Source organism: Pempheris klunzingeri, chromosome 13, assembly GCF_042242105.1.
Source record: "Pempheris klunzingeri isolate RE-2024b chromosome 13, fPemKlu1.hap1, whole genome shotgun sequence".
Lineage (NCBI taxonomy): Eukaryota > Metazoa > Chordata > Actinopteri > Acropomatiformes > Pempheridae > Pempheris > Pempheris klunzingeri.
This window is the reverse complement of record NC_092024.1, coordinates 16,059,345-16,130,936: the sequence shown is the minus strand read 5'-3', so window position 1 is coordinate 16,130,936 and position 71,592 is coordinate 16,059,345. Positions and strand designations below refer to the sequence as shown.

At 40.5% G+C, this 71,592-nt stretch overlaps 1 protein-coding gene across 1 annotated transcript; it reads left to right on the top strand.

Annotated features, from left to right (window-relative positions):
• The first annotated feature begins 14,229 nt into the window (after positions 1 to 14,229).
• Positions 14,230 to 69,999, top strand: stxbp6 (syntaxin binding protein 6 (amisyn)). The gene is made up of 6 exons (XM_070842224.1): positions 14,230 to 14,496; positions 23,151 to 23,361; positions 57,769 to 57,899; positions 58,094 to 58,259; positions 67,447 to 67,604; positions 69,346 to 69,999. The coding sequence occupies exons 2-6, from the start codon at positions 23,208 to 23,210 to the stop codon at positions 69,367 to 69,369; spliced, it is 633 nt and encodes a 210-aa protein (XP_070698325.1). The 5' UTR covers positions 14,230 to 14,496; positions 23,151 to 23,207; the 3' UTR covers positions 69,370 to 69,999.
• The last annotated feature ends 1,593 nt before the right edge of the window (positions 70,000 to 71,592 follow it).

Genomic DNA, 71,592 nt, shown 5'->3' with positions numbered 1-71,592 from the left:
AACTCCTGTGGTTGAGCAGAAGCCTTACACAAACCCGAACCAGGAAGTTTCTCCGTTTCCCTACGACCGCCTGCCTCCTCTCCTCCTGGACTGATGGCCATCAATTTACGTCCATGACAACCTTTTAAAAACCAATCAAACATCAGATTTAATCCCAAAGAATCTTTTTTTTTTTCTTTTCTCTCTCACTGTTTATTTCTCTCTTCTAGAACTGGACTAAAGGAGCTGACATCAAACGGTCATTAAACCATATTGGAATTGTGGTGCCACAGATACCTACAGTTATATCAAGTTATTTATCCTAAAAGATGGACTTTGTCAAAGAGTCCAACCCAGGGGGGGGTATCTGTAGAGCAGTGGCCACTGAACGCAGCACTACACGTCCATGCTATCCGCTCTATGAAGGGTTTAATCATTTTGAAGTCACATGTAAGCACTTCTACCGTATACAGTCCTGTTTATGAATAAGCTGTTGGTAAATGTCCTTTTGCTTTTGGTGTCTGTTGTCTTTGTTTCAGAGCTCGTCCAGAGCAACGGCCTCCCCCGTGTCGAGTCTCCCTCTCACTGTATTAGCTGACAGGTGTGACGTTGAGAGCCTGAGCTTTCGTTTTGTATTTAATAGACTGCCAATAGTGAGCGCGGCTGAAAACACACGACAGTTGAGTGCACTGGTATGAGCGTCCTGCGGGTTTGAAAATCTTTTCCAACCGATGCGAACGTCCATGCCGCAAGATATCTCATCCCCTTGTTTTTAAAGACGATCGAAGACTGAACATGAAACTTCATGCAGTCCCATTTGGAGGAAAGTTGTTTTTCAACTGTGCATTGAAACATTATGTGCCAAAGTGCATGCATTTTTTTTTTTTCTTTTTGCCCAACATATATTCATGCCTGCAATTCTGACGACCGTATAAAGTTGCTAAATCTCAGCAGCATGTTTGAAATCACATCCAGAGATTTAAAACCCCTGACGTCTCATTACTGAGTGCACGTACACTACACAACAGGAGGGATCGTTACTCCCTTGTTCCACATTTTACTTAATTGCCATTCTGTTTCTCACACCATATAGTATTATTATTATTATTATTATTATAATTTTTAGCATTACACACCAGCAAAAGGTCACTGAGTTTGATGAATGAATATGCAACCTTTTTTTTTTTTTCTCCTGTCCTCAGTATGAAGGATCAGTAAATGAAGTATTATTTTTTGTAACTAATGTAAAAACACAAACATTTTATAGAATTGTACAGATTTTTTTTTTTTCTGCTTTTGGGGGATTTGGAAGTTTTTCCTTTCAGAAAAGAGGGGGGAAGCCATCTGTCAACATGTGTAGTATTCAGAATTGTGCCTGCTTATGTTGTGGTCTTACTGAGTTTTCAGATGAAGATATATATATATATGAATATATATGAAGATAACACTAGTCTCAAACTCCAGGTTTGATTAAGATACTTGTCGAGTACATATTATAATTTTTTAAATACAGATACGTATGCCTTGTCAATGTGCTCTTTTTTTTCTTGAGTTTCTGCCATTTTATTGATTTTTCTTTACCTTCTACCGCTTGTGGATCACACACTGTCCATTTGGGGCCTCGAGTTGTGTTTTTAGCTCATACTTTAAACTGACAGCGATGCTTTTTTTTTTTTTTTTGCTGCAAATTTGATTTGCTCAGCAGCTTTTTAAAATACTCTTATTTGTCTGGTTTTGTCACAACTGAAGTGTGCCATTTAATAATGTCCATATGAAGGAGACCCACTTTGTTTATACCCTGGAGTTTGAGACAAATCAGCAAAAGTGAACAGAGATAAGAGAAAAACCAAGCCTAGTCTGTTTGTATTTTCTCTGATGTTGTTTTTGTTTGCCTCCAGCGTCAGGAGCAGCGGTGCATGTCCTGCTCTTCTGTTTTCTGACTGTAAAAAATGCATTTATTTTAAAAAAAATAAAGTAATTTTTATTTAAAAACAGTATGTCTTTGATTTCCCCTATTGTAGGATGTCCTCAGAGTTAAGGCTGGTGTGATTGTGTATTTTACTTATTGTCAACAAATTCCATGAAAAGATCCAAACCAACAGAGCATCAATATTCTGACACCCCAGCCCAGTCATTCCCACTATGGATGTAAATCTCCAAAAATGGGACACAATTATATATTTTGATTTTCATTTTCATTTCCTAAAACAACTTGGCACTGCCAGCCTCATCCTTTTAAGGCTCTCAGCTATCCAGCTCATAGTGTTTTTAGACAAAGTGAGCTAAATGGGATTTGTTGTTTATCTTTAATGCCTTTTAAGTAAGGAGCATCCGAAACAAGGAAAAATACACTGATTTACTGGAAATAAAGAACAACTTGTGACAGGTTTGTCCCATGATTATATCAAAATAATGTCAAATTAAGACTCCTTTGTTAATACTCTGCATATCCACACACACTTCCTGCTCACTGTGAGTGCACCGCTTCTATTTCTCCACTAGAGGGCAGTCCACAACCGCCCTGCGCTCCCCATGTCTCCTCTGCAGTCTCATGCTCGGTGTATTCCAAAATTTCTCCAAAAGCTTCTTTCTTCCAAAAGCCCAAATCTGACATGTTTACCTGGCAACGCAGCAGAAATCTAAGTGGCAGATTGAGGAGGAGATTAGCTCAGAGAACGCCCGCAGACAGTCTGTCTATTTGCAGGCCTCTGCCTATTCCCCTACAGTGGACACGGCGCACGTCCGTCTGTCACCTGCTGAGCAGCTGGGTTACGGAGGTGTTGGTGGCCACCAGAACTGTGGAGCTGCTCACACCACCTGATGACCACAGCAGCACTGTGAAGAATGACAACACGGGCAGCGGGGGTTAAATAAAGGTTTTCAAGAGATGATGGTTGTGAGCACAGGTGACAGTTGTAGGATCAGATGAGGTCAGACGAACTGTCTGTAAAACAGGACAATCATTGCCAACAAAAGAGCTGTAACTGACACATCCAGCACTGTTTTTCATTATATTTTCTTTTTTATGAAGTGTTAGTAATACTATGGCAGTGATTCTGGACCCTACATGTATGAATAAAAGGTAAATAATCTCTGAGTGGCGTGTTAAGTGGTGTGGCCTTCATGGCTTAATTTTTAAATCTAAAAACACGTCTTCCCTGCTATTGTGTATATTTCATCTAGGCTCTTGCAATCAACCCTTAACTATCATATATGTACTGGCTGACAGAAAATGAGCTCGCATCCACCCTCCAATCGTTTGTTAGATCACACGGGCTGTGCAGCAACGCAGCGGGAACAATGAATGAAATTCTGCAAGAACATCCTGTTCTCGTGGGTCTCAATGCAACACTTAAAGTGGCAGTTTTGACTCCATTTGCTTCCAAGAAATTCTCTTCACTCAGGACCTCTGATGTTCCCTATATAGCTCACTCTCAGGCAGGTCTGGCCTGTTCAGTGTTTATGGGAAGTAAAGATGTCTCAACAATGGCTCCACCTAGTGATGTGGAATTCCGCAGACCCCTTGGGATGGTTGACTTTGATGTAGCAGAAAAAGGAAAAAAAAAAAAGCTAGAAGAGACTTTATAGATTGTGCTGCTCGTGGACAATTAAAACGCAGGAAGTGAAAAACATAAAAGAAGTAACACAATGCAGGAAGCGAAATAGCACCTGTTGCCGCTCAACACAGCAGCTTCCCGGTGGAGCCAAGTGCACAGTTCAGATTCGAGGAAGTGCTGCTCTGCTTTCCTCATTGCAGAAGTTCACAGCCGGTTAAAGTCATTGTCAATGTCATGGGGATCTCTCTCTAGGAAAGTGTTTCTGACATCCCCCCCCCCTTCGCCTGCAGCAAATGGAGTGCTAAAGATAATGTCAGCCAAGGCGGCAAATGTGCTAATAAGCTGGTTTCAGGTAAGCCTTGAAATTTCTTTGAAGAAAACTCTCTGTTCTCTTCAGACCAGTGTTTTAACCTTGTCTTGATCAATTCTCTTTTTCTAACTCCTGTCGCCAACTGTTGAGAGCTTAACTGTCTGAGTGCATTTCACGGTGGCTGGAGGTTAAAGTACTCGCTGCCAAGACGGTAGAAAGTAAAGAGATCTTGCAGTCCTTCTTTGTCCCCAAGACAATAAATCCAACTAACTTTGGTAATCCCTGGATTTTATCATCTAGCGCCACCAGCATGTTGACATTTATGTTTTTTATTGACTTGTCTATTGATTGCCATAAAGCTCTGCACATACATGGTCCCCAGAAGATGGCCCCTGCCGACTTTAATGATCCCCTGACAGAAGGTTAAATTTGTCACTCATTCAGTCAAATATCTCATCATGTAGCAGATGAATTGGGTACAGTTTTGTACAGATGTGCATGGTTTTGCACCACCATCAGGTTTTCTGGATTCTTCGCTGGTCCCCTCTTTGGTTTATAACCAAATACCTGCAAAATGAATGACAACGCAGCCTCAGCTGTACTTTGTGTTTAATGCTAATAAACAAATGTTAGTATAATAACATGCCGAACAATGATGATGAACATGTTCATGTTAGCATGCTCATGCTAGCATTTATTTCAAGGTACCAGCAGCTTTGCAGAACCGCTAGCATGGCTGTAGACTTGTGAAGCTTTGCTGTGTCATTTCTCTTTAATTCACTTTGGATATAAAAATAAACAAAACATTTTGAATCAATTCAATAATTTAATTTTGCAAATTGATTTTTTTTTCCAGCATAAACGAGCGCCCTGGATATTTTTGTTGTAAATGATCAACAAATAGCCTAAAGTTTAATCACTGAGTAGTCTGATGTGTTTCCAGTGTGTGTGCTGCATTAATTCCCTCATGTGATTTTTGCAAGCCAAACTGTTTGTGTTGCGCAGCAACAATATTTTTTCCTCTTTGCTGGAAGAAATGGCTGCAATAGGCTCCTCAGCATGGCAAAATCATAGTCTAGAAAAGTCAATAGGCACATAAACACTGTAGGATTCGTTATTTTCTCCAGTCCCCTTTCCATCTCTTTATACCTCTATCTTTATCTAAATGTATCAATATAACATGAAACATCATTACACGCACGCATTTCACCTCTTGGATTCACATATTAAACCATAAAATGTCCACCCAAAAAAAATAACTCACATATGTTACTCTCATTATCTTGGACAGTTCAGTCTAGATATGTTTCCATGGAAACGCCTGGTCTGGCCTAAACACCGAAGAGCGCCAAGACTCTTATCTTGATGTCATTAGTTACACTCTGAAGCTGCTAAAGTGAGTTTAAAGGCTCTGGAAAACACATGCTCTGGTTAAAGCACTTTGTGGTTCAAAGGCTAAAACACCAATTCTGTCACAAGGTTACGAAACCATGTTCATTTGGTCAGATTGGTATTAGTGTGTCATAGCTGTGGACAGATGCAACAGGCCCCTCGGATACCTTGGGGAGATTCTATTTCAGGGAGATTTTATGGAGGGACGTTTACATGTTGGACATTATCCTGAAGTCTTTGTCGCTGACTCATACACTACAAGTTGCCTCATTTATTGCCACAGAAGAGATTATCCACCTCCTGCTGTCTTAATAGAAACATGAAAACAGTCCTTCCCATAGCCAACAGTTGACACCACCGCATCTTATCTGTGGGATGATTACTAGGGGCCTTAGGTCATCCACCTTGTTAGTCTTGAAGTCAGCGACATCACGCGTGCAGTCGCAGAAATTATAAGCATGTCATTAAAGTCTCAGAGCTGATCCGCAGGGTGTCCTCTCAGCTGGTGAGGTCATGTCACATGGTGTTTATAGAGATGAGATGGGCCTGTTGTGAGCCAAGACGCTTGCATCATCACTTTCTGCAGCACGCAATCATTTTACGGTCATGCATACATGCAGTACGCATGTATATACCAATTGTGTGCAACGCATTATAGCTAAAGCTGCAGATGTTGTGTATTCCAGCTCATGTAACATTTCAAGTTGAATCGTCTCTCAGGCTATTTGCTGTGGAGTCTTTTCTAAAGTAATCCACTTCTCCCTCAGGGACCTTTTGGCTTTAAGCACTGTTGCACAAAATTGGATAATTTGCATCGCCTCGCTCACTAAAACCTGTTTTGTACTTGGCTAAATCTTGTTATTCAGCTGAGTTAATGCAATTTAAAGGGCTCTCATTGTTAGGGACTACATTTGGAAAGAGAAGTGTCAGATTATTTGAGGCAATTTGAGGCAAAATTTAAGAAAATAAAGCAAATGGAGACAGTAGGGACACTTTATTTAGTATGAACTATGGCTCAGTGTAACACAGTGAGATAATTCAGGTATTTTAAAATCAATCCCGTTGGATCAATATTATTAAAAAGGTCTCTAACACCATCATCTTTTAGTACCTCACTGTTGTCTCCTCCCTCAGTTTCATCCTGTTTTTTATTACCTGATGGCTCCCAATTGTTCCCAGATAACAAAACATAATAAGAAATGAGTGTGTGTTAATCCCAAAGTCTCAGTTCCCCCCCGTGTTCCTCTCTGTACCACCACATTATCTCCCTGTGGCGTTACAGCAGTGACAACGTCTCCGGGTGACACTGCTTGTCCTGCCAACAATAAAGACCAAATTGAAGTTGCAAAATGAAATCGGACACCTGGCTCTCTGTGGTACCCAGGAGGCTTTGCTCATTGATCGGCTAAATGAGCTGATTTTGAGTGCTATCTGATAAGTTTTATTTTTTTTATATATTCCTGTTATAATATGGCATTTAGGCCTATTTGTCAGAGGCAACATTTAGGCAGTTCAGAACAGACAAGACTTTGTGAAGGTATCCCTGTCTCAGTAAACCATATGCACCACTGTCTTTTGTAAGTAAACATTATTGTTTCAGTTAGTTTTTTCTGTTTAGTTTTTCTACTTTCCATTTCAGCTAGCTAAAATGTTTTTTCGCACCTAGTTTTTCGTTTTATTAATTATAATAACCTTGGTTACTGACAGAAAAGGACAGAGGCCCTGTGGTCGGGACCAGCTGAATGCAAAGCAGAAAGTAAAAAGACTCTATATGCATGATTTACCATCGTTACGGCTTGTCAAGTTTGTTAAAGTCATGTCATGTGTTTTGTATTTTCTGTTTTATCGTGGCGTTCAACTTTTCCCTCTTATTTCATGCCTCTTGACTTATTGGCCTTGTGCGTTTCCTGCTCCTGTGATTGTCTGCTGCCCTGGCTGTTTCCACCTGTGCTCCCTTCCCTGGTGTGTATATTGTCTCCGTCTCCCCCTGTCCTGTGCCAGACCGCCTTGTGTCGTCGTGTCAGCATCCTATTCAGTGTTAGTGGTCTGTTGAGAGTGTTTGTATTCAGGTTTGTATTTGTCAGTAAGTATTTTTTGGATTGTGTCTGTTTTTGGTGCCTTGTCTTTGCTGATCGTGTTCAACAATAAACTGCAGCTTTTTTAGCCTCTGGTCATAACATAACAGCTATACCATTAAAACACCATCAGATGTGTTTACAGTCTCTTATGCTGTAACGATATAACATTCTAGACTTAGACTTTTTTCTTTATTTGATCCCCCATAGGGGGAAATTCTCATGTTACAGCAGCAACAATAGTACAGGGAGAGTGAAAAGAAGCAATAGTAACAGAAAAAATAGCAATAGCAAAATAAATATAAATATCAATATATGGCTGTGATGAAATAAATATTTTCACTATGGGATATTTACACTTTGGTTCAACAGGTGCAGTGATGTACAGATGAAGATATGGGGTTTAAAAACGGCATGAGGGCTCATATTGAAGGACTTCCTCAGTAATAACGTGGACTAAGAGACTCCAACCGCAGCAGCCGCGCGCACTTCACACACTTCACAAACCTATCATTCAACTGTCTGACTGCCATGATGGAGAAGGATTAAATTTGTGGTGTTAAATGGTGTGTGGCTCCATTTACAGAGTCTTTTTCCCAGCGAGTTCCTTACTTCAACACGCCTCAGAGTATTAACTTTGATTCAGGATGGCTTCTCCTTCCAGGAGCCCCGTTCACTCCTGAGTTAAGCTGCTGCCTGTGGGAAAAGTGAGATAAAATGTTTATCCAGTGTTGGAATGACGCGTGATAGCATGCGAGGGTAAAACATCTCACTGTTATGAAGTGTTTCGCATTCCATATTGTGTTTCCTTTGTACTCAGTTGTCAAGCAGCTGCAGTGTTAGAAAAAGCAGTTTCAAGGTCAAATGTGATTACTGTTTCCACTTTAACTATCTGCTCGTTCATAACTGTATGAAAGGCAAAGGGAGAAGAAAGAAACATGCTTTGGTTTAAGAAACATCTCACTTTAGGTTAAAAACTGGAATCTTGCTCAAACATTTCTGTATAGAATAATATTGCAAGATTAGCAAGACCTCCCTCTTCTCCTCATACACCAACACTCTGAATTTAATTAGATATTGATCCTTTTAATATTAAAACTAAATGTGTCATTGATTGAACAACCAGTTTTTTGGGGTTTTTTTCTTGTTAGCCGCGCAGAATTTAGAATAGGGATTCAAAGTGAATTTCTGTGCCATGTTTCATCAAGTGAAAAAGCAGCTGAGATTGATCTGAGTTTGAAAGTCTTAACTTGTGGCTGGCCGGGCATTCAGATGATGGATGGTTGATATATGCGTCAGATCTAATTAAAGTGTCTGTCTCTGGCAGAAGAATACTCCAGCGACTGGTCCCAAAATCACACTTAAAAGAGTAAAAGTGCCATCAAAAATGATGTCAGCGCGAGCGGACGTGTGAATCGTTGCTGGCATCATTTTAAAGGGGCGATAGGTCTTTCTGTTCCAGCAGCACTTGAAAGGTCATATGGATAATTCCTATAATCTGATAGATCTTTTAGACTCATCAGAGCCTTTTGAAATGCATTGTCTAGAATGACTCATCATAAAAAGAATACAGATATGCCTTAAAACGCTGGTTCTGCTCGACACAGAGTTCTTCGTGAAAGCAGAAAGTCAAAACAGTGTTGCAAGAAAATGCGTTGAGAACAACACAGAGGGCGGCTTCGTGATATAAATTCAGCTCTTGCGTATCTAATGTGATTGGTTAGAGGCCACATGTGAGAGATATTCTATCAGGGACCAGCAGGTAAAATCAATACCAGATCCGAGGTCTAAATGCTTTCTTATTTCACACGACTGAAAAGTTATCAAAGTGGATTGTTACACTTGACCTGGTTTGATAATGTGAAATATGTATGGAGAATGCAGCAAAGCTTGCACACACACACACACACACACACACATGCATAGTTATTTCCTCACTTGACAAGTAAAACCTAAACAAGAGGTCTCTGACGGCCCCTCCTCACACAAACACAGTCCACCTCCCTGAACGTGGCGAGAACCAAGAACCGCAAAACAGCTCTGATGAAAGACAATCAAACATGCGCCGTTTGATATTCCCTGCTTGGAACAAGGACACACACACATAAAACCTCTAAAGAAAGCATGCAACAACTTCACACACGCAGACACACGCTTTTGAAGTATGTATGCATGTCAGCTTGACCACAACGAGACATGTTTTTCTCTGCGACCAGCGTTTCATGCCTTCGCACTGCGAGGAGTAAACAGCAAACCACACTAATTTGGTGTTTGATTAGTGCAGCGAAGAGACAGAATGAAAAAACACAATAAAATAGAGGCTAATAGAGAGCGCGTTGGGGAGTGTGAGAGTGTATAGCAGCCATCTGGCCATGTGGGGAGATGAGAGGCAGCCGGTGTTTGGAGCAAAGGGTCCCTCGCACCGTTCCATTCCTCTATCGTCAGATCTCCATGTTTACCCTGCTCACCGCTGGGACTGAGGCACCTCATTCTCCCTAATCCAGCCAGCCTGCACAGCTCCTCATCTAACATAACTGGCTGGAAGGATGTTTATGTTTTCCAGGATTTTGGGAGGAGGGTGTGCAGAAAGAGAGAGAGAGAGGAGGAAGAGGGATGGGGCAGAGGGAGAAGGAGTGCCAGGTAGAGCTCTGACAGTAGCTTCTGCCTCCTCAGGGAGCCCTGTTGTTGGAAAAAGCACTGGTTGAATTTAAGTAAAGGGGACATCCCTGATCCTTTGGTGGAGCCCATCATTCCAGGCTCATGTTGTGTGGACGATCTTCAGTCAAGCCCACACAAGCTTTTTCAAATTCCAGACAAGATTCCAAGGTTTAGAATGATGCCAAATGTGTCTTACAGAATTACAGGGAAATGTGTGTAAAGTGATGCAGATGGAGTCTATAATTTTCCACTTCAAATAATGGGGCAGCCATAAAAAGAGGAATCTTGGATTTAAATATTTCATTGACTAGTGTAAAGAAAGAGTAAAAACATGACGTACTGATTTTAAGTCATTTAGACGTTTCCTCTTAACATAGTGGAGCCCGAAAAAATGAACTCAGGTTTGACTACTACTGTGAATATTATGAGTGATGAAGCGCCGTGACAAGCAGGTACGGAACACACTGTTATCAAACAAGAGAAGAGAAATCTTTAAAGCTACTTAATGGGAGATCTAAGGGGAATATTATGAACATTAGTTTTAATTGGATAAACGGCACTTAGGTCAGTGAAGCACAGCTGCTCCAGGAAATTACTCATGTAAAACTAAACATGTCACTTCCTGTGAATTCCAAAAGGTACGAAAGAAGTAGTGTTTCCCTGTAAAAGTGAGTTAATGCTAGAATATGAGTATGCCGTATGCAATATTCAAACTAACTAACTTCTCCTGAAAAGCTGCGATTAGTCACTATTCTCTTCCCACAGCTTCCACTCCTATAACACATCACGGAAACTTCGAGCCACGTGAGCAAAACCTGCAGGATGTTTGAGGCTCTGCGGTGTGTCATGCATCCAAAAGCTAACCTCAGCACTGAACTGAGCAATGAGCTTTCAGCATATTTGTTGGGCAATCATTCCTCAGACTGTTACTGAGGCTGGTAGTGCCGCACAGAACCTTGACTTGGTTCAGTGTTTTGCCTCTTTCATCAGAGCAAACCTCCAGCCAGTGTTTCCCTAGAGAGACTCAGCTGCCTGAATTCCCAAACTCACATTCAGGAAACAGCTAATGCCCTTTTAACCCTCTCTGCTTGTGTGTGTGTGTGTGTGTGTGTGTGTATGTATGCATCATTTTCTCCTATGTCTTTTCCCTTAAACCTGGAAAAAGTGACTCATTACAGTGAAAGTGTCTGCTCGTGTTGGGGAGCACTGAGGTAACAGCTCAGTATTTCTACAGTGTCACAGTCTGGAGAGCAGCACTGTATCCAATACCTTTTTGTTGCTGTCCCAATGGCTGCGCAGCCATAGCAGCAACAGAAGAGCCGGTGTAAATCAAAGCGGATCGTCTAAAGGTGAGCGTAAAAAAAGTCTCAGAAGACCCTGCAAATATTTTTCAGTTCTAAATTCTTGAAATGAACCGTTTCCACATGCTCTGCCAGATGGTTGAGCAGCCTGCTGTAGTGTGGATCCACAAAACCAGACAAACTGTAATATGATCCCAAGGAAGCTTCGAGGGCTGCATGAATAAGGAACATTCATATTTGATTAATGGCGTGTCAACAGCCAAATACCAAATTTTTTTTTTTCCTTTGGCTGCGTGGATTAGAGAGCAATTTGTCTAGGCACTTTAGCTGGTAAACAAACTGTATTCATAAAGGAAAAACTAAATGACATCTGCCATTAATACAGCCGATCTTATGTGCTTACAATGACACCTTACAAGGAGCAGACTACTATAGACATTCAAAGCCAGACAAAATGCTGCGAAAGTGTTCAATGGACTCAGAAACATTCACATTTGATTACAGGCCTGCTGTTTGTAAGCCACTAGCTGATTTGTTCATCGTGCATTTACTATCGTGGCTCATGGCAATTGACCCGTGGACATTTGCTACAGTAGAGCCCGTACTCTGCTTATCGTGACAAATCACGACTGCTTACATGCTCATCTTTTCTCTCTGCAACATGTTAATGATTAGCTGCAAACACCCAGAGGCAAGGAAAAACAGAAGCGCATAAAACTTGAACTATCTCAGACGAGGCAACGGTGTCCAAGTCTGTTCAAAACGAAGACAGAGCGTATAAAAGAAGCCAAATCTACCAGGAGAGGAATTAGGGCTCTGTAGGGAATTTGGATGACTCACAAGCAGCCAAGCAAAACATTAGACAGACACAATCACACACACACAGATACACACAGATTCACTGCTTGTATGTGTGTGAATTCCCGGGGAGCAGATTTCTGTTGGCATGGCTCTAGAAACAAAAAGATGGCCGTCAACAGCTGCTGGCAGTTTAGGACAGTCTTGAACATTGACACCTCCCACACATCCAGCAGTGAGCTGTTGGACAATGTTCAAGTAGTGTAGGCCTGTCTAAACAAGCCATCCAAAGACGTTAAGCTGCTTTGTTATTGCGACCTTGGGGAATGCACTAGTTGCTGTTCATTAAGTCATATTATGGGACACCTACATAATTCAGAGATTTTTACATTTTGGATCACAGAGAGTGGGTGATAAAGACTATCATAGTCCTATTACAGTATATCCTACTCAGGATTTAAAGTCACTGCTATGAGGCCTGTAACCTCATCAGGTAATGTAGGACTGTTCCAACAAATAAATACCAGAATTACGATACTTTTTTATAGAGACCCTGGGAATGCAGTCGTCGCTTATCATTAAGTCATATTGTTGGACCAGAGTTATTTAAGGTCACAGAGGCAAAGTAATAAAAAACCATAAAATAGTGTTGCTTTTCACCAATTTAACTCTGTTAAATCCCCATAAAGACTCTGTGTGTTTCTTCTAAGTCCATTTACCATTGTGTCTAAACAAGTAAGTAAATAAGTAAGTAAGTTTTTTGGTGACCTTAGGAATGCACTGGTTACTGAACATGTTTATTGAGTTATTGTTTGGGATACCTACTTAAAAGCCCTAAAATATGCAGATTGCACTTTTTAATGTCTTCTCAACATGAATATATGTCGCTGGTGTAACTGCTGACCTCCAAACTCATCATCTCTCTCTTTCTCTTGCTCCATCTTTCACTAAATGTGCGTGAAAACGCTCTGTTTAGATTTGGCTCCATTTATGAAGTCATAAGGGGATCTGTTGATCATGTGACCTCCCCCAACTCCTCAGCGGGCCGACTGTCCCCACCCTCTTAAAACCCCCTGAATCCACCTTGCTGTCCGCCATTGGTTTTTCCTTATTAACGCCAGCTCCTGGTAACATGAAGGCGTCGACGGTGAGAGCAAAGCGGCAGGTTGTTTGTGTTCTGTCTTGTGTGAGAAAAATACGTTTTTTGAACATTAAAGGTCCAATATTATGCTAATTTTTCACTTCATATTTGATTTTGGAGATCCTATTAGAACAAGTTTACATGGTTTAATGTTAAACAAACACATTATTTTAGTTATACCAGACATGGCTGCTGCAGCTGTAGCAGAACAGCACCATCTGCATGCTTTGCTTTTGCAAAGCCATATGACATCATAAGGGGAGCCAAATCTAAACGGCGTGTTTTACTGAAAGATGGAGCAGGAGAAAAAGAGAGAGGAAGGTCTTTTTCTCCTAGTTGACAGTGTGCAGGCACAGCAGGGACACACATTTCTGCTGAAAAAACATTAAAAAGTGCGTTTTGCATAATATGGGCCCTTTAAACCATGCAATTCTGTTCTAGTTGGACCTCAAAACACAGGTATGAACTTCTAATGAACTTTTTAATGATCGTTTAAGGTTTGACTCACAGAGACAGGGTGATTAAAAACTTGAATGCAAAAATTGTTTTGCCACCATTTTGGTCAAATGTGTGTCACTGTAAAGATACAGACAGTCTGTTAGCGGACTCCTATTTTTACCACAGGCCTATTGGGGCTTACATTTGTAATGTAGCTTATGTGATGATTATATGACGTCCTTGTGAATGTGCTCTGCTATTTTTTCATAAAGACAATAGTCAAACTAAGAATAACTGATTTGAGTTTGGAGTCTAAAAACCCCAACCATGGTGCTATTAAAACACCATAGATGGACAATTGTGACTTTATGTAGCCCATAAACATCCACCCAAAGCCTCCACTGAGATCACTCAAAGGTTTCCATTAGCGTCCACTCACTTCAAACAGACTCCCAAAACATGCAGCCGTGCAAACGCACTCTACGTGGTGGTGTCACACTGTACGTGATTGGCGGGAGGGTTTGTGTGTCTGGGAACCTGCTACTGGTTCCACACACACACACACACACACACACACACACACGGAGCCGCAGTCAGACAGACGGTCTCTGCCCTGAAACGGCAGCAGGGAAAACAAACTCTCCTCCCGCCGCTCGCAAACCAGCAACAGTCGCAGAAGTGAAGTGGAGGCGATGTTTAACGCGAAATGCTCCCGCGCAGCGTGAGGGGACAGTGGACCGCGAGGGAGAGCGCGCTCAAAGTGGGCGAACCGTGACAGCAGCTGGAGAAATTCACGCAGGGGTTTGGGGACCGCACGTGGAAAAGCAAGCATCGCTCAAACAAATCGGTAAGTGACGCTAACTCCACTGCGCACTTCGACTCGAGGAGATTTAATGGTGACAAAGACAGTTTACCGAGTGGGAAAAGTTTAATTGGTGCTTTTGTGCCCACGTTGGAGCTTTGTGTTTGTGTGTGTTTTCTCTGGCGTTATTGTTCAGCCATTTACTGCGTCAACAAGCTTTCAGACACTTTGCCGAGGAATCGGAACAAGTGCGCCAATTAGCCGAAAGTGCTCGTGCTGGTGTTACACTATAAACGTACCGGTGGTTTCCCTTTTGGTTTCCCCGTTTTTTTTTTGTTTTATTAATCTTTCTACTGAGCTTTCGGGGGCAAAGTTGTCGTTGAAGTGCTTTTGCCTTTTAACCGACAATTCACGTTAATTTGCTGCACCAACGTTGTCGTTTTTTTTGTGTGGTGTGTTGCTCCTGGAGGTGAACCGCGCCTCCCTGTCCTGGAGCTGTGTTTATCACCTGAGGCTGCGGTCACGGTGTGCTGAGAGGAAACCAGAATGCATTCTTGTGTCAAGGCCCAAATCGTCCTATATTTGATCAGAGCTAGGCTGGCCCATGTCCTGTACATGACTTGGAAGTGCAAATATTCCAGTGAAATTCCTGTGAATTCTGGGTGTTGTCCAACTTGAACAGCTGAGCGTTAGCTGTGTGATCAGAGTGTTTGCTCATATAGCAAAACAATACTCCTCTTTAATGTGATCACCAGCTTAACTTATAAAATCCTCAATGTCTTGTGTGGGCACATGTTAAGGCTCTGAAGAATTCTGGTGATGGTGGTTTTTGTGCCAGTTGGTCAATCGCCCTGATGCTGGCGGAAATAATCAATATATTTGATTAACATTACATTGTAAATGTTAGATACATCATTTGGGTAATCATTGGCGGTTGCTTTTCTCTTAGCGGTCTCATAACCAGACTGAAAACAGGGTTTTGGATATTAATGTCTGGTGGGCTTGCTTATGTGTGCTAAAGCTGAACTGGTCCAAGGCACATGGAAACTAAGCAGCTCCTTAGGGCCCCGAGGTGGCCCCTGGGCTCAAACAAGCAAATTACAAATTGATATTGTCAATTAGAACACTTACATTTCCTAAATAGTATCTTCTCGGGAGCATCCTTGTTTTGGTTGGATGGGATGGTGCGTTTTTTGACATTCTTATTCAAAGGGTGCTTCAGAATTTCTAAATATGTCCGAAATTGGAAATCCAAGGCTTGAATCTTCACGCTGAACCCCCTGAACTGTGTTTAAATTTAGTTTAAGTTGTTATATATTTACAGTTAAATGTTTTTATTTCATTCATTTTGTTATTATTCTTGATTATTAGTTATGTTTTTAGGCTCCAGAAGTGCTTGGTTTAGCTCAGTGCTAAATCCAAAGAAGGATGTTTGGCTCCGATTAGCTGCGAGGCTCGCAGTGGCATTAACTGAACCACTTACGTTAAAATATTGCTTCTTCCTATGCAAGAGTTCAGGGCTTAATTTGCTCTGGCTTGCCATAAAAGATAAGCTTGTACCTCTGCTCATACTTCAGTGTCCAATTACAGTCAGCACAGTTTAAACTGTCGAGCTGGCTGCCTCCCTGTGTGTCCACCAACTCCTCCTCTTCTGTTGGCAGAGAGGACAGATATCCTTGGAAGAGGATATAAAAACATAAAGAGCCTTGTTTCTTTAGTGGATCATATAATGAAAAGAGGAACAAAAACCTGCCTGTCAGTGTGTGTTTCTGACAAAATGACACGGAGTCCCAGAGGAATCTGAATCACTGAGAGTGTGGTCACCCTCTTTCCTCACAAAAACGATTCTCTTCCTCTGCGCTGTGATTATAAGCAACATCTCTGTTTTGCAATACATTTTAATAGAGAAGTTGTAAAATTGAGCTGGTAGTGTTTTTATTTTCTCCGTTTACCTCAGGATCTTTGCTGATTTTGCTCATTATTCTGGCTGTGTGCACTGACATTGCGTGGTTGCTTTCACTTTTCACTTGTATATTGTTAATGCCTCAAGCTATTGCCCCAGTGTACAATTGAGCCATTGTGTTAATGATCCCTGCAGTTGTGTTGGGAAGTGATCAACGTTTGCTTTTCTACTGTTTACCCACCACTGTAGCGTTCCTCCCAAATGTTTTATTGCCATAAGGTGCTTGGCTGTAAAGGATGTGCTCATTTGGGGGACTGGCATGTCATTAATTTATTCACGGGTAGCCCTTGCCTCCCTGGCACTATATAACTATAGCAAGCAAAATGTATAGGCCCTTCCACATCTTTTTGTTTTGAGGGAAAAGATTAAGGTCCTATTCAATGTGCTATTTTGATAGAAAGCTATTCTTTTTTGTGATCAATGATGTTTATTATTTTAGTACATAAATTAGACATCAGCAGGATGTACAGTATCTTTACCTTATGTCTCACAGAATACAAAATGCATTAGTTGCCTCATATATTGTGAAGAAAACACAACTCACATTAAAGACACCTTTTACTGTGGCAGGATAAATAAAAGAACAGTGACATTTATGAGAAGGATGCTGTACCGAAAATGGTTCATCCTCTCCTCTCATGCTCCGTGCTCTGAGAGCATTTTCAGATAAACTGCTGTAATGCTCCCTCAAGAATAAAGTGGCCTACAAATTGCAGTAGTAGCATCTCTCAGCAAAGCCAATTATGGATGCTTACATGGGTTTCCCCACTACATGGGTTTCCCCCTGAAAATCAGCTCGATCACTACGGCAGGGCGTCACAGAGTCTTCAACTGTGTGACACCTAAAATCTGTGTGCTGTTCAATTAGCCAACCTTCTCTCCCGTAAACTTTTTGCCTCGCCAGCATTGTCATGCACACAGTAAACGGTGTGATTCACGCTCTGACTTACACATGAAAAGACTCTTCTTTTGGATTTGGTCGTGTGGAATCCAGATGCCCCGCTGTCTCTAAAGCAAGAACAAAATGACAGTTTTTCACCGGAGTGTGCTAAAATAAAGTGCTAGGAGAGAGAGGGAGAGCAGTTCAGAGCTTGAAAGTCAATGAAGGAAATGGAGCGCTAGAATTTGGAGAACACGGTTGAGTTGCAGCGTTGCCTGTAATTTCTGTGGAGAGACTTTGAGATAAATTATAAAGCTTGGTGATGGCTGTTGAGAATTCCTCGAGCCCTGTGTATTTTACTTGCTTTCAGACCTGCTTTAACATACTTAAACAACAGCATGGCAGATTTGACTAAATCAAGCATATTGGAAGATTTCGTGAAGCCTGAGATGGCAGAAGAAGTGTGTTAATGAGCTTTATTGTCTGGCACGCACATCGAGTTGGTTCTTATGCAGGGATTTGGTTTTCCTCCCTGAAGTCTTACCGAGCTTGAATAAGCTGTCCTACCCATGTGCTTGTTTTTGACTTTGCGTTAACAAAAATGTGTTGTTCTATAGTGCACTACACTCTGCAAGGTTATTTCACAGAAGCCAATTCTTAGACTTGACTGACGTATTTCACAATCTAGGCTCAAAGTAGAGCTACCACAAGGAGAGTGTGTCGTTTGATTCTCCAAGTGCAGTTTTGGAGTAGTACATTGAAGAAATACTGCTAAAATGATGAGCTCTCTTTCACTGGCCTTCATGTCTTGCGTCACGAAATACCAGAGAGGGTTTTTCCTCAGCAGGAGCTGGGGTGTAGTTTTAGAGCACAGTAATTCTTGGTGTTATTGGCCCTTATCAACCAAATGATACTTAAGTAAGTGACCTGTGACTGAAATGTTTTTACTGTGCACGTCAAGACTGATTTCTTCTTATTTGTAGCTTGATGCAGATTTAAATACATATCCGCCTGGCGTTGACACCGCAAAGACAGCAGGGTAGACAGCATAATCTCTCAATTATTTTATGAGAGGTAACATTCACCATCTGTTCACGTGGCGATGTTGGATACCACTCGGTCAAAATGACACTGTCGTGTGACATCACTCTTTAAAGATGCAATCTATGAAGATGTGTGCGCTGTGGGAGGTCTTTCTGTAAAACTCACGCCTCGTACAGAGCCATGGGTCAACATGAAAGACATGCTTGAGGGGCTGCAGATGCAGCGTGTTTTATTTCTTTCATACATCAGTGTGGAATGAAAGAAACTACTTTGTCTTCCAAAGTCAGATGGGAGTGGGGAGTAGACACGGGGGATAAATTGCTTCTAGAAGAGGATTATATTATGTTTGACTTGGTTATCTTGCCAGATATCATTATATTGTAAATTTTGTAGTGTAGTTCTTTTGTAAATCACACTCATTCAGCTAAGGATTAGTCTACACCCAAAGTGCAAGTGAAATACCTAATATTGCTCTCCTTTTTGTTCTCAGCTGTCTGTCTGAAGTTCCTTGTCTTGTCTTACCCGCAAGCAAAAAAATGTTTGACACACTGGTGCAATGCACCTGTATACATTTGCTGCACTTGTGTATTTTAAGCAAACCGTTGCCCCTGTCTCTCAAAGACCGAACACGGAGCTCCAGGAATAGCATCTCTGTTATTTTAATTGACTGATTCTTAGCATCAGTCCAAGACACGACTATTCTTGTTTTTGCTGGGTTCTTCAAGGCAGGCTTTACAGAAAAGGGATTTCATAGCATTCTCACGGTTGAAGCCGTCAGAATCTAAAAGGGAAAATCTTGGCTGTACAAAGTTAAGCTCAAGTTATAATGCCCATTCAGTGGTGGGTGTTCTCTAAGAAGTAAAGATGAGGCATAAAAATGTTTTCCCATGCTCATCAGTTTTTATAATGTGTGCATACACATACATTTTGGTATGCCTCACCCCTGCCCTTACCTTAACCCAAACTTAATTCTGTTGTCACTCTCATGGCCCATGTCCTCACAACACATGTTGTGCCCACTAGTCCACATCCATACTGTGGCTCACTACTTCATATCTACAGTTTGTGATTGATTTCCACTCTAAATAATTCTCACTCCAGCTGCCACCATTTTAATTACATGAGCAGCACAGTAAATATACCTGGTAGTTCCTTGCTCGGTGGATTTTTTTTAGCCTGTGCCACCTGAAGGTTTACAGTTGAGTTTTTATGTCTCTCTACAGGAAATTAAAGACACAACTTCAATTCAGTGTGATAAGGCCCATATCATCCACCTGTCCTTTGGGCCCCTTCCCTGTGCTCCTGCAGCCTCTGCAGCTGTGGCAGGTTCCCATGGGCTTGTGGGCACAGGCTACAGAGCAGGACTAAAAGAATCCTAAAAGAAAAAGCTGTGCAGCCAACTCAAAGACCCCACTCAAATGAGGTCCCAGGAGAGCCATGAGCACCGACTGAACAGATTTCACATTAACGCACTGGGCAAGAGGGGAGCAAGAGAACGAGCAGGAACAGTGCTGCTCCTCTGACTGCCTGGCAGTACACAGCCGCAGCTGATGAAGTGTTTTTGAAAGGGGCTCTGCTTGGAAATGGGGTGATAAGCAGCCGTAAAATATATGTATGTAGTTTTCACTGCCACAGCAGCTCCTTGGCTCCCTCCAATACAAGTGCTCAGCCCTGCACTGTGAGCATTGCATAAGACTGCTCAAAGTCAAACCAGAAGCTACGCATTGTAGCTGGCTACATTTCACTTCCTAGAGGCTCCTGTCTGCCTCCTCCTCCTCCTCTTCCTCCTACTTGTTTTCTTCCTCACATCCCCCATCCCCTTATCCCTCCTTCCCGTCATGCTTCAGTGGGCCACCTGAGGGGGGATATGTGCTCCCCTTTGCCTGGTGACAGCTTGCAGGGAGACGCAGGCAGCCTTCTCAGCTGGAGGAAGTAGGAGAACAGGGAGAGATGCTATGGATTAGGGCTTCCACAGAGAGGAACTCCGCTGGGCTGGTTTGCTACTAGAGAGTAAACAGACCAGTGATTTTCAACAATTAACCTTGATTTTCCGTTTTTGTTTTCTTCATTGTACCACCCAGTAACCGAGAAGGGAAGAAGACATAAAATCATAGATACTTAGGGGATCAAGGGAATTTGGGGAAATTACAGTGCATATGTAAATGAGTATGAATACAGATGTGTGCAGTATAATCAGGGACCAAAATTAACACCCATCCGGTACCAAATGAGCGTAGATTTTCCATTTAGTGAGTAAATCTGGAAGACCATCTGCCAAACTGTTGGGTAAATAATTGTACCAAAATAGTTCTGTAATAAAAATCATTGCTTAAAGGCTCTACCACACTTTGGTGTCATTTACTAACACACTGCTTCTGGACTCGCTGGGTCAGAGTTTGAGTTTGCTGCAGGTTTCATTATTCTTCATAATGTGGCTCATATTGTTTGTCATAGTGTAATATTTCCACTAACATTGCAAGTTTTAGATTTAACAAAATTATTCCGGTTCAAATTTTGTTCTGGGCTCCTCTTAAGCTTATATTCAATACAATACCTTATTATTTCAATGAAATACACTGAAACAAAGGTATATGTGACACAATAAAGCAGTTTATCATCTTGGCTAGTAAAAAATATGTATAATGAGTATAATAATGCATGTACCATATACATTGGCAGACGCATGATATAAGTACAAATTTGCAATTGCTTTTCTCCTCAAAAATGAAATCTAAAATCCTAACCAGAAATAATAAACTATTGTCCTCAAATTGCATAGTATCACTGAAAGCTCTGGTGCACACACGTTGAACTTCCATCCTTTGTAAACATGAAAGTGCTCAGTATGTGAAAAAGCTTGTTATTCAGAGGACATGAAGTCAAAGTCTGTTGAGTGCTGTACTGTTGGTGCACTTTGAAGTTGGACTGGCACAGCACAGGTCATGCAGTCTTTATCAGAGCTCAGTATGAGCTGCACACACAGCCCAAAGCACAGTTTTCCGCAGTTTTTACATGGTGTCTGGCTTGCTTAAAAAGCCCTGATTGAGCGAGCTTTCCTGCTTCTGACAGAGGGTTGAGTGCGAAACAACTTTGTCTAATGATCAAGGGTATCTTATTTTTATAGGAAGGTTTAAGGCTTTTTCCCAGCCATAGAGTTTGGATGTTGGATGCCTTTTTAAATTCCAAAGAAAGGCTAATTTATTAGCCCCACTAATTACTTTCCACAAAATCTTGGCCTGGGTTTTTGTTTACTGTTAAGTTTTGCATTGCTGATGGAGCAGGGAGGAAAAGAGATGAATAGAAAGAGAGGCTATCCAAGGTAAACTGCCTGAAACTGAATCAAGTGCACAAAATAAAACTAACTGTAAAACTAAATTAGTGAGCCACTCATATTTCTATCTGGGCCTTTTATGGGACATGTACACAAGAACTTAAACATCTTTACACCATAATCTAGTATAACACGGTGGCTTTTCGATACTTTCTGCCTTTGAGAAACATTTACTGTAAAATGTTTGTGGGTAACTGTCAGAAAATTGATGATTTAACTCATTTTATCAACCCCTCTTTACACGTTACACACATTATCTTTGCATATAATTCATTTCAGTGTGAAACGACCACTAAATGCTTAGAAATGACCATATAACTGAGATGCTGAGTACTACTTAGTGGAGGACTATTTATTAGATTGCATTATATTGTAGCCACTGCATTGTGTAAAGCTTTTACATTCCAGTGTTGTTGAAGTGTTCCTTCTGGCCTGACGTAATCCTCCTTTAACAATGGTCACCAGTCAACAATAGCAGCCTTTCAGTCACTAAGTTTGGGGGTGGAGGAGTTGGCTTGTGCACTTTTTACTGCTCCTGTAAACATTGCACCACCGCAGGCTTTATTTTACAATAATCTGTGAGTAGAACTTTGACTCCAGTTGCTTCTTCTCAGCCGCTGAACACTCACTCTAAAGCCTGCTGCGCCGTTAGAAAACAGCTTAGTGTCCATTGTTGATTAGCAAGCCAGTTTGATGAAGGCATTGTAGTAGTTCATCGACTAGTTGAAACTGACGGACAGATTGGCTCATCATGGTGGCCTGTGTGGTATGTGGTTGTGAGTGCTTGTGTGAATGTGTGTGGCTGAGAAAATGATTAAGCTCCACAGTCCTCATGAGAGCAGTTGGACCTAATTAACCCACTTCTTTATGACTGTATACTGCATTTAAACACAGTTAGGCCAACTAAGCACAGTTTCCTCTGACACCATCAGACATATTGTGGTGTCTCTTGAGGTATATTCCCCAATACTCTCACTAGTAGACATTGGTTTGTAATAATAGAAACATGATTGCTGTTCTGTATAAGTGAGACTTACTAGTGCTATTACCAGCGTTAGCTAAAGGCATTTAATCTCTGCAAGTGGCAGTGCTTCCAAGAAGAACATTGGCATATCATTTAGAGAGACGGAGCACGGAGACACAGAGAAACGCATGGTTATGAACACATAAAAAATTTACAATTTCAACTGTTCTTTGCAAGAATGATCGATGTTAAGGAGTCATTGACAAAAAGGTTGGTAACCACTGCTCTAGTGCTGTCTCGTCATGATTAAGATTTTCTTTGGGCAGCTCACACCATTGAAATATTTTGTCTAAAAATGTCTCAAATGTTGCATCTCTTTCCAGTACCACTCTAGTCCACATAATCCACAGAACATACTCGCAGCTCTTGCGGGAAGTGAGACTTGAGTGTATTGTAAATTGTTAGCTCCATCTTTTCCGCATAATTTAATTTGTTCTTACTCTCTTCTCCTCTTCAGTGAAGAGTGGATCCTCTTTAACTGCTCGCCAGCTATTCACTCCTGCCTACTTCAGAGATGAGTGCCAAATCAGCCATCAACAAGGAGGTCTTCATACCCCATGATGAGAAGATGCTTGCTGCTGTGCAGGTGAAGCGGAGGACCAAGAAGAAGATCCCCTTCCTGGCCACCGGTGGTCAGGGAGACTACATGACCTTCATCTGCCTCTCAGGTTAGAGCACAAATGAAAATAACTTCTCTTCTCTTAGCCTTCCCTCTCTTCACATTAGTTTGTGTTCATATGGCTTCTCTGTTTTTGTCTATGTATGTGTGTGTGTGTGTGTGTGTGTGTGTGTGTGTGTGTGTGTGTTGATTGCGCTGATGTGACCCAAAGTCACATTTCAACATGTCTCCCTTAATTCTCCCACTAATGTTCACACTGATGAGCATGTTTACGTTTCCCCTGCCAATAGGATGACATGCTAAATCAATTTACTGCTGGGCTTTAGGTCAGTCCTTTTAAATGGATTAGATTTGCCACGAAATTGAATAATTGTTTCACCAGAAATTGACTTTTGAATTATATAGGTTTTTTTGCCCCCTATTTGAACGTTAGCTGAGCTATTGCTTGTTAATTGAATTAGCCATGCATATTATTCATAAGGAGAATAGCTAGAGCCTATTAATTTCAGCGCCGGCAGGATTGCTTATGAAGATCAATGACATTCCTTAATTCTACCATTTTAATGTGTAATAAACTCTGCTTTGGCAGCAGCACATCGCATCACTAAAGGTTCAAAGTTATTTAATGGTGACTAGGAGGAATTTAGACTACATCAGTACAGCATGAAGGCCAATACAGACTCTGCGTGGGTTTCAAATTCAAGGTTACCCTCCAGTAGTCTAGAAACTACTTTCACACTCTCAGGCACGAACACAGGTCACAAATTAACCACAGGTATCTAAAAAAATTGGACACTGTTTTTCCAAAGGTTTTATAATGTGCAATTTTCTCTTTAGATGTGAAAATGAGTGTTGGTTGATATTCACCTGTTGTAATGCCAGTGTCCCCATCGCATCCCAAGCAGCAGCCCTCACTTCTATGCCTGTTTGAGCACTGCTGTTCAAAAATGTATTAAAGTCACTGGATGTCCTTGCTGCTTAGGCTGAATGGCCTAAGAGAAATGCATAAATTATTTGATCTTGAAGCTTCCTTGAGTTCTTTAGAATAACGATCACATCAGAATACATGACATTACATTGATATATTAGAGACCGTCTTGGTGGAGAGCTGGTTTGAATCCCAAATATGGCTGTGAAAACTGCGGAATCGGCAGGAACGCTTTCTTACCTTTTGTGTCTTTGTGTCTGCTTTACTCTTGTCACCATTATCTTAAACGGGAACAGTACACAGTAGCGAAGAATGTGTTTTTCACTCGGTTACATATTACCACAAACAAAGGCCGCCCTGAAGACTGTAGAGAGACATAGTGACTGGTGTGTTGTTTTTCTGCAGAGCAGCCATGTGTGAACATAGGGGACCCATGTGTATGACCCTGTGTTAGCAGGGCGGTGTGTCCTTCAGCAAGTCACCACAAAACAGCTTTGTTTAGCATTGGTTCATTTAAGAATGCACATCGTAATTTTCCTGGGCCGAAACATAGACTGTATAAACATAGACTGAACACTGACTGTATAAAAGAAGTGGACAAAGCCTCTGATCTCAGAAGTGAAGCCAGTCTAGTAGTGACTACACTGGTGGTTGGGGGGGCAATGGATGACGCCATGGTGGCTATGTTCACTGCTTATATAAGACAAATAGATGTCTTCAACATACTAGTCTTGCCCAACCAATAGCATATAAAACAGAAAAGTAGTAAATTCTCCTGTTTGAGAAGTTGAAATCATTTTTATCTCATGGCACACAACTCTTTCATTAATCAACCAGTTTGTTCATCACTATTTAAAAGTAGAGGACTTTCACCTTAACATCACATACTGTAGTTAACTTATGTAGAAACATAAACAATACCAAAAGATTTAGGCTAATGATGTATTTATCTAGATTTGCCCATTCAGTACTTGATAATTGCACACTTAACTTGAGATTGTCCCAGTGGGATCGCTCATTGTTCTACACTGCAAAGCTGTGGCCATGCAGTGCAGTTTCTTGTCTATGTCTGTACCTGTGTGTGTGTGTGTGTGTGTGTGTGTCTCACTGTAAGCTGGACAGTGAGACAGAACAACCGAGGCAGGGACAGTCTCTAATTCTTGGCGAGGCGTTAAAGTGGAGGCAATTTTAACTGCCTTAAAGTTGCTATCAGTGAATTTCTGCATCTTCTGGTTGAAGCAAGATAAGTTTGCTACAGTCAGTGACTCCAACCTTGCCTTAAAGGTAAAGAATCCTAATGTAGGACTGAGTGACTAAATGGACTGTGGGCTGTTGCATTCTTACTGCATTATTTTTTTATATAACCGAGCTAAATATGTGTGTCGTTATGTTTTGGTCCATAGGGGATGTAAGTCACTGGCATCTTTGCAGAGATGTCGGGCTATTTCATCCGTGTGCTGAAAAGCCTTTTTCTGATTAAATGTCGGCCATTTCAAAGGATCTTTGTATCCTTTCTTTGAAGTACAGTATTTCATCGATGTTATATAATGTTCCAAAACAAATCAAGAAAATGCAGAGTTTAGGTCCACTTCTACCATCACCACAATCGCCCCAAATTTAATGTCATAGAGAGCCTATTAAATGTTTTTGCTGTCTTCTCTATACTAACAGTCTCCTGACTAAGCTGCTGCTTTGCATCACATGTGGAAGCACAGTAATGAAGGCAAACACTGTTTTGTAGTTCACTTAGTCATGTGGCATTTCTTTAAGCCAGCCAAGCATTGTTCTGAGTTGTGTGTGTGTGTTCCTGTACAAGTTCTGTATAGCCAAATCATGAGTGTGCAACCAGGCTGCGCCTGCCAGCACATTGGAGATCCAGTACAAGGCTGGTGTGTGTGACTTTTAGAGTTTCAGCATGTGTGTAACTATGTGAAAGCACTGTGTATGTATATAAGGGTGGGGGGAGATGGTTGCTGACAGTCTCATGGCTACAGTAGCAGATAGTTGAGGCCTGAGGGCCATACAGTGGCTCAGTTATGTAATCTGTGGTATGTCACGGGAAAGGAAGCCTACAGTATGAGGAGCTGTACTGTTGAGACAGCCACAGGCACTTCACTCTCAAGCTGAACACAGCAATGGGATGAAACACCAGGCCATCACTGCTGCTCTAATTCCACAATCATATGCTGTAATACTGTCACAGGATCTGGCTGAATAGAAAAAAGCAAGATATTTTCAACTAAGATGACTTATATTGAAGATGTAGTTTCAAGGCAATGAAAATTATGTCAAGTTTCTTTTGTTTGGAATAGATAACTGCTTTCACAGGCATGTAAAATGGGTGTTATGCAATTGTCCTTGTAACCACAGCAGTCAGTTTGAACTGTCTTTTCAGTGTGGATGAGTCTGAGTCTCTGAATTGGCTGTTTGTTGAACACATGGCTTTTTGTTTTAGGTAGAGAGCTACATCTATCAGTGGAACAACAAGGCCTGGACGGCTGCCATTTGTAGAGCAGTGCTTCTTGTTTCAGAATTACATGTGGCTCAAGAAAAACAAGACTGGCTCGAACTGTTGTTTGGCTTCAGGGTGAAATATTGGAAATCAGTTGAATATCAACAAAGTGTAACACTAGTATCTTTTAAATTCCCTGTAGCAATACAATAAAATTATTTCTGTCTAAAGCAGTAGCCTGAGTATCTGAGTTGACTTACAAAAGGCTACTAGATGTTTTGGATGCATTATTAAACTCATCTTCATGTTCCAACCTGTTTGATGTGGTTTGGACAAACTGGTGAATTTGTCCTCTTGCTTTGCAGTTTACTGTCACTGTCTGGTGGGTTTCAGTCCAAGTCTGAGTCTTGGTATGCTTACAGTAAAAAATCTGGTGTGGTTTGATTGTGATGAGAACACAACGCAGACTATTTAGGATATTATGTGATATGTGCGATTTGAATTTAAAGCTAAACTCTGATGACCTTGGTTACCATTTTCAAAATCACGTTGCTGTATTGAGTCCGGGTGCAGCCTTTGATTCCTATTTTTCTAGTTGTCCATTCTTGTTGAATACAGATGAATTTAAGAATTTAAGTCTAAACAAATGCTGATTATCAAACAATTTCTTTGATGAGATGAAGCCTTTTAGCACAGTTACTGGAGGTTAATGACCGGTTTGTCAGAAGTCAGTGTGAAACTAAAGCAGACTAGACGTAAAATGCAAAGCAGAGACCAAGTAAAGTAAACCACAAGCCTAAATGACTGCATCCAAATAAGGTACAAAACACTCTCTGCTGTCTTGATCTGACTTCACTTCACCTCTGTGAGCAGTAGATGCTCCTAGCCTGTGCTGTGATGATCACATCTTTGATCATCCATATGCACGTTCACACAGAGTTGCTTCACTGCACACAGAAACGTATGTTAACACTCACACAACAACATCAGGGGTGATAAAGGAGTGTGCTGGAGGGAAGCCAGAAGCTCACCACGGACCGAGTTGGTTAGAGAGATCTCTCTTTGATCACTTGTGTTCATGGCGGACCTCAGGGCTGAAACACTGCCCACAGAAAGTTTCGCAGGAAAGATGTGAGGTCAGTTGAGCTAGTGGTGACACTGTGGAGGTTCACTGGAGTAGCCTATTAGTCTACATGATAGTAGTCTATAATAGTCTATATTCATTTCATTTGTTCTGATCTGATATGAAAACATATTTTCCTCCTCTCCCATCCCTTCTTCCTTTGAGCAATCCTTGTAATTGTCAATGCTTGGTTTTATCCTTGTTTGTTTATCTGTGTGTGTGTGTTTGTATGCTTTACTACTACAGGTTGGCTTTGGCTTTGGGGGGGTTTAGTGAAGGAAATGAGGAGCCATCTGTTGGTTTCTAAATCATATTATCTAAATCATCTGTTTTATTTCCACCACCTAACTTTGGTTAAGCCTTTGTTCTTCTCTCAGTCATCTGTCACACATGCTTTGTGTGTTGCGCTACGTTTATGTGTTTACATAATTGTATCTCTGTTTTGAGCCGCGTCCTGGTTTTGATCTTATTCAGGATGATATTCACATGGAACATGAAACACCCAGTCATTCATATCCAAATATACATGATTCTAACAACATCTAGGTTTCTGGTAACTTGTGTGCAGTTGTGTCTTGAAGTAATCCAGTAAATGAGGAATTTTCCAGCTTTCTGAAACTTGGGTATGATTTGTGCAGTACATGTGCAACACATCACCAGGATACTTGTCTACATGGAAACACACTCATTAATTCTTCATGTTGATATGCGAATTTCCACGTGGGAAGCGTGTGGGCATTCTTGTTTATGGGTGTATTCATGCACAATGTGTTTATGCAGGCATGTTATTTTGTAGGTTGGTTCACATGTTCAGTGCGTGGGCTGTGTCTTACATATGTGATATGCCGACAACCTCATGCTTTCTTGGTTAGAGCGCATCTCTGTATGTGATTTCATGTAGTTTTTATCTTTGTGTTGGTTGTTTTTGATGCTTAATCCCCTCCTCTGTCACACCTGATCACCTGAAAGTTGAACAACACAAAGTAGAAAGGATCCACTTAATCATATGATGCACAGTCATTATTTCATTTGAATACCTTAAATTGGAGCCAGTGACTTATGACAGCTGTATATATTAGTCACTCCCATCAGTGAGCGCTCTGTGTTGGAGGGACAAAGATCTCTTACTTTCTGTCAAAGTAACACATTCAGTAACAGTGCCCACTATCACTGCTTTCTCCAAGGCCATGTAGAATATAGATGCCTCACTTACCACACCAGTTTGTCTATTTCACTTTTAGCTTCATTCCAATTCATCATCAGCAGTCTTGTCTCGAAGCTATTGATTACATGGTAATATGGATGGGCAAGCAGATCGGCCAGCTCACTGGAGTATTAAGCTGCTCAGACCAATCAGAAAGTCAGATTAGTTATGACCTTGGTTACCCAGTCTAGGAAACACACTAGTCTGACTTTCTCTATTCATATACACACATATATTAGGTTGTGGGTCTGCTTACCAAGGTTATCCCATTCTTGAGTCCAGATAGAAATGGAAATGAGGGACCAAGGGTGCAGCATAAAAGAGATTTCATGTTTTGTTGAAGGGAAATCCAGTAGGTACTGAGTGGAGTTCAAGGTTAGAAAAGAAGTTAATGTTTCTCAGTTAAAATCCCCTCAATGAACAAACTTGAAAATGTACTGATCCAGGCTATCTGTAATTGCTGATACATTTTGATGGTAGTGAAGATGAAAATTGTGCCAATCTAGATGGCAATTTTTTTTACCTCATATAGTTTTAACTTTGTTTTATGCCATTTTTACCTGCACAGCATATCCCCGTATAGTAAAGTTCAGCTCAGTGCTGGGCCATGCTCTTTGAGGGATTTTCTGGTATGGTTTTACTGTCACATTTAACTGATAAAACTTTTTTAAACATCACAGGGAGTCTGGACAAATGTTTGTTAACGAGGTTTAGCCAGGCGTGGGTGGTCTGTTCTGTTGTGAAGAATGTTGCCTTCTGTGGGTTTCTCACAGGGCCAGTGTAGCAGCAGTGACTGATGCTGGCCTCCCAGTATTTAGAGAGCAGAGACATACAGCCCACTCACGCAGGACCAGATACATCAGCATGACACTAATACCACACTCCCCGCTAAGGTGTGTGTGTATGCATGCATCCGTTTGTGCGTGCCTTCCATACCAGAACCTCTTTGTATCAGTGTGCTCTGGCAGTCTTTATCTGGACTAATTAGGGTCTTGCAGCAGCTCAGCTCATTTTTGTGCCAGACTACTCTATAAAACATGAACTGTCTTCACCCCTCTCTCTTGCCCCCTCTTATCAAGTCAGCCTCCCCATCAACCCCTCGCCTCCAATCTTGGCGAAGATGAGGGCCTTTGAAAGACATGGGAAAGGCTTCAGTGCTTGAGTGACAAGATCTTAGCCTAGCCAAAGAGAGCTAAGACAGAAGGCAGTATGCAGGAAAGGATGTCAACACTCTAGGGCTGTTGCGTTTCGGGGAAAATTTTGATATTTCTTACCAGTTTGAATTCAGATTTTACAGTCTATAAGCACAACAGACCACACGAAGTAGTTTTCTGTCCAGCAGAAGGCACCCGTAAAATTTACCTTGACCTTTTGCATGCTCTATTGACCTATCAGTAACTTAAGCTTTAACTTCGGTTACTGATAGCTCAGTAACCTTAGGTTACTGATGGCTATAAATGCTGATACTAGCGAGCAAAGCCACTCTCATCAGATAATCAGGACACCAAAACATCTCAGAAGCAGCATGTGGAAGTAAAATTATCAACAAAGATCAGGCTGTTAACAGCCTTTGTAACTATCACAAATCTGAGGACTGACCTGCTACCTTGTCATCCAAGTGAGGCAGCACAGGCACCGGAAACAAGTGGAGAGATGTCATCTTAACAACCTTGTCTGACTTGTCTAACTTTTTGCCACACTCGTCATCAGGACCCTTGCCCGAAGCTTATGGGCTTACGGCTATATAATGGCTATGAATTAATTAGGATGAACTACAAGTTAGTTTGAATTTGTTCGACCTTGACTTGTTGAAAAAAATGACAGCCCAAACATACACACAGAGAGTTGTTTTCCAAAGAAGTGTTAAGACTGATATTGGATTAAATAAACATGTTAAAATGACAAAATGACATTCATTAAACACTTGACTTGAGCGTTCACACAAATAAAAAGTGTGTGATTGTTCTAGGTTGTTCTCTTTCACTTGCTCATAGAGCGCACACACACAGAGACACACACATGCACACAGCAGGTGGAGCGGGATTGATGAAAGGCTCAGGTGCTCTGCAGGTGGACTGAGGTGTGTGCGCCGTTGTGCATACAAAAGCCTCCCTCTGTAGTGGCGGCCAGCGTGTTTCATCCAGTCTACAGAGAATGTGCGCAGGTTTGTGTGTGTGCGTGTGCATGTTAGGAAATCAGTACATGCCCCAGTGGTTCTGACAGCTCTCTTCACAGTACTTTCCTGTATCGAAGCCAAACTGTCTATCATCCTCCACCACGAGCCCCTCCTCTGTCCTTTACCGTCCAACTCAGTCTGCTTGCCTTCCATCCAAACAGCACTTTGGTTCACAGAACAAACCTACAATTTTGCTTCATGATCGCCTCATACATCAACTATAGTCCTGTGAGTGTTTCAGCTGCCACTGCTTTTGTTTTTGTGCGTCTGTGTCTTGTTTTCCCGTAGAAACAGTAGGGGGCTTTCAAACCAGCAGGAATCTGATGATTGGTGTGGTGGAGGCAGTGCGTGGTTGGGGGTTTGGAAGACTTCCCTCGGGTCTCTCTCTCTCATTCAGTCCCTGGTTGCTTATAGTGCAACTCCACTCCTTCAGGAGTCTGTATTGAGAGAATATATGTTACTTCAGGGAGTTTGTGGTTAGCTGCGGTTTGGTGCTGATGGTTTTGTTTACAGTTGCTTATAGTTGCGTTGTAACGATGGACTTCCCACTTATCTCTAAATTTAAATCATGAAGGAAGTTGTAATGATCAGTGTGTGTATGTGTATGTCAATCCTACATTATTTTTGAAAGGAGGAATGGTTAGAACACAGTTTAATCCACATGACTGGTAAAAAGTCTTTGATCTAACTTTAGAGCAGATGCAGAAAGAGTTGATTCCCGTCTGGGGGTCTACTCACAGGCCTAGCTGGTCATTACAACAACAGAACTAGGCATGGTTCCTCTTAACCTGAAGACTTCATGACTACTCTCTCCTGTTTTGACAGAAGGGTTCAGAGTAAAAAGGGTTTGTTTCTGGCCTCCTTGCTGGGGTGAATCATTGTTGATCTGAATGTTGTGGAAGTGTTGATGGCACACAACAGCAGGGAATGGCCCAGGGAGATGAGGTGATGTGGCCACTTAGGGATCATTGAGGAGGTAATTATATGAGAGGAGGACCACACCACACATGTTTTTGATACTGTGTCCTCTGACCATATGCATTGGCTTACTAATAAAGCAAAGACCGTGTCAACACAATTCCCTGTGTACCTGGAAAAAATCATCTTCGTGGTGTTCTCAGCTTTTGTTATTTGCAAACAAAGCTTGTACCCCAGATCCGTCCTCTCATCTGCGCGGTGAGAAATGAAGGAAAAAAGTGGAGGAGAAGAGGAAAGAAGAGTGCTATAATAAAAGAGCGAAGAGCCCCGGCCTTATAAAAGTCAGCCATCCATATAATTGGCTGATGCTCTGTTCTTGTCAAGCTGAGACTCCACAACTAAACATTTAATACCCAACTTTAGTTACTCTGTCTTTCCAACACATTTCATTTGGCTGTATTAAAACTGTCTCTGAAGATATTGAAAGTACAAGAATATTTTTATGGTTTGAAAAATAAGGCTTATTTCAACAGAGTTCATTCGTATTTCACAATTTTATTACCATACTTTGTTTATTACGAAATGTCCTGCCAGCGCGTTGTAATTCTAGACATTTTACAAAGTTATTTTCTCTGTCTGTCACAACAGTTTGGATGTGATAACGGCCTTCCTTGAGGTCAAGGAGCTGCCAGATAAATAGAAAATGTAGCCAACTACTGTTGGGTGCAAGGCAAATTGGTCCTGTGGAGATACATTAGTTTTTGTAATTGATTATGGATCCATTTTATCTATTATATTTGATAAACTAGTTGTTTTACTTTATTCTTAGGCCTAGCCTGGAAAACAGAGCTTATACATTCTGTCCTTAACGCTCTTGAGACCTTGTCTTATTCCATTAATTCAAGTCTGCAGTCTTGTCCGGATCCTCTTCACTGCACTTGGCCCTCTTTCAACAACTGCATTTGACGTAGCCTTGGAGTGACAAACATTTGCCATCACAACAATGAAGTCAAAGTCAGTGTTCTTGACAGTTTGCTCTCAAACAACTCTTTTCTGTCAACTTCTAAGATGTTTGTAAGATGGATCCCACCGCAGTGTATGCGTCCCATTCAGCGGACATGCATTTTCTCCACCGTCTCCTTTCTGTGGGATGGTCTGTTCTTCAAGCAGTAATTGAACAAACAGGGTTTTTGTTTATCTCTTATTGCTCCCGTGGATTCAGAGTATGACTGAAACAAATATTTGGTCTAAATTCCTCTCCAGCTTAGCCATATCCTTTTCCACATTCATTATATAACTTGCCTGTGTTGGATTTTTCAGGTTTAAGACTGTAGTAGTATGTGGTTTTGCTGAAATGTGTAGGCCAGCTGCTCAAATGAGGTAAACATTTACTGGCAGCAGTTCACTTGCAAACGTTGACTTCAGTGTTAGGTGTTTGCCAGCTGCAGTTGCAACACATTTCTTGAATATGCTGCAAAAGAAACACATTTTGTCTGACAAGCCACAGCACTCCCAGATGAGAACTGAAAGCTTTTTTTCCCCCACAGCAGTCAGTGCCATCTGTCTTTCAAGTCTTTACAAAGGCACAAATGGAATGCTTTGGATATTCAAGTAATTTATATACCTGTCTCTATTTGACCACAGTGACTTTAGTGGACTTAATTGGGTCATTTGTTTGTTTGCAAGCAGGGGAAAGTAGATCATTAATACAATGAACTTCATCATTAGAGTAGACAACTTCTCCCCTTCTCTCAATTAAAATGTTTATGGGTGTTGTTATAGAATTAAGAAGAGAGAACAGGTCAGCAGTGGAAGAAAGGTAGTTAAGGAAGAACCACTGTAGGGGACAGCAGGAGTTTTGTTAATAGTAGCAGCTTATATCCAACAGTAGCTACGAATATGACAATGTTTGTTGTTAAGTGAAATCATATTGTGTTGACCTTCACTCATGAGTTCAACCTGCTCTCTGTTGGACAGAAATCAGCATACCGGGACTAATCAAAGAGTCTTTTGGCTGGAAAGTTGACACTACACAATAATTTTGGCTTCGCGCCTCCAGTACAATTTATCATCGGTTTGGCTGATGAAACTTTGGTACATCTGCAAAAAGTATCCAGCTGTCTAAAAGCATATGGCTAAGCTGCTGCCAGATGGCATATTTAATACTGTGGGCACGCTAAGTTGTTTTTATTACTGTACATAGTTCAAAAGGTCCATGTTTTGATTTGTACTTGATCGTAATATGTGCTTAATTGATTCCTTTGCATCTTTGAAATTTTGATGAAAATAGTTACAAGATTTGTCCCCCTGCAACACCTTGTAATGGAAGACCATTTTGGAAGAGTAAAAGTGATTCATTTTAATGGATAGAAATTACAAATTGGAGTTTGGTTGCAGTCAGTAAATCTCTTTATTCAAGGGTGGTTTTGCTTGTCATGAAAGACTAATCTGATTATTAGAGACTATCTAAAGTGCATGAAACTACTGACCAGAAGTATACTGACTGTGACTATTCAGTAAAGCTAAGTATAGAGCGCATAAGCACTTAGGAGGAGACTGGGAGGGAGCTGTGGATAGTGAAGCAGACATGTAGGAGGAGGAAGGGAGGGAAAGATCTCAAGGGCCTTAATCTCTGATAGTCTTTACTGGAAAGAAGGACGGTGTGAAATGGAAAGGAAAAGTTGGAGAAGCTGTTACAGTGATGAAGCTACTGTGCTTTTTTCCGATGTAACATGAGTAAGAAACGCCTTATACTTGTAATGTGGAATGGGAAAGCAAATAAATGCTTATGTGTGTCACTAGCTCTGCAGTAATGGCCCTTTTATGAACCATAGAACTATGATGCATTATAAAAATGACTTTACTCATGAACTGCATTCCACAGGGGGTCTGTGCCTTTATTGGTTCACTTTATTCGTCTGCTTTAATATAGATTAAATGATATGGTGGTAATATAATTAAAATGAAGTTAAAGCCTCATCATTTGTGTGTAGGGGTGTATAAACCCTGTATTCAATGGACCCTGGGACTAAATTATTGAAGGACATTACTGGTTCTGTTATCAGTAGGGGAGAAATTAAGAAAATAGATGTAGATGATCCTCTGTATTCCGGCTGCACAAACATCATCTTGCACCTGCAGTCCCACCACCCCTGTTTCTAATCTACAGTAAGATAAAGATAATATACCTAAGATAATATAATGCATATTTGCTATTACCAATCTAGAAGAGAGATCTTTCTCTTGGAGCCTGTCTTATCTGCGAGGGGCAGCACCCACCTCTCTGTTATACATGCGCACACACACACACTGAGAATTTTACATTGGAGTGATAAATTATCAAGTGATTTGATAAACCTGACTGACATTTTATTTATTCCGCACTCCTAGGACACGCACCCTGGCACATTCCACTCTAATTTGTTTTATATTCCCATCATCAGAGCATTACATAGACTACACTAGTGATTTGTTCAGAACATTGCTGTTTCATCTGCTGTAAATAATTGTTTATAATTGTTATTTATTCTACATTTCAATTATCTTATAGTCCGTAATAGTGATTGTTCATAACACTGGTGTTGCAGTTGCTCCTTAAGAATTAATTGGTTAATTTATATGTGGTACACATGAGAAAGTAAAGAAAAATAACCAACAAGAGTACGTTTGGAGGACATGACCAGAAGTATCGGAAAGAGTAGTGGTGCCATTAATATCTTAACGATACCCATTCCTATTTATGTGTACCACATAAATGGTCTATAAAGCATCTCTCCAGAGTCACGTTTTTATTTATCTTAAGAGACGCATTTCTTGTACGTCCTCCTGATGTTGACGTATATCTGGCTTTGATTTGCTATTGCTTTGATGGCTAGCAATGTGTCTTATACCTAAAGTGCTGCATAAATAAAAGGTCCACCAGGGCCAAAGGAGCTGATCAATTTATGCATGTCCTTTATAAACTGTCAGTTTTTCCTTTGTCCATATCTGCACAGTTTCATCCATGTCTCTGCATCTCCATCATTTTCTTCCCTTTCTCAAATTTTCACCAGACAGATTGTGAGGGAGAAACATAGAGTTGTGATGCACAGTGGTTTAGTAAACATTGTTTTCCGTACAGTATTATGTATCCTCTCCCCACACAACCAGCATTGAGACCTCTCTTGTCAGCTCCATATAAACCTGTATTATGGGACTAATAAAGGTGAAAGCATACGCTATCTGAGCCACCACCACAGACGAACACTTAGCAGCTGCACAAAAAGCTGAAAGTCTGGAAACTCCATACTTTAACCTTGGGGACTCATTTGCCTGAGTGGAAAACTTTAAAGAGAAACATGCAATTCTTTTCTACTTCGACAGACCCCCTCTCTCTAGCTGTCCAATTATCTCCTGCTTGAATGTCTCGACTGTGCAGTAGTTAGTGCATAAGGGTGTGTGCGTTTGCTTGTGACAGAATCACGTTCATATTACCAGAGATGAGAGAGTTCAGGATTCAGGGAACATAAATGAACATGGTTCATTCATGGCACATTAGAATTTAACTATTGCCAGGTTAAGATGGAAGTCTTTTAGAATCACTGAATGTAACCTAATTCAACTACTTTATTCATGTTTCCAACGGAGAATTCATACACCATCTATAGTAAATCAGTATGTCAGCTATTTATGCTGTCCTCTACTAATTAAAGTGGGGAATAGAGGACGAATAAAAGGATGAGATGTATCAAGATCTGTGTGGCTTACTTCCTCTATTATATAATCTATGGGAAACCCTTTGAGTGGAGCTTCATGCTGCCAGCACAATCAACAAAAGTTAACTTCGCCCTCAATTTCCCCCCATATCATGCTCCATGAATGTGTAAAATGGAGAAATAAAACACAAAGTTTCTGCTCTAAAATTGTGTTTCCATTGCTCAGGGAGAGGAACTGATTTGTTAACTGCCTGTAAGTGATTGAGCCGAGGACTGAGAATTATTGATTAGGCTCTTATGCAGAAAATCCCTCACAGCTCTCACAGTAAATATTTGTTTGGCTCTCTCCTTCTAGCTCCGAGGTTGGAGAACAATGTAGACAGCATATGCTGAATTATACTTTGGAAAAGCAAACATTTAACTCTGAGCCCACACACACACACACACACACACACACACCTCTACTCATAAATAAAAAGACCAAGGAGAACTGCTGAGCCATCCACTCAGTCTTTGCAGTCTGCCAGGTTTGAGCTGTAACTATACATTTGACTTTTTTCTTTTAATTCACAAGTCATGTCACAAACAAGGATGGATTTAAGGATATTGTCATTTCATTTTTTTTATTTGACATTTAATCTATCTGCAAACTGGGTATACACAACAGGAATTCCAGGTTTAACGAATGTCTCCCCCAACATGTCATGCTGCTACGAACCATCTCACAGAGGTGAATCATAAACATACAACCTCTCAGTGCTCTTACCTGATGCCTCGGTTGCTTCTAATCTAACCTCCCAGTGCGTGATGAATTAAAGATGCTTCCTCTGTTTATCCTCCAGGCTTAGTGTAAAGCTTATGTCTGATGGTGCAGTTTAACAGAATGCATGTAGAGTACTAGTGGCATTCATTTGTTACCGGTTGTGAATGGAGAATGCCATAATAATCCACATCTCTCTTGTCACAACACAATAAGACATAAAAGTAGCATGCTCTACATACAGTGGACAGATATGTAGCAGCTCTATGTTGCTCTTGTTAATAGGGAACTTATTGCAGTCACTGATAAAAATATGTACTTGGGTATAATTCAATAGTCTTGATTTTACAAAGCTGGCCGCAGGTGACTACTTTGTGAGGCTTCATTCATTATTCACTGAGTCTTGTGATGTATCCCAATCAATCTTCAGTTTTTATCTCTTAGACTTGGCAGAAATGTTCACTGCCTCTGCTGGGAATGCTGTCAGACTACAGCTGTCCAAGAGAGAGCAAGGAAGACATAAAAGGAGTATAGAAAGAAAAGCTCCTCTGCGAGGGGTGCTAACAAGGCAGAGCAGGATTGATACCATCAGATGTAATGAATTCAGAGTCCTATCTGGTTCCAGGGTTATATGCTCGCTCAGCCTGATGATTCTTATATCATTTTAAAGCCGCTAGTATTGATTTTGAAGTGAGGTACATGGATTTGCTGAGCAAGTGCATCTGGAGTTAACTCTATCAGTCTCTTTAAAGGCAGAGTGGATTTATCTATATCCCCAAAACGGAGAGGAAGAATTCTGCCTTCCAAGCAGATCTGAGTCCAGCTACAGTCTGCATGACGAGGTGCAGAGAGTTTGATTTGATACCACACAATACCCAATATTGCATTCACCTTTGTATGTTACTTTCCTGTATTAATGGCAGGTTGAAGCTGCTACAGATCCATGACTTTATTTTTGCACCTGTTAAAGGAGGGAGGTTAACACAGTGAATGGTTTGCGCTCCCTGAGCAACATGTGCTTAAGGCTAAATCTACATGAGCCAACTTTGGTGCACATAGTGCTTATGCTAGCGATTGGGACAAGGTCCAAGACAGTCTCCTAGATCCCTGACTTAGTCATTTTGTAATCCCTTTCCCTCTCAGAGGCCACCAGCAATCGAGTGACTGAGCATGAGTGAGAACTGAAAGTAAGAGCTTGAGAGAGTGAGTGACAGTGTAGAACTGCTGGAGAAGTCAGCCAATGCGGTACTCAGGCAGCGCCAAGAGACATGTGCACAGCTGTTCGGGACACTTGTCCAGTGTGCTGCTGGTTTCATGTCTGGCAGGTAGGCCAAAGTCCCTTTCAGTGCACCCAAGGGTGCAGGCTGGACGCGTACTGGCTACATCTGCGAACCACCCCATGGAGGTCCTTTACTGATTACTGTTTTGTTTGGGTGGTGGGGGTGTGTTTGTTTGCTTGTTTATGAATGCAGCCTTGTGTGTTTAGTTAGATCAGGCCATTAGATGTGGATCAGCTTTGATGCAAACAGACAGCACTGAATCTACTGAGCTTGAGTAATTGGACCTTGTGGGGAACATCAGACCCACTTTTGGAAAACATGCACACTAATGACAGCACTCCCTCACACATGCACACACAGCTTCCCATAATATCACTCTTTGTCACAGTTATCAGATAAAAGCCAGCCTGTTGTAAGATTAGAATAAATGGCCTTTTTGGACAAAGATTAGCCTCAGTCAGTCAGTAACAAATCTTGAGCAGCATTGAGGTCAGACTTCAAGTCAGGCTTCAGTCAAGTAAACAGAAAGAAAGGTTGCTCAGATAAGCCATAGTCTGGCTAAGGAGTGCGCAAAGCAACATCAGGCTGATAGTTTCCACTGCTAACTTTCACCCCAGTGAAACATTTGTCATAAACATGTTAGACGGTCTCAAAACTCTGGACTTGCTTTACTTTTGGAATACCTGCAACTCCTGGAGAGCCCCAAATCTACTTTAATCTTCTTTTTTCATATGATTGACCAAATTTTCTTTATTAGCCTTTTTAAAAACAGAAGTGCGTACTGTTCATGGAGTTCATAGTTTAATTGATATTAGTATCATGGCATTGAAGAGCACTGGGTCAGCTTGCACAGAATGCAGTTATCTTTGTGAATATCTTTGTTAATCAAACTACACATATGTATGTGTGGGTGTGTGTTCATGACGCAGACGTCAAGAGTGAAGAAACTGTAAAAGCTTGTTTGAAGGCCAAGTTTTGACAAGCCTCCCTTTAAATCTGTTATACAGTATTTTCAAGGGGATTATGGTTGTTATCTTACCACTGTGGTGACAGATTTCCAGACCCATTTGTTTATGAAGAGGTTTCAGGTTAGAAATGATTGAAAATGAATTCCAGTCTTGGAACATTATTTATTATGCTGTCCAAATCGTTAAAGTTGCTGTGGAGTGGGAACGGTGTCTGTTAATGTCATTGGTGGATTTTGATCAAAATTTGAAAGGCTGAAAATAAGTTTCTGTAATCACTTTTGAACTTTGAGTCATCAACTTTCAATGTTTTTTTTTTTTCCTTAGATATAAAAAGTGAAACATTTTTATCCGCTCTCCTCCTCATAATTGGCAGGCGTTACCACGTCTGTTTAACAAGATCAGTTATGCCGTGCTCTTTCTGAACAAGATGTTCTTTAATCAAGGCACTTCATGATGCTCATGAAATGAACCAACAGGCTGCAAGTCTTGCCAAAAGAAAGAACATGAAATTGACTTTGGCCTTTTTGATAATCGTATCAGATTTGTCGAATGAAATAATAAAAACAAAGTGGTTTGACTATAATCCCAGAAAAACTGACAAAAAGAATGCTCTGTATCAAATGTACATCTACTGCTTCAGATGCCTGTTATCATGCTCATGCGTTTTTTTATATGTACACATTCACAGTTGACGTATGAATTCTGTAAAACTGTGAAAACACTTTTTCCAGGCCAGATCATGACATGGAGTTCACCCAGCTGTTGTGGCTTTATCCTGACCTCATTTTTCCTGGTCTGTGACCTTTGAATAAATTGATAAGTTAAGATGGAGATGGCTTTCCATTACTCCCTCCTCCCATGCAACCCATAACTCTGAGCAACAACTGGGGGCTAAAGAGAAGTGATGATTCCCACCCATAACTTTAATCTGTTCATCTTTCCCTGTCCTTTTCTGTGATGGCTCTTTTATCTAGTCCTTCATCTCTTCCTCCCCCCTTTCATCATTCCCATCCCCTCTCACTTTCTTCAGTTTTAATATCTTTGACCCTCTCCTTGTTCTATTCAACATCTGTTGGTCTTTGTCTCCCACACGTCCTTCGTACAGTACTTCCTCAATTCGGTCCTTATCTGTAGTTATGGCGAGCTGGAGTCTGAGGATTTGAAGCTAAGGAAGACAAATACTGGTCTCCCTTAGAGGCCCAGCAAAAGCACCAGTAACGGTTATCTTTGGTTACAGATGTCTGCATGAGTTTGTTAATTTCCTTTTGAAAAAATGTATACAAAGTTTTGTATAGCAGGAAAGTCTCAAACTGATGTTTTTGAGCTGTATTTCACATTGAAAGCAATCATTTTAAGGACAGGCTGCTTTTCTCCCTCCATTCAGCATTTTCTTTTTTGTTTTCTGAGCATACTCTTTTGATCAACATTCAGTGAAATAACTGCAGGCTTATGCTTGCTTTAAAAATGGTTTGACCTAAGGTGCGAGTTCATTTGTCCCTGTCACTTAAAGCTTTGTGTAGAAACCATGCCGGTGTTAAGCCCTTAAGACTTTGAAGTGGTCTTGTTGACAGGAAGCCAAAGCTCACGTCAGAGAATAACACCGCAGCAGTCTATTGCTTTGGGGCAGTGGCCCGCAGAATATGAACCAGCAGTGCGTTTTAAAGAGTGTGTCATCTGACCTTGGGTCATTATTTGAATAATACGCCCCATCAAAAAATCAATTGTAATTTGCATAAGTCTAGTCTGCAACCCACAACCCTATATTTGCAATGAACTATCCAACATTGTAAAATTATGTAAATAAACTATTTTTCATTGTTTTAGTCTATTTGTATAAAATGGCTTCTGATAAGTGAAAACGATTTTGATACAGCTCCCAGTAGCGCCCTGGAATCTCAAGTATTTTCTCCAGATCATTGTTGTTTTGAAAATCAAGACTGTAACCAGCACAACTTTCATATGTAGTGACCACACTTTCACACATAGACTTGTCTTCATTAGCTTGCTTTATAGTCCCTAAAAAGCGGACAAGCAGATCAATAACAAATGTGGGAGGTCTTCTGTTGACACAACACAGCAATCTAGTACTGATCTGCTCTTCTGTCATTACAAATCAGAACCTCTCACTGACCAATTAAGCATTGTTTTTGTTTGCCTCTGTCCTAAGGGACCTGGTCAGGCATGTAAATGAATGAGTCTGTGTTGTGAAGCAGTGGAAAGTAGGAGGTAATGGTCTCTGTGTTCAACTTGCCTGGCCTCTGTGTCCTTTAATCGATCAGCTTTGGAGTAACAAACAAAAGTTCCTGAATAAAGTGCCCATTAGCTGGTGTACAATAAGCTGATCGTTTTTCCATATTGATTTTTTTGTTTGTAGTCGCTGTTTTTGACAGAAATCAGAGTGTTTGTAACTTAGATTGTCCGACTTTTCGATGATCTAACACAGTTTTTTTTCTGGGATCCCTCAGACTGCTCCAGTGGCGATGACAGATTTGTGAAGAGACATTTGAGCTTAATGTCAGTGGAGCACGTGTGTAATGGTGTAGTAGCTCTGTAAAATGGCTCGCCTCATTTCTTTGAATGACAAATAGTATATAATTATTTATTTCGTTGACTAGAAAAGCTACGTTTCTAAGGGCCGTTGAACAGCCCTTAAAACTTTGCAGCATTAGTTTAAACTCATCCCATATTGCCTTCACAATATCCAACAATTGTTTTAAGATTTACTCTGTGGGCATAACAGCGACACACAGCTCCTTCTTTGTTCCATTGTCTAGTAATAAGTTGAAGTTGAATCACATCTGTTCAAACAATGAGTCTAAATTTGCAGCACATGAACTGCATTTATGTAAAGTGCAAGTGAAGCTTGAAACCTTGATGGCTGACAGAAGATGGCTGAAATGTGTCCTGCTTTTACAGCCTGTTGCTTCATCATTCCAGGTTGACAAAAAATTTGTTTATGTGACATTCCTTCAACTGCTTCACTGCAAAACTCTTTAAGGTGTACCTCTGGGGTTAATGCCTGGCTTTTTCCAAAAATAAAGACGGGTATTTCTTGACACTTTGATAAAAGTTGGACTGCATCTACAGTATATCATTCCGTGTCTCTTATGTTGGCTGTTAGATTGAGGGCTGAAGTTCATTACAGCTGTGGTACAGCTGGCAGAGGGCGGCCAGGAGCTGCCAGCTTTATGAATCTCTGCATTTACTATAAATTTACTGTGGAAATTCATATTGCAATAACATTAAAAAGTCAGTACAGCTCTGCAATTTAGCTTTCTTGGGTTATCATGAGTCTTGGTATGGGACATGCCCACTTGATAACCTCAGTGACTCACTCACCCTGAAAGCTCACGTGGGTTTGGGGAAAATGTGTCTGCCTGTCTCGTAGTGTTACAGATTAAAGACAGCCTAGTGGAGCCTCATGTTTTCTACAGTTTCCATTTGCATGGTAGCTCATTATTGTATTAACCTTTGATCACACAAGGGTTAGCAATACAATTTATCCCGTGTATTGATTTATGCTCAACCATGGTCTCATTTTTCCAAAGAAAGTACAGTACAATATGGTATTAGTTAATTTGCCAATGTCAAATTGTTGTATATCATTTCTCCATGGCACACTTTGAATAAATACATGACCTAGTTTATGTAGAATAATGAACAAATCATTATCATTTATTATTTTGACTCCCTCTTTATAGTTACGATGAATTAATTTCTTAAACATTCTTCTTATTTATTTATTTTTTTTTCACTTGCCCATCTCTGCCCATGTTAACAGTTCAAGATTCGCCCTAGCCCTGTGTGCCTGTGAATGGCATGCATGTTAATTGTGGTAATGAAGGTCACCCAGAGGAGCAGCTGGAGTCCCTCTCTGTATCTACAACAGTCCCTGTAGGGAAGTTGCTGCCTAGTATGAACCTCACCAGGACACAGAAAAACACCATATGCTCCCCACCCACCACCTCACACCTTTCTCAAGGCTGCCACTGAGAAATTCAGTCATCGAGCCTAAAGCTATGCAAGATATGTGAGATACTATGAGGTCCCCTGTCCGAACTAGGATCAAGTGATACACAGCTTTTTGGTCTAAAATGAACTCAAGAAGCTGCACTCTATTATAAGTAGCATTAAATGATTTTAACCGATAGAGGGTCTAAAGAAGAAACGCAACCCTGAGATACTGAAATTGTCATCAAGCAGGTATGGCTACAGTAATTTCAGCAGTTAATTGTTATTCAGCAAACAGCAACTTAAGCATCATAGTAAGGTGTTTCTGGCTGAAACACTTTGAATGTTACAATAAGTTAATACTGTAGTAGTTTACAACACATCTACAGCACATCTACCTAATGCAGTCAGCGCCAGTAGCCTATCTGTCAAGCAGCCATTGCTACAAACTGTTAACGAGGACTCAGAGGGCACATCTAAGTGTGCTTGTTATTTTAATCCATGTATTGGTAAGTGCTGTGCTCTGCTCTGTGACAGACATAGTGACGATAGCTCATTAGGGGAATCCAGACTGTTCACTTACAAGTAAGAAAATAAAATTGTGGTTGGTGGAGCTCAGTACAAACTCTTTTTTTACTACATTTGTGTGCCATTTTTTCCTTACTTTATTTTGGCGATTGCTGGTTGAATCAAATGTTCAGATGCGCTGGGATGATTCTCAGTGCAAAGTGAACATCAAAGACAACACCTTGTCTTGTGCTTCCTCATTTTGATATGACTCCCTCTTCTTTCTGCCTGTCCTCTCAGACCACAAAGCTGGGGATGCAACAGTGAGTGGTGCACATTCATTAGAAGTTGCTCTCTTGCCTCTTGTTTCTGTCTGGTTTAAAACAATTCAAAATACCAGCTTCTCATAAAACAAGAAAAGCAACCTTGTTTTGATCAAGGTGACAATGCATTTGTGAGTTAAGTCAAGGGATTTTGAAACAGTTTTCTGAGCCTCAGAGTTTCAAGACTTTTCTCAACCTGGTATTCTTCTACTTAAACTAAAAATGCAAGAATCAAGAAACCCTGAGATGCATGGATTTACTGGGCGGCTACACCCTGCAACAATGTGTAATGGGTAATGGATGGGCAAAATGTTTTCCAAATTTTTATTTCAATTTAATCACAGCGTCTGACAAAAGATCAGGGAGACTTGAGAGCCTTACACTGAATATGTCATGAAATGCAAAAAAAATCAAGCCCATGCATTTTTGAGAGGATATCTGCAAGTTTGTTATTGATTGATTATGCATATAGTTGATTACGCTTCAGGTTTTCACTCTCTTCAGACCTATAATTGGTAGAGGCCTAAGGGCTTAACAATTGGGATTCTGAAATCTTAATCACTGAATATCAAAAGCAGAGATTTTATGTGAATTATGTTTGGATTATGTATGTTTAGTGTATTTTATGGGCTTCAAAACCTCCTCATGACAACTGATGTTAGTTGAGTTGAGCACACATTTGCTTTGACGTGAAAACAATTGCATCTCTGTCACTTTGCATGAAGTAGTGTGCGTTTAGAGAATAGGTGCATGTAATAAAATATGTAACCAAATGCAGTGCTACTAACATATAAATACCCAGTGTGGCAAACAGGCTGATGCTGTATTCTATAGCACCTACAGTACCAGAGGAGGGTTGAAATTCTACATAAAGTGCTCGGTGTTGTAGTTGTACTGTCTTAATCTTAATTGCTGATACAGTGCGTGGACTGTATGTGTATCTCAGCACATAACTTTTTCCTAGCAGGTGTTCAGGCCACCACCAGGCAGTCAGGCAACTTCAAGTTTATTGTTCATCTGGATTAAAAGGTTAGACAGGATGTGGACTGGCATGCTGGCATCCCACTCTCTCCAGGCAGCTGTATGGCTGAACAGCCTGGTGACAGCAGACTGCTGGGACTCCAGTGGTCTAGCATTGAGACTTCCTCTGTCAGGCGCTGGGTGGGCTCTGCTCTGGTATTTCACATTAAGGGCATGGCTTAGCACCCCTGCAGGCTGCCTGACAGTGCTGTATCACGGCACACTTTGTACTCGTGGGATGCCAAGCACACAAATATACACTCAAGAGGAAAACGTTGGATCTGTTGGATGGTTTCTTTCATTTATGTATAAGATGATGATGAAGAATTAAGATATTTGGAAAAACACTCCTGTTACTAGTTAAGGAGTTTTACAAGATAAACTGAAGGCAAATGAATTGAGGTTCTTATTTTTCTTTTGTGCTTAACAGTGTGCTAAAACAGAAGGAAATGAAGAATAATATCATAGTTCAACATCATTGTCATAAACCCCAGCTGCTTTCCTGCTAAATGGAACATCATTCATGGGAAGACCAGATGGAAACTCATTGACTGAGGGGAAAAAAATGAACTTTTCCTGCATGTTCATATTCCATCCTGGCGGTGGAGCAATGTGTGCCCTTCAGTGACACTGTTTTTAATGCCTGTATGTGTGTGAAGAGGACAGAGGACACATTTGCTGTCTTTTCTCCATAGAGTCATACAGTCATTACACTATAACTCCCACTGATCCATCAGAAATGGGCTTAAGCTCAAGGTATGGCACATTACATTACAGGAAAACTCCTTTTTGTGTAATATGCTTGTTTGTTTCCAGATATGAGGATCAAAATCAGTTGAGTTTCTGCACATGCCATCAAGAGATTTGATGTGTTTTAATAAACCTGCAATATATGCAAAGGATGGTAAGAGTCACTGAACATGCTGGACCAGCATAAAAGATCATGATGCGATTGCCCCGATTAAAATAGATTTTAAAAAAGTGCACTGGATACATGTTGGGATGAACTTGCGATGAATCATTTCTAACATCTTTGCATCAGTAAAATCCTGTTTATCATTTCCATCAAGCATAAGCCTGGAGGGGATCATGTCAGTATCTGTCTGTCTGGACCTGAAAAACATCCACAGACAACTTTGGTTATGTTTTGAACTGGATCATATGCAGATTAATTCTATACCCGCTATGTTATGATCCATTAACGTTTGACATGTTTGGCACAAATGCACATATAACTTACAACATACAACTTATAATTTGCTCTTTGCTTAAGAAGAACCAAATAATAAAAATCAAACACTCTGTACTACATTGAATTACATAACTTTTTATATCGCTTTGGTGGTTGCTTCTTATGTATCTTTAATTTAGATTACTATTATTTATTAGCTTATTAGCAATGCATCCCATCGGACTCAGTGATGGAGAGGCACACCCCTAATGTAAACAGTACAAAACATGTTTATCTTGTTTTGCCAGCAACCGTACAACCAAGAGTAACCTGGTTTGGTGCAGATGGTTAACCCCCCTGCTATTAAAACAACAATTTCTCCCATTTTTCTCAATACATATAACATAAATAATTGCCGGAAAGAATTCTTTTAAGCCTTCATGCTGAGTTTGGCCAACCCCGTCTCGAAACTATAGTGCTGTGGAACTAGAAGTGCAGCGATTAAATTGGCCTTCTCAGCTGGCTACAACAGAAATGTATATTACCCATCTTTTCCCTGGTGCTTTCTGCAGAAGTTCTTGGAAAATGAATTAGAAGTTTGGTAAATCTGCCACAGGGGTGTCCCGAATGAGGAGATTGACTGAAAACCAATAGAGATATCCAGTGAGTGAGCCTAATTGGATACTTAAAGTATTGATCTGGTTTTCACATTTGTTATTGTTGACATTGCTGAGCTTCTCCAATATTCACTCCTTTAGGGTCTTTCCTTTTACTTCTTTAATGGCTCAGAACTATACATACATTAGTCAGTGTACAGATAACGTGTAACCAAACAAGACTCAGTTACCCAGGTGTCTTCCTTTTAGATTCACAGTAGTCTTTCATCATAGTAAAGGTTCTAGACTGCACTTATTATCTAGACACATCTGCGCTGACGGTGATCATTAAACTCCATGCAGGTTGTTTTACAGACCTGTGTGTCACACTGAAACCTTGTTTAATATATCACTGCACAGATATGTTCTCAATGTACAATTGCATATGTTCATGTGGCCAGATCTCCTTCTCTTTGTTCTTTCCCATGACCCCTTTGTAATACAAACTGAATTATTCATCCTCCTCTCCACTTCTGCACTCTTGATCCTGAGAACAAGACTAATGGATTTAAAACAAGAGTAAATGCATAAAGGAGACGGACTTCCTCGTGCAGGAAAGTGTTTATTTGTGTAGTAAGTGAATCTTTGTGACCCTCATGTGTAGCATAACCTACCACTACTCACTAGATTTTACTACTGAACAAATAATTTTGAGATCTACCTCTCAGTATATCATCACTTTCCGGTTTAATATGGCATGCGTCTTACAAACCCTTTAATTGCACACTTCTGTCTCATTGCAGAATTTTTGAGAACAGGTTATTTCATCTGTATTATCTTTAAGATGATTATTATGGACAGCAAATTCAAGGCTGGGAAAAATCTTGGTTTTGTTGCTGTTCCTAAGGAGCATACATATTGGAGCCCTCTGTTGTGTACAAAGGCATGTTTTTATAAATGCCATCAGTGGCTCAGTGGACTATCTTCATGACCTTGATGATAATGTGGTCTAAGTTTTGGAAGGATGCTCTTGCTGAGGAGTCCTCTTGGCGCCTGTCACCACAGAGCAAGACTGATGGATGCTCTTTACTTTCCATCCCTCTTTGCTGACATGCCACATCTATCATGTGCCCCAAAACTTTGCATAAGTCAAAAGCTTAACAGTTTCTGCTGCTGTGTGAAAATGACTTGAAGAAAGGGTTTCATGGGAGATGTAACAATGCAGTTCATCCACTTGCTTGCTGTGTAATCTTTTATCATAACAGATGAGTTAAAGGTCCGTTTTTAAACATTTAGATTACCAGATTCATCCCTTATGCTCTTGGAGCAGAGATCCTAACCCAGCCAAGATTTCATATAGATTTAGATTTTCTACTGTGTAAAGTTGTATTTACTCCACATGAAATATTGACCTCACACTGGAACCCTGAGAGAGCATTTCATAATTCTGTTTGAGTACAGTACGTAGTTGGAATTGTGAATGTAATCCTCACTCAATCTCTGATACAGTTACACTCTAAGATTTAACTCAATGCATTGTGCATTTCAATGCATAATAGATGTTTTCCCCTTAGATAAAACCTAAAGCATGCGCTTTTGAAACAGAAACTGCAAATAAATGCCAATGCTTTTTTTAGTCTTAATCTTATGAAAAGTAGACAGTGTGTCAAAGCTGAAATAACAAAGTGCCCCGAAGCGTAGCATTACATGGTGCAGTCATTTTCTTTGCTTTTCAAAAAAAATGCCTTCTGTCGGTGTAGTCCCAAAAATATCTTTCTCTGAATTTACCTATCAGAAGCCTGACAGTGTAACTTGTCTGTTTGTTTAAGGCTTTGTTAAATTCTGTAAAGCAGTGTGTATTCTTGGATATTTTAACTGAGTTGCACAACATTAATCTCTGTGTCTCTCCTTCCATATTAAATACAGACGGTGCTCCACTAAACGTCTAAAAGAGAACAGATGGGCTGGGAAATGAGATCTGGAAACAAGCCTGAACTGGGATGCTTTGATTCATCATTAGATTTCACTTTTTAGGGCTTAAGGTAGAATTCACTAGAATGAGTCCATAGCATTAAATCCAACTCCACCAGGTGTTAAGTTGAATAGCTCTGAACAATTTCCGATGTTGGGATAGTGGATAAATTACCAGAGTAGAATAGTAGGTTTAAATTCCTAGATTGCTAAAATCACTGAAATGAAAGCCAGGCCACCCAGACATAAGATAAATACTCCTGCATCGCCAAAGTGACTATGAGTGATGGAGGATTGCAAAGGGGATAAAATTGCAGCTAGTTGGATTTAGTTTAAAAGGAAGAATGATGTAATGAACACGCAGTTTTGAAGTGTTTCCTAAAGAGATGTTTCAGGATTATGGTAAGACAGGGAGTGTACAGTGTGCTTCTGTGATGAACAGCATATTTGACATCATGTGAATGATCTAAAATCTCTATCCAGCAGGTTAACACTAGCTGTTTCTTTCTAATACAGTGTGACCCAGGTTTGACACAGGGGCTGTTTTGGTTTAAGGGTTTCTGTTCCAGGCACATTGGTTTAGGTCATCCTGAAGAAGTAAGTGTTGAGGAATGTGCTTTGTTTTGACTGTTTTAAATACCGGCGCATGCTATTGCGTGATAATATCCAGATTAGGTTGTTATGAGATCTTCGTGTATTGATATGATTGACCAGAGTTTTGGCACATACAGCAGGTTTTGTATGCATTTTTTTGTCTTCAGTTCCAAACTGAGCTGATTTAGATTTTATTCCAAAATGTAATGACCTGACACCACCTCTCCGCCTCTCTCCTTAATCTAACAAAGTTACATTTTTTATTTTTCCTTCCAATGAAGCTAAATGTAAAATCTAGAAATATCAGTGAGTAAACAAACATTCATAAAAACATGTAATTTTTTTAGCTTTAAGCCTGGTGCAGGCATGCGGAAACACAATCAGTTCAGGTTTTACACGGCCAATAGAGAGCCATGACAGGCTGATGGGTGTTAAGTTTGTCCCATAGCATCACAGTAGGGGAGAAGCCTCAGGTCGGTGCCCCAGTGTAATTAAATATTTCCTTGTATCCGTGGGCTCTGGCTCTAGAGGAATGTCTACTATGTGGGCTGGGGCCTAGCCCGAATAGCTGGGTTATTAAGTGGTCCATGGAGCACTGGGTGATGGACGAGCTCAGGGGGTCGTAATGTAAAATATGGGCCTCACAAAAGACCTTGTGTTTCCCCCTGGATGTGCACAGGAGCAGGAAGCAAGATGGGAAAGAGAAACACAATGACCTGCCTCTGTGAAAAGTGGGATTGGTTTCTTTGCCTCTGTTTTTGATGATGATGTTTTTCTTGGTCTCTCTTCATAGGATTCTAAGATGTATTGCATGTCCTTCATTGTGATGAAATGTAATCTGTGCCTGATAGACTGTAGGTCTGAAACCATTAATCACTTCCTATACAATGAAAATATATCTTGTTAATGTTTGCACTTGAATTTGCTTTAGTCCTGTGTATTGCTAAATGGCATAATTCTATCACTTGGGGAGTTTGTCATTAGGCAGTTTTTCGTTAACCTTGACAACGACTGGGGAGGTTGAAACCTTCGATGAGGTAAATAGTACAACAAATGCTGTTGTCGTTCTTTTCCCCAGCTTTTTTTCTGCTCTGATTATTTTACTCTGTCAAAACGTTACTGTTTATGTTACTTCATTAATCAACCCTCCAAGCTGCACTCCACACCTCAGACATCAAGGAAAAAAATGTCACAGTGATCACTAGCATATTTGAGCTGTATCATCAGCTGTCAACAGGGTTTCCCATCACCCCGTAACCAAAATGTTGCTGACTTACTATGATGCAGTTATGATGATTAAAGCAAAACAAAGTTTAGTGCAACTGCGATCTCAACACAAGATTCATGATGATCAACAGAAAACTACATCACATTTGAATACATTTCCTTTGATTGTAACTGTTGTGTTGCAGAGAGGTAACTAGCTAAATCAAAGAAATACCACACATTGTCATATTATTGCTTACATGGATACATTATACACACCATACCTGTTTTAAAAAAAAAAACATTTGCAAAGTAGATACCCAGAAAGAAATTTGTTTAACATTTCAGTTCAGCCACTTACTTTAATTAAATAATTTCTGAGTTGCTTTGATTTGAACTGAACTTAAAGAAGCTCTGGTGCCTGAAATGAGAGTTTTCATTCTGGATGGCTGACGCACATGATTTGTCAAGCCTCCAGAATCCTTTTAATGTGGTGTCCTTGGGTGAGTGTTATAATTGGATGGATAACAGATGTGACTGGAGGCAAAAGGCAGCTATGTTTTAAAAAGCTCAGTTGGGTTTTGAATACTTGGTGTTTAAAGGAGCATGGATGAGAGGAATGACTTGACTTTTGAGAGATCCTCAAAGACAAACTGAATATAATGTTTGAATATGATGAAAACATGAGGATATATAAATGCTTTATCGGTCATAGTTAGGTTAATTAAAATGAAAACATGCAAATTCATTTTCATTTAGTATGAAAATGACTCTCCTTTTTCAACAATAATTCCCAGTCTTGTGGTGTTGTAGTCATTTTAACAACCATTAGCGTTACCCCATGCGTAGTCCCACTGTGAAGATTTTCAGCCATTAGCTGTGGTGCATGATTGTTGTTTTTAGGGATTATTAGACACTGAATTAAAAAAGATACTGTGGCTTAAATCAAAGCTCAAATACACTCCACAAAAAATGAGCAGGAATTGAGGAACTTTTCTTCATAACATCTTGCTTAGTTACCAGCCAGCTGTGACAGACAACTGGATTAGTCACATATTCAATATTCTCATTTTCTCAAGAAGTCATTAATTTCTCAACAAACATTTCATTTAAAGATTCACTGCACTGTGGTCTTGACTTAAGTTAAAGTCAGATAGTTGTTTTCTGCTGCTTGCTAATTAAACATCCATTCACAGAATAATGATATTTAGGCATTTAAGATTAACGTGAACTTGATGAAACTAAAAGTTGATATAAATTGTGCAACACTGCAAGTTTTTAGTTAGTCAAGTTTCATAGTAACTTAGATTTAATACAATTGCTTCGTTACAGTCTTTATTGAATGTTTCATTGTTGTATGAGGGCATTGTTACTGTGTTAGCGCCTGTAAGCTAATGGTGTCTGTATCTGCTGTGTAAGTAACTTGTCCCTCCCAAGGGTTGAGCAAAGCCGATCTCTATTCTTTAGTGATTATTTGCCACAATATATGCTCTCCCTTTCACCATTGGTGCCTTGCCACTGCATGAGCACCATCCCATCCGAGAAGACCTTGTACAAAGCAGTTGCTGTGTTTTCGGGCCCATGACTACACAGTAGAGGCCTTTGTTCCGGGCTGTTGTTGCCAGTCTAGCCAGTGCTGTGGTTCATTCTAGTGACAGCTTCTCTCCGAAGATAACAGTGTGTTCGAGCTCAAGCAGAGTGAGGGCAGCTTTAAAATAGACCTGTAATCATAGACCCAGACAGAATAAAGTGTTAGACGTGCCCTCAGACGACAGGTCTAATAACAAGCCACACAATTCAACCTGTAAGGCAAACAGTTTGATTATTTACCTTGCAATATAGTGTCCTTGCTTCCAAGATACTCCATCGTTATAGCAGGCTGTCATTTCAGGTTGTTGTTGTTGTTGTTTTTACCTTAAGAGGTGTAAAAGTATGCATATATATTTATTTGTATTTAAACGGTAACCTTTGAGTTGTCCACTTTTGCTTGCTTTTCAGAATCATCATTTGTTGCGTAAGTCTGATATTGATTAATGTTTGTCCATACACATATGAGCTATCCCATTATGCTCGCAGCCAAGCCAAACAAATAACAGCGCACATTACTTTGTAGCCCAGCACTTTGTCCATTAGCATTTCCTACTTTCTCAATGATATCTAAATGACTTTGAATTTCTGTTAGCTGTGCACCAGCCTGGAGTCCTAGCTCGCTGTCCCTGAATGAACCTGGCCAAGTGCCAGCCCCCGCTTCTCAGGTGTCTTTTGTGCCATGCAAATAAGATTGCCATGGCAACCGTGTCTACTTAATGTCAGAGCATAGAGCCAATTGACTGCGAACTGAAGGGGTCTGATTTGTCAAGAGATCCTGAGCACACCTGGTTGAGATGGAGGCGGTGAAATGCCTCTTTGAAGGAGGACAGATGGGAGTCAGATGATTAAAAACATACTTTCATCTTCTCAGCTTGGCTAACAGAGTATCCTTCAACTGTAATGAGGAATTGTAATGTAAACGAAGATCTGTTTAGCAACACAATCACAGATTGCCGTTATAACATTAAATACATTTTTCGTATTTGCTTTTCTAAAAACATGAAGACGCTTAATTTTTGCTGGTAAATATCTTCTGGCACACAGGAAAAAGTGTCAGTTTTTTCAGTTTTGAAGGAGCAGTAAAACACTTTATTTTAACTACCCTGTTGAGCATTTTATAAGCAGTGTTAGTTTAAAGTTTAAAGCAGATAGTTTAAAGTAAAATGAAAGCTGAAAACCTACACAAACTCAATAGTGAGAATATCCTGCTGTATTGACCACACAGACATATTGTATGTAATTCTGTGATGTGCGCTGTGCATAATCCTCCACACCATTATCTTACTTCACTGCGCCTTGGTGGGTGAATCTTGTAACAACCAGTCACTCCAAAGGCAACACAATTCCTCCCAGACTGTACAGTTACGCATCATCTGCCATATCTGACGCGATCTTTTGTTATTCTGTCATTTTGGATTTTCATATCTCCTCTCATATGGCCCAAAATGCTGACGCGTATCATATTTCTGGCTGGTGGACTGAGATTTTTGAGAAGCATCAGTGTTGACACAAGGATTAGATTGTATTATAGGAGGGAAAGGAAGTTATTAATGTTTTGCCCATGCGGGTGGTCCGTTTCCATATTCTGCTAGCTTTCATGGTGCCATTGGCAAGCCCCACTATTTCTTCATGAATTCTGTAGTTGCTTCATGCATTGGTGGTACTGGATTATATATTTTCTGCACACTTCTCACATGATAATTTATGTCATTACTGCTTTTGCTAGACCCCTTCCCGGTGTTCACATTTCTCTCTCAACAACCACAACTACATTAATATTTCCTTTAGGGAAAGCTGATCCTGAGAACGTTTCCTCTGTGATGTTCGCAGAGTGGTACAGTATGTGTTTCCCTTCAGGCCGCAGTGCTCGCATATAGCCAAGCACAACAAGGGAGTCATGCACTGGAGGAAGTGAGAGCATGTCACCATCGGAGCACGAGAAAGGAGCAGGGCAGTAACCCCAGCATGGCCTTCCTCTGATAGCCCACATGGAAACAATGGGTTTGGCAGGGTCTCAGTAGTTGTGGACTTTCCTTCTTCCTAGATATAATATGAAAGTGGTGTGTGCACATTCTCATAAAGTCACGTTATAGTTTCGTTTTCCATCCACTTCAGGTCATGTACAGGATGAGAAAATGTGTCTTCATCGGTCTTGGAGTTCAAGCTCTGTGAACTTTGGCCTATTAATCTCAGTCTCTGCAAACTAATTGACGAGCTCATCAGCAGGGAGACCACTCACATGAAAACGATTGATGGAGGGGTGGTGGTCGGGGTGTTGTCTAGTTTTAGAGCATTCCTAAACATTTGAAACAAGTATCTCTCTCCCTTCTATGATTTTTGTCATTCATTTTTCCTTAGTATCACTCAGTGGTTTTATTTATCATGAGAGACACTTGAGGTTTCGTTTTGGAAGAGCCTGAGTGCACATTTCCTCACAGCCCTTTCCCTGATTGTTGTTTCAATAAAGCCAGCTCCCCTAACTTTCTGTAATTGTTTAATATGCAGAGGAGCAACTCAGACAAGGTGGGAGTCCACAGCTGAATATGAAATTGATTTGAGAGGCTCAAAGGTGTCTGGCAGATTGATTAAGTCCTCTGGGTTGATGTGTTGATGGTTAAGCTCCATGGCCTTGAGACAACAGGTCTCTTTCACATAATCACTGATGCATTTCACCAGTCAGATCTCAGTGTTATGTAATAGTTTTATTTAAAAAAAGATAAAAAGCCAGACGGCGCTACTAGATTGCAATGTGATAAATTGTCCTCCCCACACGAGCAACGGATCATTTAGTATGCATTTCTCATGTTTCATGCCTCTTCCACAGTGTTAAGCAACTGTTATTCTAATCCTGGAGTCACTGTGATTGTTTCGAAAGCATGCTCACCACAAAGCTTGTGATATGACAGTGAATATGTACAAATGTGTCAGTCAAAGCCTCTCAAGCTCGGGGGTCGTACTCATTCATAGTCACGATTGTTTCGTTTTTTTTCATCTGTTATGTTGCGCAGTAAGCTGTAGGCTGTTGATGTGAGTGGTTGTTACAGTGTATTGTAGAACTACTATTCCTGTATTTTCAGTATGTTACATCCCTCCTCTGTCACTGATTGTTGTATAGACTGGTGGGATAAGAAGGCGGTGAGAGGTGTCTGGTTGAACCTGTCCCTATGTCAGTTTTTCATCTCACAGCTACCAGTCCTCCACTTACCAAGTGAGAGCAATAAAAGTCTGTTTTCACTTTCAGTTCAGTTCTTTGTTTCTGCGCTACAGTCTATGATCTGCCAAGTCTCAGAGGCAGCTCAAAGACAAATTATTGTTGCAGCGAATTGGATGACCTGAGTTTCTAGACTCCTACCCTTCAACACACTGACTCATTACATCTAGCTGTCATCCTCTTTATGAAATCTTCTGGTTTCTGGAGCTTCCATTAGCCTTCAGTGTGACCCAAGGCAGATCAGATCACTCACCTCATCTGTTTGTCATGGTTGGGGCTGTTTGAATAAAGATATATTCTCAAAGAAAAGATTAGAAGGAAATGACAGTCAGTCTGCCTGTATTGTATCTGTCTGCCTCTGTCTGTCTGTTCCACCCTGCAACCTCAGCCCAGCGCCTCAAGTATTAACTGCAGCTGTCTAAATGGATACGCAGAACATATCCAAACATCCCTCCTCTCTGGGGAGTTTGCTTACTGAATGTATCACCTGATGTAACATTCAGCCCTACCTATATTTTCAAAATCATTCCAAGAGAAAGGTGTGGTACATCTTTCACAAAGCAAACCAGACCAAAAGGCAGAATTTACTGTAGCACCCAGTGGGGATAGTACTGTTTGTTGGAGAGATGAAAAGCGGAGCAAAGAGCAGCATCAGTGAAAAGTGACCTGAACATTTCCCCCTCCCTGCGATGACACAATGGCAAATATGAGAGAGCGGAAGCAGAGGTTCACTGCTGGGGTTAAAAAAGCAACACAGGAGCATGTTGCCCTTGAGAAGTATGGAGGTTTTCAGTATTCAGCCTCACACATCCAGCAGTCCTGACACGTGATGGAACTGTGAGTGGCCATAATCTATAAACATGTGGCAGCGTTGATCTCTGTATGGGAAGAGTCAAACACAGGGAATAAAGATGAAAGTACTGTGATAATGGGGCCCAGCTGATGATGATGATAATGTCATTAGATGTCAATTAAGTCAGAATGACGTTTTTAGTTTGTCACCAGCATTACATTTGTTTTTAACATGTTATTAGTCCCGTAGGACAAGCCTATTAGGTCATATAACAAAGTACACAGAAAGTGCCTTAAAGAATATGCAAGCAATCCAGAGACCAGCACTTTCTGGATTGTACAAATGTTACGAACCAACTAAGCATTGTGGGTATCGTGCCACCAACTGATAAAACTCTACAGGACCCGGTAATAATTATGGAAGTGCAATGTACTGCCACTGCTGGGTTGCGTTATTACCATGTCCATTTTTCTCTCATGAGTTGTTAAAAAGGCAATACATCCATGCTAGTGTAGTGTAATTTGTTACCTGCTCAGATTTTGTTAGCGGTGCAGTAGAAGAAATAAATCACCTTTGTCAAGAGAAATGAGTTGTGTCCAGCACAGCGTAACAATTCACAGCAATTTATATGTTGACGGGAACAATATAAAGAGGTATAGGATTATTGTGCACAATTTGGCAGGAAATCTATGTTTACATAGTTTGTCCTGTCATGGTTTGACTGTGTCCTCTCATAGGAAATTTTATCATGGTCTCTGTTGCCATTGGCTCCAAAAGTGAGTCCGTTGTTAATGGATACGTTTGATTCTTCTGCCCACAGAGGGAAGCCTGTACTTCTGCTTGACACTAATATTCCTCATCTTGTGACCTGAACTGTCCATTTATCCTAATCCTCTCACTGTATGGCAAACATAAGGGCTACGTGTTTCACAGAAACCTCACATCCTGCGATTAAATGTTGGCCTTAATAATTGTTGCCACAATCTTATTTGGTGTATCGTATTGTTTTTGTTTCCACAGTGACAAATAAGAAACCTACCCACGTGTCCATCACTAAGGTGAAGCAGTTCCAAGGATCTTCTGCTTTTATAAAAAGATCGCAGTGGACAATGGACCAGCTAAGGCAGGTCAACGGCATCGACCCAAACAAAGTATGTAATTTCTAATCCCCTTCAACCACTGATGTTTTTAGTTTTAGCTTTCTTATAGCTAGGCTCAATTTTGGGGGTTTTGAGTTTTGCTGATACAAAATAACTTCATTATGTCCCCATTTCACCATTTTTTCCCCTGATGACACAAACTTACCTCTCACTCATATCTAGCTTTCATTGTTATTCTTTCCAAGGACTGCCCAGAGTTTGACCTGATGTTCGAAAATGCTTTTGACCAGTGGGTTGCTGGTTCAGCAGGAGAGAAGTGCACCTTCATCCAGATTCTTCACCACACCTGCCAGCGCTACAGCTCAGCACGGAAGCCAGAGTTCGTCAACTGTCAGTCCAAACTGCTGGGGGGTAAGATGGTTAAAAAAATCAACAACAGTGTTAACTGTCCTTTAATAGTTCTGTTCAGAACACAGTGGCTCTTCACTGCCAGCCTTGCTGCTGTCATACTGTGCTATAAGCCAGTCTGAATCTGATTATGTATGATGACAACCAGCACCTGGTGCATATGAAAATGCATGCTTATCCTCGTACACAACATCTGTTGAGGGCTCTGCTGAAGTGAGGTCAATGAGGGTGTCCAACAAAATCCATCAGCTGCTCAAAGTAGTTGGCACAGATCAACTGGTTTAAAGCACATAGAAGTGCAACACTAAAAAAAAAAATTCATCTAATTAATGTGTTGTTGACACACTTCATTGTGTGCCTGAAGTGTGAGACTCATTATTTTCAGTTGGTTTCCAGCTGTCATAATAACATTAAACACCACAATGAAAGCTGTAACCGTCCCCTTTTGACTATCCCTTGTTGTTTTACACTGATATTAAATTCATGAGACTGTCAATTCACAGCTAACCTTTTCCCTTTGAAAATGATATTAATTTCATTTCAGCTAATAAGTGAAGTCAGGCTGATCAAACAAGTCAAGCCATTACCAATTCCCAGATGTTTTAGACATATAAAATATGAATGCATAACTACATAATTGGTCATTTCCTTGCAGCAAACTGTGAGGTTGTTACCCAGGAAGTCAGAGTGTGAAACCTAGTAAAGAATGCAACATCGTCAGCGGTTTAATCAGATATTGATCTGTTTACCACCAAGCCTCTTCTTTGAGCACCATTCAACCTGTTGTATAATTCATGGGATTATTTATGGAAACACATTCAAACCTGCCTCCTGCAAGGTCCATCTGTCCCACACACAAGAATCAATTACCAAAGATAGATATTCTTTGAAACTAAAATATTGCTTTACTTAACAGGGTTTTCTACTTCCAACTGTTGGGCTATAAATGAAATCTTACTCAGAGTGAGTCTGAGAATGAATAATGACAACCCAGAGTCTCTTGTAATTGGTAACATGTGCTTTGTGAGAGCTTTCACGCACAATGCAAAAAAAAAGAGAGATTTCTTTGGGGATGTCTGGGAGAAGCTGCAGCTTTGGAGAGTATTACTGAAATATAGTACAATGCAGAGAGGTAATATTACATAAAATATGCATATAAAGTAACTAAGTAAGTGTAGTTGCTGTCAAATTTTTTTTTTTTTTCTTACTCTGTGTGTGAGAACCCACTATCTATTCATTGATGATAAAGCAGCCTGTTCTCCACATTCTGTTATGTTGCCTTGACCTCCCTCCTACTCTGAAAACCATATCTGTATTTAACTCTGTTAGACTGACCCTGTTATATACTATAGTCTCTGTATGTGTAGGTGTGAGGGTAGTGTTGTCCCAGAGAGCACTGAACCTGAGGGTCTTTAGAGTAGGATGTATTATGGGATACAAATTCTGCACATCAACCACCCGCCTCCAGTAGATCTGAAAATTACACTAAACAGTGCTACAGGGACTCTAAGAAACTTGCGGATGAGTACAAGACGCATATCACAAACATTGCAAATCCAATGTGAAACTCTCATTTAGGAGCCAAGCCTGTGGTTTTGTAGAGACAGCTTCAGTATTGATCCAGCTATCGACACCGTGCTGTAAGCCCACCTGGAGATGCCTCTCAGTGAGTAGAGCATGCTGTGTTTGATAGACCGAAAAGCTCACAGTTCACCGTGCACATTGTGACAGAAGAAACAGAACGTATGCCAGCCTGCTGCCAACTCTGTCCACTCCAGTTTAAGTCTCACACCAGTGCAAAACAAAAATCATGAAGCTGCTCAGGTGTGGGACCATAACTGTGGGAGACTCGCTCTGCAAAATCCTCTGGGATGGCAGCCCCAAAAGGTAAATAATTGCTACACATAATTCTGGTGGTACGCCATGAACATCACTATTAAGTTCTCTAGAGGATAAATACGTTTTGGCCTTCAAGGTAGGGAGCAACATGAGCATATTAGTCTAGCTCACAAATTTCTGTGGTGGTTGTTAGTTTCCCTCTGTGTCTGTTTATGACTGTGTCATCATGCCAGCAGCTTTTATCTTTACTCAAGCTTATTCATGGATTGTTCCTCGTGCTCATTACATTACTAAGAGAGGCCAGGTCAATTTTAAGTTTAAAATAATAATAATGAATAATAATGTTAAATTAACATTCAATCATCAGGCGTTATCACCCCGAGTCACATGACGTAAAATATGTGATAGTGTTGATGACACAAACCCTTTCAGCCTGGTAACTGGTGTTAATTTACTTTGTTGGAGTTTTCTACGTTTAACAGTACCTGAACTGATTTGAAGTGCAGAGATTTAGATTTCTGTGTGAGCTGTGTGGTGTAGATGAACAGGCCTGAAGCGCATGTGTTTGATCCTTGATGGGGCTTATAATCGGTCAAGAAATAAAAACGGTTCATTTGATAATTGCCTTGTTATCAGTGTCGACTCCTGTTATACATACTGTTATACTTTGTTATATTCCAATTCCCGGCCGAGCTTTTCTGTCTCACTGGGTTTTATTCATGACTTGATTCTAAACAAAATCCTAAATCTGTGAGTTAAGTGGATGCTTTTAAACCCTCAGCCTCAGACAAACTTATCTCCCTGTAGTTTATGCAAAATGCTCTCTGTGAGCGTTGCAGTTAATGAATAGATGAATAACTAAACAGTAACCAGTTCAGTTTTGCATGAGATTTACAAAGAACTGATCCCTCAATACTTAACTTGTGATTAATAACCCCAAACCATAACCTCGCTTTACTAATTTCAAAACTATATCATGTTTTGAAAATGAAAGCTGACTTTTGATATTTTCCCATCACAGAAGACCAACCTGTAGATTCAGTCATTTTCCGTTGCAAGGTCTATTTGAACAGAAAGAGGAAAGAATTTGTTGCACACCACAGTCGTCTACTAAGACAAGGTAAGCCAGTGGTACAGTACACAAAAATACTTGGACTAACTTTAAAAAGTTATATCTCTTACTAAAGAGTTTTGACTTCCTCCAACAAGTATATTTCCTAGAAAAAAGTGAGGGGGTTCCAATTATTGCCCCAATTGCAAGCAAATGTAGCGTCTGATAGATCAGTCAAAATCATCGTACCAGTGCTATACAGTAGATATGATTTCAAAAAATCTGACCACAGTAAATGGAGCCATTCTGCAAAGTTGGTTTTGTTGAAACTTTGAAATGAAGCCTGTCCCCTTCCGTCTGGACCAAAGGCTCTGCTCCAAAACGAAGCCAGTCCGCTGCCTTCTGAACTGAGGGCTCCCCTCCTGGCTCTCCGGGACTTCAGTGACCCATGTTGTCATTTTTAGGGATATACTGTAGTTAACATTTACAAACACACAGCTGTCCTCTGCGTGTTCCCAGTGAGGTCAAAATCTCCCTGGCTTGTGCTGTCACTGTTGGGAGTTGACTACATGCTGAAAGTGATTTCATGTTTACATCCAAAGGTTATGTGAGTTATGTTCACTGTCCTTGCCTCTCACTGTCAGACTGTGTGTACAGCATTACTGACTGTAAAATTACTGTAAATCGCATTTTGACTTGCGAGGGCAGCACAATGAGATTGCTTCTTCCCTAATGGTTTCCTCAGTATTCTGTACTTCTGTATTGCATTTCACAAATTAACATTAAAGCTTAGTCAAGACTATAATGATGGAAATTATGGCTGTTTAATGCATTGTGTGATGCTGACATTTATCTGCTGATTAAAGTCACTGCGAGTGAGCTGTTCATGAATACCTAGTGGCTATTTTTCTGTCAGTGTCGGCACAGCTCTGTGGTACATTCAGGACAGAATGTCCATGTTTCGTCCTCCTTGTTGTCCTTTGTCATGCTGGTTAAAAAGGTTTCAGCAAGGCACTGTGACTAAAGGCCGACTGAGCAAGCAAGGTCAAGCCTTTCCCCCTTGATGAGAAAATGTCAGGGGCAGAGTGATCTCCTCGCTCTTCACTGAGTGGTTAACCAACAGCTTGAAGGAGCCATTTAGGCTACACATCCACCTCACTCCAAAGTAATTGTGAGTGTCTGTGAGGCACATATACATGTACATTACCAGTGAGTCAAATGTAGTTCAAGCAGGAGGGACCAACACGATAATACAGATTAATTACTTAATTACTATTTATAATAGGGTAATTTGTCTAAACCTCCGCAATGGATCACACATTTTACATTAAAAAGTGAGTGAGTGCAATTGAATTTATGTAGGTCGGAATAAAGAGCCTGTGACTGCTGATGATAAGCAAGTCGAGCTCCTGGAACCCAGCGATGGTGGCAACGGAGATGTGGAGTGCTGCAACGCCTATAAGACAATTATATAATGATAGACATACACAGAAGGGTGTATATGCAATATATATTTCAAAGAGAGAAAGAGGGAAATGTTCAGATGGCTAAATGATTTCGGAAGACCTGTGAAAAAGGGAAATCTCTCCTGTATAAGAGGCTTGGGAGTGACCACTGAAGGACAGGAAAGAGAGACTTAACTGTGTAAGGACTGACTGCAAGAAAAATGTGGAGAAAAGTGATTGGATAAAAGGCTATAGAGAAATAATAGTTATATGTTAGGAGTGCTGGGGGGAGGTGCCCCTGCTGATTGAACCTCTGCTATAGTTTCATTATGCTGCTGCGGATAATGTCAAGATTTGCATTAATTAAAGTACAGCAGGGGTTTATCTTGCAGCAGGAGCTGCATAGCTGTGTCTTTATGCCTCTATGATGTCGATTACATTAGCCATTTCTTGTTTTTTTTTTTTTTTTGGGCACATTTTATACATTTCTTTATGCATAATACATTTGAAACTGTCAATACCAGAGCAGGATTAAACAACGAGTACTTTGCTTCATTAGAATATTTTGTTTCCAGCTTTAGTCTTCATGGTGATTTATTGTGTTTCCACTGGTCACCTATTTACTTTAGAGCTTTATACCTCCATTACTCAGAAAGGGCTGCTGTTACACACTGAGAGTGGAAGAAATTTGCATCTGTGGAATTTAGAAATAAATTAAATGATGTTTTATCACAGAAACACTCAAATTGTAAATGCAGTTGTGGTTGGGGTGGAATTTATGACAAAATTGCAGTTGTAATATGGAAATATATTTGATACTGTTCTACTATTCCTCACACACTTCCTTGTTTACTTTCTGGCTGCCTGTCCTCTGCTTGGTGATAACTTCTATAAGCAGGAAAAAGGATTTTTTTTTATACTGGAACAGCCACATTTGACATAATTGTGTATTTATGAATTTGAAATCAACAGTACATCAACATGAAAGGTATTTTTCTACTTTTTAAGTACAGTTGACTGTAATAGTGTGAATAAAGCATGTCAGCTGCAGTTTACTTCTTATTAATTAACAATAGGAAAATGGAATCATGTATTTCCTCAGAATTGGAATTACATAAATGTACAGTAAAATAAGTGAAGAGAGTTTTAATATTCCCTGCTTTATGATAGCAGAAACTGGGAAAAGAAAGTCCACGTTGAAAATAACAGCAATTACTGGGTACTTCAGAGTCTAGAAGCTCTGGATATGTGAATAGGACCGCACAGGATAGAAATCCTTGACAAAATGTTTCATATATTTCGTTAGATGACAGCAGCCTAAAGCCCTCAGGAAATATCAGGATAATAAGGAGGGTTTTTGATGGTACTTGTTGAAGTACAGATAAGTATGTGCTCCCTGAAACTAAAAGAAATTTTTAGACACTTTCTCCCTTCAAAACACCCACACATATTACACCCCACAGCGTTATCCCAGCACAGCGATGATCATGTGCGCTTCCAAAGTGGAAATATTAAAGGCACTGTAGCATGTATTGTTCAAATAGATCTTTTTGTGTAGGTGTGATTGATCTCAAAGTTAACCATCCAGTCTAATCAATCCCTTATGCTCTGAGTCAATGTGAATTTGTGGCTGTCAGCATCTTGTCAAGTGTGTCTTACATGTTCCTGATGATAACCGTCAGCTTATTTTCTTTAGCTCCATAGCAGTGCAGCCTGTAGCATATGGCGTACAGAGAACTGGAAACTTTGAATGATCTTTCCCTTTCCCTGTTATGTTAGTTCCTATTCTCTGGGATATTTTGTTCCCACAAAACAGTTGGCCTTTTTGTTCAGTCCCTGTTGTCAAAGAATGGGGTACGGCAACAAATTCCTCCTGCATTGTTGAGAGAGAGGCGTGTGGTGGATGCACTAGGTTTGGCCTCGTACTGAAGGACATTCTCAAACAATAGTGTAAGTTGACAAAATCTTATCGAAAGCTCCTCTTTTAGATTTGCCAATACAGCATTAGCGTCGCAACAGGGAAAAACTTAAATCTCCTGCGTCATTAGGGTATAGACGATTAATACCAATGAACCTCCTAAGTAACATAAAAGAACCGCTGTTATCCCCACTGATAACAGTGAAGGCTGATGAGCTCCCACTCTAAGTTAAGAATCATTACGGCTCTTTGAGTTTGGATCACAGTGATGGCATCACGTAACATAATCTACTCCTACAGATTTCATTCAGCTCCCGATGCTCCACACCCGCCCCCTTCATAAGCCTTGCAGAATGTCCCCACCCTGCTTTCTCTGTAATTACATTCTCCACTGGGGGAGCCCACGCTGCAGCCCACCACTGATCCCTGAGAAGGGAGAAGAGAGGCACCAGAGAAAGGAAAATTGTGTGCAGACAAATAAAGGGAGATGCTCTCTGAGAGTGCATGGTGTGGAGGGGTTGTGAGGCTGGGGGTTATATTGAGGATGATGGGAGTATTACTCCCCGGGCTCTTCCAGAGGAGGAGAGGATTAAGAGGAATCTGTCTGAAGGTGAAAAGGTCTTATCCTTTTCTATTGAAGCCCTAAAGCTTCTCAGAAAAAGCGTTTTCTTTTTCCAAACAGAAGCATGGCAGGAATGTGTTTTAGCCTATGTAAACCAGAATCCACATCTGCAGTGTATGATAATTACTCATTAACTTTGCCTTGCTAATGGATACAGTGAAGTAAATACTACATTCATGCTGTAGCTGTAGACTGTGGAGTATTTCGTGGACATATGCGAATATTTGGGAAATTCCGAGAGGTATGAAGCTTATTTCATCAGTCAAGTTGTGTTTGTCGTGTTCGATGTGGCCTGCAGTCTGTGGTTCATTTACTGTAATCTCTGGGAAGTTGATTGATTCCTTATGTGTGCGTAGGTGTGTGTATGAGCATCCATACATCCATCTGTGTATCGGCGTGTCTCAACATAAACTGCTTTGACTTTATCAAGTTAACTTCTTTTGATGGAACACCAGCTGGCCTCGCCGTCTGCTTTTGGGCTGTCATATAACCCGCTGCGGTAGAGTTTTCCCAATTATCTGTCACTCAGCCTACCTGCCTTGATGCCACAGGACACACACTCCGTATATTGCAGTTTCCTGTGGGAGTAGATAGAATCAGGCTTGTCAAGTCTTAATACAGTCAGTAGCCTCAAGCCGTGCTCTGTCTGTTTCTTCCCCTCAAACTCATCTAATGTGTATCTGAGGATACAGACTTTGGAAAATCTTTTCACTGGGTGATTGCTCTGTCTTTCTTTATTATTTTTTTTACTTGTAATGTACAGGACTAGACAGTGTAGTTGTGGATTATTTGGTATAACTTAACTGATTGTTTGACAGTCCTTAAGTGGTTGTCACCAGTCATTACCTTAAAGATATATATTGAAATAGGCAGAAAATTGTGCTTCTAGTCATTTTGTCTTTTTGAAAACAATGAGAGTTCCAGTACGCTGTCTTGCTTGCTGCTGAAATATTTATTAGATCACAACATTGTGCCCAATGGTGGGGTCTCATCATACATTAAACATGTCTCCCTCCAAATGACATGAAATAGTCACAGGTCAAGGTTGAATTTAATATGTTTATCTATTTAATTCATTATCATTGATATATTGTGTCATTTTATGTCTTTCCTGACATTTTTAATGCCATTTTCTGACTGGTTATACATATTCTTTGTGTAAGTTCAAGGTGCTTGTCAGTCAAACAACCTCTTATTGGATAGTTGAGGCAGCTACTATGAAGGGAAGGGTTGTGATGCTGCCCATATCCCTGGTGAAGGTCGGACAGACTGAAACACTGCTCTAATAAATATTTCAGCAGCAAGTCGGTAAGTGTGTGGACTTCCTGTTGTTATCAAATTTCACCTTCCCCTGACGCACCTGTCACACATTCAGGTGTGCAGAGATTTTTTTTTCCAAATCATTTTGTCTATTTGTCACATTGTGAACCCTGTGGTGCTGCTCCCATGGTGTAATTAAAAATACTTGTCAGGACCTGGCCACCACAGACCCAAAGTCAGTTTTTGGAAACCAGTGGTTGCAGTGCACACAAAAGAGTTTTTCCCAAACTGGCTTGTTGCCATCAGATACATCTACATGAAATAAAAGATTATATGCCTCCAAAGCGATGTAGCAGTACAGCCGCCAAAGAGAAAGCAGCAGGAAAATTGCTGTTTGCAGTGTGGTTGCCAACATAGTGCATAACAGCAGCACTCCCGACGTGGGGTAGATAAATGGCTTGTCGGAGGAAACATCCGCAGGGCTGCAGCGGCTATTGGAAGATGTGTTCACTGTCTCAAATCCACGACTGGGTCTGAAGGGCCAAGCACATATCCTCTAGTCATTACATTATAGTTTAGAAAAGGGGACAGTGATCACAAAGCTGGCGACACAAGTACAAAGTTGAAAAAAAGCAGTGCTAAACATCACCAGGAATGACACGCTTTCTTAAAGAGAGATTGAATCTGTTGTCGTGTGTTTTGCTGTTGTGTTGCATACTTAACAGTTTGAAAAGGTTAATTTGACTTGTTCTGCCCTTGACAGAGATCAGCTTTGAAGGAAACTCATTAGCCATCTTCCCACATTGCACCTGATGGAGACCACTTACTTTTTCATGTTTTTGTCTTCCACTATTGGCACTATCGCCCAGAGTCACTATTTAATTTCACCCATGTAAAGCCACAGGTTAATTTGTCTCAGCTGGTCTCCTACGTTCTGTTGTTCACCAGTGGAATCACAGTCTTTTCCCTTTTGTCTCTCTTTTCTGTGTCCTACTTTACTTTACTTCTTCACTTCTTGGTTTTTCTTGGTTCTTCACTCTCTCCCCCATCTGCAGGTAACAGTATACTACACTCAGCTGCAGACAGTGTGACGAGTGCTGTACAGAAGGCCAGCCAGGCTCTGAATGAGCGCGGCGAGCGATTAGGTCGGGCTGAAGACAGGACTGCAGACATGATGAACAGTGCTGAACAGTTCGCTGTCACTGCACACAAGGTGAGGCAATATGTTAGCAAGATTAACCTCACGGTTATCAGGCTGACTGTATGCATTTCAGTACAGTGCATTGAAATTCTGACTTCGTGACCCTCTTCATGTTTTATAGAATATCTAGTCGTGATTTTAAAGTCATTATTAGTTCAGCCAGAAGATCAAACATTTTACTCAAACCTGAGGATATTTGTAAGAGTTGCTTCATTGTGACTCAAGCCTCTCAGCCGTGGTGCTCTCTGCTCTGGGAAGATAACAGTGTTTTTCTTCTTTCCTCATTTACTCTCTCTTTTGTAGTTCTCTATAGAGTGTTCCTTCCCCCTCCATGTATCTCATATCTCTTGTTTGGCAGAAAAACTAATTGCATGCTGTTTAATGAGGCTCTCAGCCTAATATGATTTTTTTTACTGCAGAACACAAGAAAAAATCCATTGCTTTGTAAGGAGCGCACCTGATTATGATCCTCATAGCTATCCTTCTGATAGCACACAGTATATCACACATGTAAAATTAGGTAGCCCTGCTGCACTGGGTAGACTTCACTGATAGACGTGCCACGTAAAATGGGATGTCAATGACTATAAAGTAATAGTGCAACCATCCACTACCTATTGAAAGGACTGGTTTGAGCGATGCGTAATGCTATAGCAGTGATGGTGGGATAATTGAAAGACATTTAAAGAGCCATGCGTGGCTCTCTTACTGCTGACAGATGAGCTTCCCCACAGTGATGTATTGCAAAAACTGTGATAAACAGAGATAAATGCTGTGGCTCTGGTGGTTTCAGGAGAGAGTGACAGTGGAACCCCCATGAAGAATCACTCATTTTGCCAGCGTTTTTCATTTCACTTGCTGCCATTAGCTTTTATATTCTTTGTTTTTACAACTTGTCTCATTTGTCTTGAGCATTATTATCAAGACATAATCATGATGTTGCCTGTAACGGGTAGTCTGTAGCCTTACAGATGGACAAAGAAGTCCGTCCTGATAGAATTTACAAGACGTTCTGCATTTCATCTGTTATGTTTCTGCTGGGTATGACTTTAAAGATGGCTTGACAGGATGTTTTATGACGGATTTGAGTTGTCCGTCTTTCCAAGTCATCTGCATGTGCTTTAAGTGGACCTTTTGCACAATTATAGCCAGCTATAGCTGCGCTGTAGTCAGAAGGTCACCTTGACTCTTTTCTTTTAGTCCACTTCTGCAGTCCAATTTCTGAGCCTCACTTTGTGACAGCAGCCGATTCAGCTGCGCTCCTCAGTTGTGATCAAAACCCCTCATTTCTGTGTGATGCTCTACTGCCCCCACTTGTTCGATCTGCAGAATTCAGTCCCCCTCATGCTACAGCAACATACACCATGCTCGCTCCGTAGTCTGTTTGTGTTTGTATTTGTCTTCCATCCTCACGTCTCCACACCCCATAGCTTTGTGTTAGATTGGTGGCCTTGGTCATCCCTTTAACAAGGCCCATTAGAGCACTTGTTAATGAGATAAATGATGTTGCCTTGTCATTGCCTGAATAAAAAGCACCAGCTCCCCTGTCTGCCCTCCAGCACCTGCATAACAAACCTCCTCTAACAGCTTTTTCTCCTTTTGTGGAACGTTCTAAAATAGTCAAACCTGTGCCTTCTGTTTCCTCATTTCATTGAAGACAGTCTGTTAGGTCTACTGGATGGCATTTCACTGATCGGGTAACTTAAAATTCTCACTGTATCATCCCTCACCCCCACCCCAATTTTTCTTACAGCTTGCGATGAAGCACAAGTGTTAGACCACTGCCAAAACCAACTGGGGGTGGGGGGGATCAAGAATCGCCAGTCGCTGTACAGGAGAAGGATTCCAGACTTTATTCTTTTTAAACATTTTAATATGATTACTATTTGTTAACAATGTTAACATTTTAATGTTTTGAATAACTGTATTCGGGTGCATCTTCTGATGGTGACTCATCAAGCAGTTGGGGAGGAAGAGAGGTAAACAACATTTCTTCAGACTGTCAGCAGAATGATTCATGCTTCTGTTTGCCAAAAAAAAAGCCACAAGCCACAGCCATGACTGTATTTGATAACTGTGGCCAGTCTAAACACTTCCCCTTTTCATATGCTCAGAACACTAATGTGAGTGCTCACATGCTGACAAGTCATTATCAGCAATCATCCCAAGACAAGGAACAGCTTGTCTCACAGGTTATTAATCGTTGAGTCATTTATGAGCACCGCAGTCGTTACACCGTCTGATTTATGAGTGACGGGCCCCCTCATGGCTTTCATACATGTGCTGCACAAATTAACAACACATACACACCTGAAGATAGCCAAGATTTACTTACCCGATGCTTAGACGGTACCCAGATAATATTCTGGCAGTATATTTTGAAGCTGAAAGAAATAATTGCATCTGCAGAGAAGAACTGAAATCAAAATCCCAAATTTTCAATTTAATGGTTCTTTCTTTCTTTGACTCTTAGAGTCCATTTCAGTCCATTGTTCTGTCCATCATTTCAAAATGTATAAAAACAGTATTAGTCAAAATGTTTTCAGTTTATTATGAATAAAGTGGTTTGGGTGACAGAATATTTAACAACATTAAATATTTTTAGTCCTCTGTTAGACTTGTGTACTTAGAAAACTACCAAAACTACTTGGAATACAGTTGCCAATGTTTTTGGAGGTGTACTTGAAGAACTCTGTTTTGAAAATAAGCTTTTTAAGTATAATAATTTATGTTAAGGGGATTGTTTGGGGGGGGGGGCAATTCCTAAACCAGCTTCTGCACTGTAAAAAGCAAAACATGTAATTCTTCTAGCGCTATTATCAGTGTATGTAGAGCTAATTTGTCTCATGTCCATGAGATGTTTTGAAATTACTCCCAGCTGTATTTCAACTTTAAACATTCAGTAATCCTACTTTATGCTTTTTGCATAATTTGGCTTGGTTATTATAATGATGTGTTTACTTATAGATAAAGGACAAATGTCCCAAATAGCAGCGGCAGCAGTGTGTAGTAGTGTATTTTTTTGTGTCATTGCTCTCACACTGACTGTAACTTTGGCTTCCTCACTGGCAAGATACCACCCTTACAACTGAGATGTATTTGATTCTTTTTATATTTTGAATTTTATAATTCACGATACAATGCACCGACAACCTTATCTTGCAGAGCACTGTTGAGTTCATACTGAAACGTTCCAGTTGCCTAACTGTTATTGTGCTTGTATTCCTATCTCTAACACTTTGGATGTTTATTGTTTTAATAAAAATATATATAAATAGTGTCCTTTTTTATAGCCAGCTTTAACAGTTCCATCAAACAATGGAATCAGAAGTTGTACATTTATTTTAATGTTATTGCATTTGTGTGTTTTACTCACATGGATTTTCTCCATTCATGAACAATAAGCTGCCAAAAGCGGCAGCGTCTAAAGGGTCTTTGTGTCATTTTCTCTGATGTGCTCAGTCTCAGTTCACACAACAATGCTCATTTCACATTGATCTCGAATCTCTATTATACTGTAAGATGTAAAATAAAGTCCAATCCACAATCAAAATGGTTCTTTATGAGTGCCTTTTACTGTTAATGTCTACAGTTTCATCACAGTTTTAGTTTTTGGATTTGGCTGCTCACCGTGACATTGTTCTCTTTCCCCTGCAGAGGGCAGTGTCAGCACAACGTAAGGCAGGGGTGTCAAAGTCATTTTAGTTCAGGGGCCACATACTACGGTGGCCGGGAGGTGCAAAACAATTTTACAATACGAGAAACACTTTTACAAAGCTGGAGACAAATTTACATTTTAGAAAACATTTTTACAAATCAGAGAACAAAATTACATTGCCATAACATATTTGCAAGTCCTGAGACAAATTTACATTTGAGAAAACAAATTTACAAGATGTGAAACGCTTTATAAACGCAGAGACAAATTTACAAGTGACGAAACACTTTTACAAGCGGCCGAAACAAATTTACAAGTAACTTTTTCAACCGGAAAGGGAAT

Coding starts and splice junctions, on each gene's coding strand:
- stxbp6 (XM_070842224.1), top strand. CDS start 23,208: ATGAGTGCCAAATCAGCCATCAACAAGGAGGTCTTCATACCCCATGAT. Junction 23,362..57,768: donor GACCTTCATCTGCCTCTCAG/GTTAGAGCACAA, acceptor TTGTTTCCACAG/TGACAAATAAGAAACCTACC. Junction 67,605..69,345: donor TCGCTGTCACTGCACACAAG/GTGAGGCAATAT, acceptor TTTTTCTTACAG/CTTGCGATGAAGCACAAGTG.